The 72089-nt window shown below is 45.7% G+C and overlaps 3 protein-coding genes and 1 pseudogene across 3 annotated transcripts; 2 read left to right on the top strand and 2 right to left on the bottom strand.

The window, feature by feature from the left end:
- Positions 1-21769: 21769 nt before the first annotated feature.
- On the bottom strand, positions 21770-23819 carry LOC115318625. The gene is made up of 2 exons (XM_029978313.2): positions 22557-23819; positions 21770-22240 (listed from the first exon to the last, which is right to left on the bottom strand). Exons 1-2 carry the CDS (start codon positions 23817-23819, stop codon positions 22208-22210), a joined length of 1296 nt encoding a protein of 431 aa, XP_029834173.2. The 3' UTR covers positions 21770-22207.
- Positions 23820-38402: 14583 nt separating this feature from the next.
- On the top strand, positions 38403-39954 carry LOC120848637. The gene is made up of 2 exons (XM_040220649.1): positions 38403-39605; positions 39760-39954. The coding sequence occupies exons 1-2, from the start codon at positions 38403-38405 to the stop codon at positions 39952-39954; spliced, it is 1398 nt and encodes a 465-aa protein (XP_040076583.1).
- Positions 39955-42761: 2807 nt separating this feature from the next.
- On the top strand, positions 42762-54312 carry LOC115314889. The gene is made up of 3 exons (XM_040220648.3): positions 42762-43086; positions 53368-53837; positions 53917-54312. Exons 1-3 carry the CDS (start codon positions 42762-42764, stop codon positions 54154-54156), a joined length of 1035 nt encoding a protein of 344 aa, XP_040076582.3. The 3' UTR covers positions 54157-54312.
- Positions 54313-66628: 12316 nt separating this feature from the next.
- LOC120848636 lies at positions 66629-67249 on the bottom strand (annotated as a pseudogene).
- Between the last annotated feature and the right edge of the window lie 4840 nt (positions 67250-72089).

Genomic DNA, 72089 nt, shown 5'->3' with positions numbered 1-72089 from the left:
AAGACCCCACCTGTAGTTCCTCTCTACTCTCGTTAATAAGGCAGTCTTGGTCCCTGCTTCAATAATCCGAAAATAATGGTTTCAGATCAATTTCAGAATGGTTTTATCAGGAATACAATATGGCGACTTACATCAAACAAACTTTATAGCGTGGATGCGTCTGGATTAAAAAACCATTCACTCACGCTGACGGGAAGCCTGCTCTCTGAAGACGCCACCTGTAGTTCCACTCTACTCTCGTTAATAAGGCAGTCTTGGTGCCTGCTTCGATTATCCGAAAAATATGGTTTCAGATCAATTTTAGAATGGTTTTATGAGCAATACAATATGGCGACTTACATCAAACAAACTTTATAGCGTGGATGCGTCTGGATTAAAAAACCATTCACTCACGCTGACGGGAAGCCTTCTCTCTGAAGACCCCACCTGTAGTTCCACTCTACTCTCGTTAATAAGGCAGTCTTGGTGCCTGCTTCGATCATCCGAAAAATATGGTTTCAGATCAATTTTAGAATGGTTTTATGAGCAATACAATATGGCGACTTACATCAGACAAACTTTATAGCGTGGATGCGTCTGGATTGAAAAACCGTTCACACACGCTCACCGGAAGCCCTCTCTCTGAAGACCCCACCCGTAGTTCCACTCTACTCTCGTTAATAAGGCAGTCTTGGTGCCTGCTTCGATCATCCGAAAATAATGGTTTCAGATCAATTTTAGAATGGTTTTATGAGCAATACAATATGGCGACTTACATCAAACAAACTTTATAGCGTGGATGCGTCTGGATTGAAAAACCGTTCACACACGCTCACGGGAAGCCCTCTCTCTGAAGCCCCCACCTGTAGTTGCAATCTACTCTCGTTAATAAGGCAGTCTTGGTGCCTGCTTCGATCATCCGAAAAATATGGTTTCAGATCAATTTTAGAATGGTTTTATGAGCAATACAATATGGCGACTTACATGAAACGAACTTTATAGCGTGGATGCGTCTGGATTGAAAAACCGTTCACTCACGCTCACGGGGAGCCTTCTCTCTGAAGACCCCACCTGTAGTTCCACTCTACTCTCGTTGATAAGGAAGTCTTGGTGCCTGCTTCGATCATCCGAAAAATATGGTTTCAGATCAATTTTAGAATGGTTTTATGAGCAATACAATATGGCGACTTACATCAAACAAACTTTATAGCGTGGATGCGTCTGGATTGAAAAACCGTTCACACACGCTCACGGGAAGCCCGCTCTCTGAAGACCCCCCCTGTAGTTGCAATCTACTCTCGTTAATAAGGCAGTCTTGGTGCCTGCCTCGATCATCCGAAAAGAATGGTTTCAGATCAATTTTAGAATGGTTTTATGAGCAATACAATATGGCGACTTACATCAAACAAACTTTATAGCGTGGATGCGTCTGGATTGAAAAACCGTTCACACACGCTCACGGGAAGCCCTCTCTCTGAAGCCCCCACCTTTAGTTGCAATCTACTCTCGTTAATAAGGCAGTCTTGGTGCCTGCCTCGATCATCCGAAAAGAATGGTTTCAGATCAATTTTAGAATGGTTTTATGAACAATACAATATGGCGACTTACATCAAACAAACTTTATAGCGTGGATGCGTCTGGATTGAAAAACCGTTCACACACGCTCACGGGGAGACTTCTCTCTGAAGACCCCACCTGTAGTTCCACTCTACTCTCGTTAATAAGGCAGTCTTGGTGCCTGCTTCGATCATCCGAAAAATATGGTTTCAGATCAATTTTAGAATGGTTTTATGAGCAATACAATATGGCGACTTACATCAAACAAACTTTATAGCGTGGATGCGTCTGGATTGAAAAACCGTTCACACACGCTCACGGGAAGCCCTCTCTCTGAAGACCCCCCCTGTAGTTCCACTCTACTCTCGTTAATAAGGCAGTCTTGGTGCCTGCCTCGATCATCCAAAAAGAATGGTTTCAGATCAATTTTAGAATGGTTTTATGAACAATACAATATGGCGACTTACATCAAACAAACTTTATAGCGTGGATGCGTCTGGATTGAAAAACCGTTCACACACGCTCACGGGGAGACTTCTCTCTGAAGACCCCACCTGTAGTTCCACTCTACTCTCGTTAATAAGGCAGTCTTGGTGCCTGCTTCGATCATCCGAAAATAATGGCTTCAGATCAATTTTAGAATGGTTTTATGAGCAATACAATATGGCGACTTACATCAAACAAACTTTATAGCGTGGATGCGTCTGGATTGAAAAACCGTTCACACACGCTCACGGGAAGCCCTCTCTCTGAAGACCCCCCCTGTAGTTCCACTCTACTCTCGTTAATAAGGCCGTCTTGGTGCCTGCTTCGATCATCCGAAAATAATGGTTTCAGATCAATTTTAGAATGGTTTTATGAACAATACAATATGGCGACTTACATCAAACAAACTTTATAGCGTGGATGCGTCTGGATTGAAAAACCGTTCACACACGCTCACGGGGAGACTTCTCTCTGAAGACCCCACCTGTAGTTCCACTCTACTCTCGTTAATAAGGCAGTCTTGGTGCCTGCTTCGATCATCCGAAAATAATGGTTTCAGATCAATTTTAGAATGGTTTTATGAACAATACAATATGGCGACTTACATCAAACAAACTTTATAGCGTGGATGCGTCTGGATTGAAAAACCGTTCACTCACGCTCACGGGGAGCCTTCTCTCTGAAGACCCCACCTGTAGTTCCACTCTACTCTCGTTAATAAGGCCGTCTTGGTGCCTGCCTCGATCATCCAAAAAGAATGGTTTCAGATCAATTTTAGAATGGTTTTATGAGCAATACAATATGGCGACTTACATCAAACAAACTTTATAGCGTGGATGCGTCTGGATTGAAAAACCGTTCACACACGCTCACGGGGAGACTTCTCTCTGAAGACCCCACCTGTAGTTCCACTCTACTCTCGTTAATAAGGCAGTCTTGGTGCCTGCTTCGATCATCCGAAAAATATGGTTTCAGATCAATTTTAGAATGGTTTTATGAGCAATAAAATATGGCGACTTACATCAAACAAACTTTATAGCGTGGATGCGTCTGGATTGAAAAACCGTTCACACACGCTCACGGGAAGCCCTCTCTCTGAAGCCCCCACCTGTAGTTGCAATCTACTCTCGTTAATAAGGCCGTCTTGGTGCCTGCTTCGATCATCCGAAAATAGTGGTTTCAGATCAATTTTAGAATGGTTTTATGAGCAATACAATATGGCGACTTACATGAAACAAACTTTATAGCGTGGATGCGTCTGGATTGAAAAACCGTTCACTCACGCTCACGGGGAGCCTTCTCTCTGAAGACCCCACCTGTAGTTCCACTCTACTCTCGTTGATAAGGCAGTCTTGGTGCCTGCTTCGATCATCCGAAAAATATGGTTTCAGATCAATTTTAGAATGGTTTTATGAGCAATACAATATGGCGACTTACATCAAACAAACTTTATAGCGTGGATGCGTCTGGATTGAAAAACCGTTCACACACGCTCACGGGAAGCCCGCTCTCTGAAGACCCCCCCTGTAGTTGCAATCTACTCTCGTTAATAAGGCAGTCTTGGTGCCTGCCTCGATCATCCGAAAAGAATGGTTTCAGATCAATTTTAGAATGGTTTTATGAACAATACAATATGGCGACTTACATCAAACAAACTTTATAGCGTGGATGCGTCTGGATTGAAAAACCGTTCACACACGCTCACGGGGAGACTTCTCTCTGAAGACCCCACCTGTAGTTCCACTCTACTCTCGTTAATAAGGCAGTCTTGGTGCCTGCTTCGATCATCCGAAAAATATGGTTTCAGATCAATTTTAGAATGGTTTTATGAGCAATACAATATGGCGACTTACATCAAACAAACTTTATAGCGTGGATGCGTCTGGATTGAAAAACCGTTCACACACGCTCACGGGAAGCCCTCTCTCTGAAGACCCCCCCTGTAGTTCCACTCTACTCTCGTTAATAAGGCAGTCTTGGTGCCTGCCTCGATCATCTAAAAAGAATGGTTTCAGATCAATTTTAGAATAGTTTTATGAACAATACAATATGGCGACTTACATCAAACAAACTTTATAGCGTGGATGCGTCTGGATTGAAAAACCGTTCACACACGCTCACGGGGAGACTTCTCTCTGAAGACCCCACCTGTAGTTCCACTCTACTCTCGTTAATAAGGCAGTCTTGGTGCCTGCTTCGATCATCCGAAAATAATGGTTTCAGATCAATTTTAGAATGGTTTTATGAGCAATACAATATGGCGACTTACATCAAACAAACTTTATAGCGTGGATGCGTCTGGATTGAAAAACCGTTCACACACGCTCACGGGAAGCCCTCTCTCTGAAGACCCCCCCTGTAGTTCCACTCTACTTTCGTTAATAAGGCCGTCTTGGTGCCTGCTTCGATCATCCGAAAATAATGGTTTCAGATCAATTTTAGAATGGTTTTATGAACAATACAATATGGCGACTTACATCAAACAAACTTTATAGCGTGGATGCGTCTGGATTGAAAAACCGTTCACACACGCTCACGGGGAGACTTCTCTCTGAAGACCCCACCTGTAGTTCCACTCTACTCTCGTTAATAAGGCAGTCTTGGTGCCTGCTTCGATCTAGAGCACTATATAGCTCCTACGGAGCAGAGTAGCGCAATCCTTTGAACCCCGTGTTTTGCCGACAACATGGCCGACAGAGCGGCTCGGCGCGAGTCACGTGGTACTCAGGGTTCCAGGAGGCGGCTCGCCCTATGGGAGAATACATGGAGATCGACATAACACGGCTGATTAAAAAACTAACGGCGAGTTCACAGTTTTCAAAACTAGCCTGTCGTGAAGTTAATAAAGCGCTAAACACTTTATTAAAGTTTTAATAATATCGGATGCGTGTGCAAATTTTGAGAAGGCAATTTCCAAGGCAATGGCGTTTGAAGCAGACGATTTTTGCTCGCAGCAGAGATGGGCTTTTCGGGTTGGCCGGAGCGGGTCACGTGAATGGTGTGACGTCGCCGTGTCGTCTGCTGCATGATGCCGCTCAGGCAATTTTTTAAAAAAAGTTACGTCCTTGTATGGCACAACACTTATCGCATATTATTCTAAAATGTTTCATTATTATGTCAAAAATGATTTCCATTCCGCACAGTCCCACAAAACTGAAGAAACAACGATTTTCTCACGTTCTCCATGCATTTCTGACCGCAGTTGGAACCTCCGGGCGTTCGCCGCTAGTTGCCGAGAGACGGCGTTCTAGATTGCGCTACTCTGCTCCGAAGGAGCTATATAGTGCTCTACTTCGATCATCCGAAAAATATGGTTTCAGATCAATTTTAGAATGGTTTTATGAGCAATACAATATGGCGACTTACATCAAACAAACTTTATAGCGTGGATGCGTCTGGATTGAAAAACCGTTCACACACGCTCACGGGAAGCCCGCTCTCTGAAGACCCCCCCTGTAGTTGCAATCTACTCTCGTTAATAAGGCAGTCTTGGTGCCTGCCTCGATCATCCGAAAAGAATGGTTTCAGATCAATTTTAGAATGGTTTTATGAGCAATACAATATGGCGACTTACATCAAACAAACTTTATAGCGTGGATGCGTCTGGATTGAAAAACCTTTCACACACGCTCACGGGGAGACTTCTCTCTGAAGACCCCACCTGTAGTTCCACTCTACTCTCGTTAATAAGGCAGTCTTGGTGCCTGCTTCGATCATCCGAAAAATATGGTTTCAGATCAATTTTAGAATGGTTTTATGAGCAATAAAATATGGCGACTTACATCAAACAAACTTTATAGCGTGGATGCGTCTGGATTGAAAAACCGTTCACACACGCTCACGGGAAGCCCTCTCTCTGAAGCCCCCACCTGTAGTTGCAATCTACTCTCGTTAATAAGGCCGTCTTGGTGCCTGCTTCGATCATCCGAAAATAGTGGTTTCAGATCAATTTTAGAATGGTTTTATGAGCAATACAATATGGCGACTTACATGAAACAAACTTTATAGCGTGGATGCGTCTGGATTGAAAAACCGTTCACTCACGCTCACGGGGAGCCTTCTCTCTGAAGACCCCACCTGTAGTTCCACTCTACTCTCGTTGATAAGGCAGTCTTGGTGCCTGCTTCGATCATCCGAAAAATATGGTTTCAGATCAATTTTAGAATGGTTTTATGAGCAATACAATATGGCGACTTACATCAAACAAACTTTATAGCGTGGATGCGTCTGGATTGAAAAACCGTTCACACACGCTCACGGGAAGCCCGCTCTCTGAAGACCCCCCCTGTAGTTGCAATCTACTCTCGTTAATAAGGCAGTCTTGGTGCCTGCCTCGATCATCCGAAAAGAATGGTTTCAGATCAATTTTAGAATGGTTTTATGAACAATACAATATGGCGACTTACATCAAACAAACTTTATAGCGTGGATGCGTCTGGATTGAAAAACCGTTCACACACGCTCACGGGGAGACTTCTCTCTGAAGACCCCACCTGTAGTTCCACTCTACTCTCGTTAATAAGGCAGTCTTGGTGCCTGCTTCGATCATCCGAAAAATATGGTTTCAGATCAATTTTAGAATGGTTTTATGAGCAATACAATATGGCGACTTACATCAAACAAACTTTATAGCGTGGATGCGTCTGGATTGAAAAACCGTTCACACACGCTCACGGGAAGCCCTCTCTCTGAAGACCCCCCCTGTAGTTCCACTCTACTCTCGTTAATAAGGCAGTCTTGGTGCCTGCCTCGATCATCTAAAAAGAATGGTTTCAGATCAATTTTAGAATAGTTTTATGAACAATACAATATGGCGACTTACATCAAACAAACTTTATAGCGTGGATGCGTCTGGATTGAAAAACCGTTCACACACGCTCACGGGGAGACTTCTCTCTGAAGACCCCACCTGTAGTTCCACTCTACTCTCGTTAATAAGGCAGTCTTGGTGCCTGCTTCGATCATCCGAAAATAATGGTTTCAGATCAATTTTAGAATGGTTTTATGAGCAATACAATATGGCGACTTACATCAAACAAACTTTATAGCGTGGATGCGTCTGGATTGAAAAACCGTTCACACACGCTCACGGGAAGCCCTCTCTCTGAAGACCCCCCCTGTAGTTCCACTCTACTTTCGTTAATAAGGCCGTCTTGGTGCCTGCTTCGATCATCCGAAAATAATGGTTTCAGATCAATTTTAGAATGGTTTTATGAACAATACAATATGGCGACTTACATCAAACAAACTTTATAGCGTGGATGCGTCTGGATTGAAAAACCGTTCACACACGCTCACGGGGAGACTTCTCTCTGAAGACCCCACCTGTAGTTCCACTCTACTCTCGTTAATAAGGCAGTCTTGGTGCCTGCTTCGATCATCCGAAAAATATGGTTTCAGATCAATTTTAGAATGGTTTTATGAGCAATACAATATGGCGACTTACATCAAACAAACTTTATAGCGTGGATGCGTCTGGATTGAAAAACCGTTCACACACGCTCACGGGAAGCCCGCTCTCTGAAGACCCCCCCTGTAGTTGCAATCTACTCTCGTTAATAAGGCAGTCTTGGTGCCTGCCTCGATCATCCGAAAAGAATGGTTTCAGATCAATTTTAGAATGGTTTTATGAACAATACAATATGGCGACTTACATCAAACAAACTTTATAGCGTGGATGCGTCTGGATTGAAAAACCGTTCACACACGCTCACGGGGAGACTTCTCTCTGAAGACCCCACCTGTAGTTCCACTCTACTCTCGTTAATAAGGCAGTCTTGGTGCCTGCTTCGATCATCCGAAAAATATGGTTTCAGATCAATTTTAGAATGGTTTTATGAGCAATACAATATGGCGACTTACATCAAACAAACTTTATAGCGTGGATGCGTCTGGATTGAAAAACCGTTCACACACGCTCACGGGAAGCCCTCTCTCTGAAGACCCCCCCTGTAGTTCCACTCTACTCTCGTTAATAAGGCAGTCTTGGTGCCTGCCTCGATCATCCAAAAAGAATGGTTTCAGATCAATTTTAGAATAGTTTTATGAACAATACAATATGGCGACTTACATCAAACAAACTTTATAGCGTGGATGCGTCTGGATTGAAAAACCGTTCACACACGCTCACGGGGAGACTTCTCTCTGAAGACCCCGCCTGTAGTTCCACTCTACTCTCGTTAATAAGGCAGTCTTGGTGCCTGCTTCGATCATCCGAAAATAATGGTTTCAGATCAATTTTAGAATGGTTTTATGAGCAATACAATATGGCGACTTACATCAAACAAACTTTATAGCGTGGATGCGTCTGGATTGAAAAACCGTTCACACACGCTCACGGGAAGCCCTCTCTCTGAAGACCCCCCCTGTAGTTCCACTCTACTCTCGTTAATAAGGCCGTCTTGGTGCCTGCTTCGATCATCCGAAAATAATGGTTTCAGATCAATTTTAGAATGGTTTTATGAACAATACAATATGGCGACTTACATCAAACAAACTTTATAGCGTGGATGCGTCTGGATTGAAAAACCGTTCACACACGCTCACGGGAAGCCCTCTCTCTGAAGACCCCACCTGTAGTTCCACTCTACTCTCGTTAATAAGGCAGTCTTGGTGCCTGCTTCGATCATCCGAAAATAATGGTTTCAGATCAATTTTAGAATGGTTTTATGAACAATACAATATGGCGACTTACATCAAACAAACTTTATAGCGTGGATGCGTCTGGATTGAAAAACCGTTCACACACGCTCACGGGAAGCCTTCTCTCTGAAGACCCCACCTGTAGTTCCACTCTACTCTCGTTAATAAGGCAGTCTTGGTGCCTGCTTCGATCATCCGAAAATAATGGTTTCAGATCAATTTTAGAATGGTTTTATGAGCAATACAATATGGCGACTTACATCAAACAAACTTTATAGCGTGGATGCGTCTGGATTGAAAAACCGTTCACACACGCTCACGGGAAGCCATCTCTCTGAAGACCCCCCCTGTAGTTCCACTCTACTCTCGTTAATAAGGCAGTCTTGGTGCCTGCTTCAATAATCCGAAAATAATGGTTTCAGATCAATTTCAGAATGGTTTTATGAGGAATACAATATGGCGACTTACATCAAACAAACTTTATAGCGTGGATGCGTCTGGATTGAGAAACCGTTCACTCACACTCACGGGAAGCCTTCTCTCTGAAGACCCCACCTGTAGTTCCTCTCTACTCTCGTTAATAAGGCAGTCTTGGTGCCTGCTTCAATAATCCTAAAATAATGGTTTCAGATCAATTTCAGAATGGTTTTATCAGGAATACAATATGGCGACTTACATCAAACAAACTTTATAGCGTGGATGAGTCTGGATTAAAAACCATTCACTCACGCTGACGGGAAGCCTGCTCACTGAAGACCCCACCTGTAGTTCCACTCTACTCTCGTTAATAAGGCAGTCTTGGTGCCTGCTTCGATTATCCGAAAAATATGGTTTCAGATCAATTTTAGAATTGTTTTATGAGCAATACAATATGGCGACTTACATCAAACAAACTTTACAGCGTGGATGCGTCTGGATTAAAAAACCATTCACTCACGCTGACGGGAACCCTTCTCTCTGAAGACCCCACCTGTAGTTCCACTCTACTCTCGTTAATAAGGCAGTCTTGGTGCCTGCTTCAATAATCCGAAAATAATGGTTTCAGATCAATTTCAGAATGGTTTTATGAGGAATACAATATGGCGACTTACATCAAACAAACTTTATAGCGTGGATGCGTCTGGATTGAAAAACCGTTCACTCACGCTCACGGGAAGCCTTCTCTCTGAAGACCCCACCTCTAGTTCCTCTCTACTCTCGTTAATAAGTTAGTCTTAGGTGCCTGCTTCAATAATCCGAAAATAATGGTTTCAGATCAATTTCAGAATGGTTTTATCAGGAATACAATATGGCGACTAACATCAAACAAACTTTATAGCGTGGATGCGTCTGGATTAAAAAACCATTCACTCACGCTGACGGGTAGCCTGCTCTCTGAAGACCCCACCTGTAGTTCCACTCTACTCTCGTTAATAAGGCAGTCTTGGTGCCTGCTTCGATTATCCGAAAAATATGGTTTCAGATCAATTTTAGAATTGTTTTAAGAGCAGTACAATATGGCGACTTACATCAAACAAACTTTACAGCGTGGATGCGTCTGGATTGAAAAACCGTTCACTCACGCTCACGGGAAGCCTTCTCTCTGAAGACTCCACCTGTAGTTCCTCTCTACTCTCGTTAATAAGGCAGTCTTGGTGCCTGCTTCAATAATCCGAAAATAATGGTTTCAGATCAATTTCAGAATGGTTTTATGAGGAATACAATATGGCGACTTACATCAAACAAACTTTATAGCGTGGATGCGTCTGGATTGAAAAACCGTTCACTCACACTCACGGGAAGCCTTCTCTCTGAAGACCCCACCTGTAGTTCCTCTCTACTCTCGTTAATAAGGCAGTCTTGGTGCCTGCTTCAATAATCCGAAAATAATGGTTTCAGATCAATTTCAGAATGGTTTTATCAGGAATACAATATGGCGACTTACATCAAACAAACTTTATAGCGTGGATGAGTCTGGATTGAAAAACCGTTCACTCACACTCACGGGAAGCCTTCTCTCTGAAGACCCCACCTGTAGTTCCTCTCTACTCTCGTTAATAAGGCAGTCTTGGTGCCTGCTTCAATAATCCGAAAATAATGGTTTCAGATCAATTTCAGAATGGTTTTATGAGGAATACAATATGGCGACTTACATCAAACAAACTTTATAGCGTGGATGCGTCTGGATTGATAAACCGTTCACTCACACTCACGGGAAGCCTTCTCTCTGAAGACCCCACCTGTAGTTCCTCTCTACTCTCGTTAATAAGGCAGTCTTGGTGCCTGCTTCAATAATCCGAAAATAATGGTTTCAGATCAATTTCAGAATGGTTTTATGAGGAATACAATATGGCGACTTACATCAAACAAACTTTATAGCGTGGAAGCGTCTGGATTGAAAAACCGTTCACTCACTCTCACGGGAAGCCTTCTCTCTGAAGACCCCACCTGTAGTTCCTCTCTACTCTCGTTAATAAGGCAGTCTTGGTGCCTGCTTCAATAATCCGAAAATAATGGTTTCAGATCAATTTCAGAATGGTTTTATCAGGAATACAATATGGCGACTTACATCAAACAAACTTTATAGCGTGGATGAGTCTGGATTGAAAAACCGTTCACTCACACTCACGGGAAGCCTTCTCTCTGAAGACCCCACCTGTAGTTCCCCTCTACTCTCGTTAATAAGGCAGTCTTGGTGCCTGCTTCAATAATCCGAAAATAATGGTTTCAGATCAATTTCAGAATGGTTTTATGAGGAATACAATATGGCGACTTACATCAAACAAACTTTATAGCGTGGATGCGTCTGGATTGAAAAACCGTTCACTCACACTCACGGGAAGCCTTCTCTCTGAAGACCCCACCTGTAGTTCCTCTCTACTCTCGTTAATAAGGCAGTCTTGGTGCCTGCTTCAATAATCCAAAAATAATGGTTTCAGATCAATTTCAGAATGGTTTTATGAGGAATACAATATGGCGACTTACATCAAACAAACTTTATAGCGTGGATGCGTCTGGATTGAAAAACCGTTCACTCACACTCACGGGAAGCCTTCTCTCTGAAGACCCCACCTGTAGTTCCTCTCTACTCTCGTTAATAAGGCAGTCTTGGTGCCTGCTTCAATAATCCGAAAATAATGGTTTCAGATCAATTTCAGAATGGTTTTATCAGGAATACAATATGGCGACTTACATCAAACAAACTTTATAGCGTGGATGAGTCTGGATTAAAAAACCATTCACTCACGCTGACGGGAAGCCTGCTCACTGAAGACCCCACCTGTAGTTCCACTTTACTCTCGTTAATAAGGCAGTCTTGGTGCCTGCTTCGATTATCCGAAAAATATGGCTTCAGATCAATTTTAGAATTGTTTTATGAGCAATACAATATGGCGACTTACATCAAACAAACTTTACAGCGTGGATGCGTCTGGATTAAAAAACCATTCACTCACGCTGACGGGAACCCTTCTCTCTGAAGACCCCACCTGTAGTTCCACTCTACTCTCGTTAATAAGGCAGTCTTGGTGCCTGCTTCAATAATCCGAAAATAATGGTTTCAGATCAATTTCAGAATGGTTTTATGAGGAATACAATATGGCGACTTACATCAAACAAACTTTATAGCGTGGATGCGTCTGGATTGAAAAACCGTTCACTCACGCTCACGGGAAGCCTTCTCTCTGAAGACCCCACCTGTAGTTCCTCTCTACTCTCGTTAATAAGTTAGTCTTAGGTGCCTGCTTCAATAATCCGAAAATAATGGTTTCAGATCAATTTCAGAATGGTTTTATCAGGAATACAATATGGCGACTTACATCAAACAAACTTTATAGCGTGGATGCGTCTGGATTAAAAAACCATTCACTCACGCTGACGGGTAGCCTGCTCTCTGAAGACCCCACCTGTAGTTCCACTCTACTCTCGTTAATAAGGCAGTCTTGGTGCCTGCTTCGATTATCCGAAAAATATGGTTTCAGATCAATTTTAGAATTGTTTTAAGAGCAGTACAATATGGCGACTTACATCAAACAAACTTTACAGCGTGGATGCGTCTGGATTGAAAAACCGTTCACTCACGCTCACGGGAAGCCTTCTCTCTGAAGACCCCACCTGTAGTTCCTCTCTACTCTCGTTAATAAGGCAGTCTTGGTGCCTGCTTCGATTATCCGAAAAATATGGTTTCAGATCAATTTTAGAATGGTTTTATGAGCAATACAATATGGCGACTTGCATCAAACAAACTTTATAGCGTGGATGCGTCTGGATTAAAAAACCATTCACTCACGCTGACGGGAAGCCTTCTCTCTGAAGACCCCACCTGTAGTTCCACTCTACTCTCGTTAATAAGGCAGTCTTGGTGCCTGCTTCGATTATCCGAAAAATATGGTTTCAGATTAATTTTAGAATGTTTTCATGAGCAATACAAATGGCGACTTACATCAAACAAACTTTATAGCGTGGATGCGTCTGGATTGAAAAACCATTCACTCACGCTGACGGGAAGCCTTCTCCCTGAAGACCCCACCTGTAGTTCCACTCTACTCTCGTTAATAAGGCAGTCTTGGTGCCTGCTTCAATAATCCGAAAATAATGGTTTCAGATCAATTTCAGAATGGTTTTATCACGAATACAATATGGCGACTTACATCAAACAAACTTTATAGCGTGGATGAGTCTGGATTAAAAAACCATTCACTCACGCTGACGGGAAGCCTGCTCACTGAAGACCCCACCTGTAGTTCCACTCTACTCTCGTTAATAAGGCAGTCTTGGTGCCTGCTTCGATTATCCGAAAAATATGGTTTCAGATCAATTTTAGAATTGTTTTATGAGCAATACAATATGGCGACTTACATCAAACAAACTTTACAGCGTGGATGCGTCTGGATTAAAAAACCATTCACTCACGCTGACGGGAACCCTTCTCTCTGAAGACCCCACCTGTAGTTCCACTCTACTCTCGTTAATAAGGCAGTCTTGGTGCCTGCTTCAATAATCCGAAAATAATGGTTTCAGATCAATTTCAGAATGGTTTTATGAGGAATACAATATGGCGACTTACATCAAACAAACTTTATAGCGTGGATGCGTCTGGATTGAAAAACCGTTCACACACGCTCACGGGAAGCCCTCTCTCTGAAGACCCCACCTGTAGTTCCACTCTACTCCCGTTAATAAGGCAGTCTTGGTGCCTGCTTCGATCATCCGAAAATAATGGTTTCAGATCAATTTTAGAATGGTTTTATGAACAATACAATATGGCGACTTATATCAAACAAACTTTATAGCGTGGATGCGTCTGGATTGAAAAACCGTTCACACACGCTCACGGGGGCTGTGTTCCAAATCTTACCCAAATGAATCCGAGTTACTCCGGCGGATCGTATCACGTGACAGCACGGATTGAAAAGCGCTGGACGCGGGTAGGTTTCAGAACGCCAAGGGTACAAAACCCTTACCCTGGAGTAAGATCGAGTAAATTTTGGAACACGGCCGGGGAGACTTCTCTCTGAAGACCCCACCTGTAGTTCCACTCTACTCTCGTTAATAAGGCAGTCTTGGTGCCTGCTTCGATCATCCGAAAAATATGGTTTCAGATCAATTTTAGAATGGTTTTATGAGCAATACAATATGGCGACTTACATCAAACAAACTTTATAGCGTGGATGCGTCTGGATTGAAAAACCGTTCACACACGCTCACGGGAAGCCCTCTCTCTGAAGACCCCCCCTGTAGTTCCACTCTACTCTCGTTAATAAGGCAGTCTTGGTGCCTGCTTCGATCATCCGAAAATAATGGTTTCAGATCAATTTTAGAATGGTTTTATGAACAATACAATATGGCGACTTACATCAAACAAACTTTATAGCGTGGATGCGTCTGGATTGAAAAACCATTTACTCGCGCTCACGGGGAACCTTCTCTTTGAAGACCCCACCTGTAGTTCCACTCTACTCTCGTTAATAAGGCAGTCTTGGTGCCTGCTTCGATCATCCGAAAAATATGGTTTCAGATCAATTTTAGAATGGTTTTATGAGCAATACAATATGGCGACTTACATCAAACAAACTTTATAGCGTGGATGCGTCTGGATTGAAAAACCGTTCACTCGCGCTCACGGGGAGCCTTCTCTCTGAAGACCCCACCTGTAGTTCCACTCTACTCTCGTTAATAAGGCAGTCTTGGTGCCTGCTTCGATCATCCGAAAAATATGGTTTCAGATCAATTTTAGAATGGTTTTATGAGCAATACAATATGGCGACTTACATCAAACAAACTTTATAGCGTGGATGCGTCTGGATTGAAAAACCATTCACTCGCGCTCACGGGGAGCCTTCTCTCTGAAGACCCCACCTGTAGTTCCACTCTACTCTCGTTAATAAGGCAGTCTTGGTGCCTGCTTCGATCATCCGAAAAATATGGTTTCAGAACAATTTTACAATGGTTTTATGAGCAATACAATATGGCGACTTACATCAAACAAACTTTATAGCGTGGATGCGTCTGGATGGAAAAACCATTCACTCGCGCTCACGGGGAGCCTTCTCTCTGAAGACCCCACCTGTAGTTCCACTCTACTCTCGTTAATAAGGCAGTCTTGGTGCCTGCTTCGATCATCCGAAAAATATGGTTTCAGATCAATTTTAGAATGGTTTTATGAGCAATACAATATGGCGACTTACATCAAACAAACTTTATAGCGTGGATGCGTCTGGATTGAAAAACCGTTCACTCGCGCTCACGGGGAGCCTTCTCTCTGAAGACCCCACCTGTAGTTCCACTCTGCTCTCGTTAATAAGGCAGTCTTGGTGCCTGCTTCGATCGTCCGAAAAATATGGTTTCAGTTCAATTTTAGAATGGTTTTATGAGCAATACAATATGGCGACTTACATCAAACAAACTTTAGAGCGTGGATGCGTCTGGATTGAAAAACCGTTCACTCGCGCTCACGGGGAGCCTTCTCTCTGAAGACCCCACCTGTAGTTCCACTCTACTCTCGTTAATAAGGCAGTCTTGGTGCCTGCTTCGATCATCCGAAAAATATGGTTTCAGATCAATTTTAGAATTGTTTTATGAGCAATACAATATGGCGACTTACATCAAACAAACTTTATAGCGTGGATGCGTCTGGATTGAAAAACCGTTCACTCGCGCTCACGGGGAGCCTTCTCTCTGAAGACCCCACCTGTAGTTCCACTCTACTCTCGTTAATAAGGCAGTCTTGGTGCCTGCTTCAATAATCCGAAAATAATGGTTTCAGATCAATTTCAGAATGGTTTTATCAGGAATACAATATGGCGACTTACATCAAACAAACTTTATAGCGTGGATGCGTCTGGATTAAAAAACCATTCACTCACGCTGACGGGAAGCCTGCTCTCTGAAGACCCCACCTGTAGTTCCACTCTACTCTCGTTAATAAGGCAGTCTTGGTGCCTGCTTCGATTATCCGTAAAATATGGTTTCAGATCAATTTTAGAATGGTTTTATGAGCAATACAATATGGCGACTTACATCAAACAAACTTTATAGCGTGGATGCGTCTGGATTAAAAAACCATTCACTCACGCTGACGGGAAGCCTTCTCTCTGAAGACCCCACCTGTAGTTCCACTCTACTCTCGTTAATAAGGCAGTCTTGGTGCCTGCTTCGATCATCCGAAAAATATGGTTTCAGATCAATTTTAGAATGGTTTTATGAGCAATACAATATGGCGACTTACATCAGACAAACTCTATAGCGTGGATGCGTCTGGATTGAAAAACCGTTCACACACGCTCACCGGAAGCCCTCTCTCTGAAGACCCCACCCGTAGTTCCACTCTACTCTCGTTAATAAGGCAGTCTTGGTGCCTGCTTCGATTATCCGTAAAATATGGTTTCAGATCAATTTTAGAATGGTTTTATGAGCAATACAATATGGCGACTTACATCAAACAAACTTTATAGCGTGGATGCGTCTGGATTAAAAAACCATTCACTCACGCTGACGGGAAGCCTTCTCTCTGAAGACCCCACCTGTAGTTCCACTCTACTCTCGTTAATAAGGCAGTCTTGGTGCCTGCTTCGATCATCCGAAAATAATGGTTTCAGATCAATTTTAGAATGGTTTTATGAGCAATACAATATGGCGACTTACATCAAACAAACTTTATAGCGTGGATGCGTCTGGATTGAAAAACCATTTACTCGCGCTCACGGGGAACCTTCTCTTTGAAGACCCCACCTGTAGTTCCACTCTACTCTCGTTAATAAGGCAGTCTTGGTGCCTGCTTCGATCATCCGAAAAATATGGTTTCAGATCAATTTTAGAATGGTTTTATGAGCAATACAATATGGCGACTTACATCAAACAAACTTTATAGCGTGGATGCGTCTGGATTGAAAAACCGTTCACTCGCGCTCACGGGGAGCCTTCTCTCTGAAGACCCCACCTGTAGTTCCACTCTACTCTCGTTAATAAGGCAGTCTTGGTGCCTGCTTCGATCATCCGAAAAATATGGTTTCAGAACAATTTTACAATGGTTTTATGAGCAATACAATATGGCGACTTACATCAAACAAACTTTATAGCGTGGATGCGTCTGGATTGAAAAACCGTTCACTCGCGCTCACGGGGAGCCTTCTCTTTGAAGACCCCTGTTATATTCTGCGCCGACGCGGCGGTGCTCTAAAGCCTGACTACATTGGACGCAAGCGCCGGTGACTCACGTTCGACGTAGCCGGGAAACTACATGCCCCGAGCGGACCTGGACGGTCGCCGGAGCGAGAAGAAAGAACAACCAACGGATTCAGGAGCGGGGCGAACACTGGCCGATGAGGCCGCAGATCACGCGCGGCTCATGCCGTCGCGTGCTGTCCTTTTTTTTTATTTTTTTTACATGGATGCACGAGATGGCTACTTTAAAAAGGAGATGTCAAGTAGCGCCATCTCGTGCAAATCAAAATACTACATTCTCCCTCCCTTAAAAGAAATAAGAAAATTGTGGGAGGAAGACTTACGTTATACATTCGTTATGTGAAAAAAATAACGAAAATCAAAACACTTCACCACCCGAAGATTGCGTTATTTCACTGGAAATATTGGTTTTGAAATTGTTCGTTGAAACACAAAAAAAAATATAAAATTCGCAAAAGATTGTTCATAGACGTTTTTTGTGTGCACGACACGGAAATTCAACAAAATCTTAAACAAGTCATCCAAACAAAACGGGTTTTCACTGAAAGTTCAGGTTGCATCATACTAGTCACGTGACGATCAAAATTTCATTCCAAGAGTCATATTTCAACTTGGAGCACTCTCATCTCTCCTCCTCTTGGGAGGAAAATGAAACATCCAACAATACCTATTTGAGTACATTTGTATTACTATGATTTGTATTTTCTATTTCCATTTTAATGTCCATGGCACATTGTAGTGTTGACTGTTAGTTTGTTAGTTTGGTTATTGTTTAGAATATTGTGTTTGTCATGGACATTTTTACCTTGGCCAAGGTTTTGCTATAACAGTGATATGCTTTTAATGTTCTATATCTACCTAAAGTTTATACCAAAAATGACCTTTTACGTAAACATAACTACAAAAGCCTTAGTCACTGTACTCCGAATCTGACTGAAAACTATCATCGCCAAGTGCAAGAATATAGTCTTTGAACTTCAGCGGAAGTCTTCTCTGGCGTATTGGCCGACCTTGCCTCGCTGGTGGTAGAGGAGCTGTAGATGGCTTGGAGATCGTGGGTGGTGTGTGGAACTCGGTCGTGAGTTCTTCCACTGAATCCTCAAGTGGAGGCATAGGTGGCGTACTCGTTTCTGGCGACGGCAAAACGAGCAGTTCTGCCCGTGTGTCTGGGCAAACTGCCAGATCGGAGACAGGTAGTTGCTCTGCAACCACGGACTCTGGTGATGACCCTGGCACAGCGTCCGGAGCAGCAACAACCACTGGCCCAGGAAGAGGCCTGACCGCAGCCTCAGGAACAGGCCTGACAAGCCTGTCAGGCTCCACAGACTGTCCAGCGTCTGCCACGGAAGCAGGGCAGAGCTCAGGTGCAGAGATCCCGATCATGTCGGGTACAGCCGACCCGAGATTCCCCTCGGAAACAGGAGCAGGGCCCCCAGGAACAGAGGCAGGCCCAGGGACAGCTCCAAGAACAGTTCCAGGAACAGGTCCAGGAACAGGCCCCGGTACAGCACGCGGAGCAGGAGACTCGGCCGCAGCAACCGGAACTGTAAACTTTGGCGCAGCAAACAGATCTGGCTCCTTGGGAGAACCCAGCGCTGCGTGGCGAGGTGCACCTGCCATGGGTGCAGCAGATGAACCGGGTCTCCCCAAGAGACCAGACGCTGCGGGGTTACAGGAACCCTCCGGGCAAGAAAAGACAATTGGTACTTGGGACGTTGAAGTGCTTCCACGGACAGGGGTCAGTACAGGAACCACTGGAGTTGCAGGAGGTATATACAAGTCATCTTCGTCATCATCATCATCCCAACCGTAGTCAGGAACTTGTGCTGGAGGCAGCTGTATGGACTTTGCAAGCTTCGCTGCGTTCCATTTCCTACCGTCAGCGAGTTGATATGTAGCAGGTCCTAACTGTGCATGTATCCGTTGTGGTTCTGTATATGTACTCCGCAACTTGTTGTGATGGGTGGGCTTGAATACGCGAACAGCCTGCCCAGGATGAAACTGAGGGTGTCGTACCGCTCTACGATGGTCAGAATAATCTTTCATGTTTTGTTGATAGCGCTGTACTCTGCCTTGTAGCTGAGCTCGACGTTCCAAGAGATCGTCAGGTACCGTCCTAGTCGGCATGCCTTGTACGTCTAGTCTAGACCGATGATTTCGTCCATGAAGGAGAAAGGATGGTGCAAATCCTGTTGCAGGATGTACCGTACGTCGGTACGCTTCCAGGTGGTCTCGGACGGCATCTGGAAGTGGACGACCTTGTACAACAGCTAACTGAAGGCACGACTTCAGGACTCGGTTAAATCTTTCCACCTGCCCGTTACATTGGGGTGGTATAATGACGTTCTCCTATGTTTGATGCCATGTTGACGCAAGAAATCTTGAAATTCATGGGAGGTCAACTGTACTCCATTATCTGACACAATCTCGCAGGGCAGTCCCTCGCGTGAAAAAACGTTCTTCAAAAAGCTGATGACAGTCGCAGAAGTCACAGAAGACGTGGCTTGAACTTCTGGCCACTTGGAGTGGTAATCTATGAGTACCAAAAAAAACCTTTGACTGGCCGGTGCACGATCAACCGGGCCCACGATGTCGATTCCTAGCTTTTCCCAGGGCTGACTTGGAAACTGGATGGGCTGCAAGGGAGCCGGTGCAGCCTTCACTGGTTTGTCGGTAGCATGGCACACCGTGCAGTTCTGGATCTTGTTCTTTATGTGTTCATTCATCAACGGCCACCAGTAGTGTTCCCGGATCACACTTGTGGTTCTTGTGATCCCCTGATGAACTTCGTGTGCTACTTCCACGATCCGGTCTCGAAACTCGACAGGGACGACAAGTTTTTCTCCCTTGTACAAAATACCGTCGTACAGCGACAGTTGGTCTCTGACGTGATAGTAAGGCCGGAGATCTGGATTGGTTTTACTATCTTCAGGCCAAACCGAGGTAGTATAGCGGATGACTGAAGGAAGAACTATGTCATTGGCCGTAGCCTGTTGAAAACCGCCTTTCGACAAAGGAACCATTACGACGGAAACAACTTCCTCGTCGAATCTCATGCCCTCCTCAGTGTCAGACACTGGCAACCGTGAAAACGCGTCAGCAACGACGTTGGTGGCGCCCTTCTGAAACTCCATTTTGAAATTGTAATTCAGAAGTCGGGAGGACCAACGAGTGATCCTTAGAGGACGGATTCCGGAACCTTTGTTGGACAGCAACGTGACCAACGCCTGATGGTCAGTACGAATGACAAAAGACCTTCCCCACAGATACACGTGCCACTTTTCACACGCCCAAAGACATGCGAGAGCTTCCTTCTCGCCCGTGGAATACCTTCGCTCTGCATCAGTTAGCGAGCGAGACGCGAAGGCTACAGGACGAAGCTGGCTACCATACTGCTGCTGCAAAACAGCACCGAGACCGTACTGAGAAGCATCTGTGGCCACGACGATAGGCAACGTCGGGTCAAACATGGCCAAAATTGGAGCTTCTTGGATGGAAGTCTTTACTTTTTGAAAACTGGCCTCGACTTCCGGAGACCAGTTGAAACGAACTCCTTTACGTAGGAGACGACGCATCGGTTCGACGACCGTGGAACAATGAGGGATGAACTTGCTGTAGTACTCTACCAGCCCTAAAAATGCTCTTAACTTCACTGCATCAGAGGGAGTTGCAAAATTTAGGACCGCATCTACCTTGGATGACAGGGGTGCTAAACCTTTCACGGAAAGATGGTGTCCCAAAAATGAGAGCTCCTGTACTTGGAAAACACCTTTACGGTTTAGCTTCATTCCTGCTTGGGAAATTCGAGACAAGACACGACGGAGATTCTCATCGTGCTCCTTCAAAGTGGATCCATAAACGATGATATCGTCCAGATAGAACTGAACGCCTGGACAATCCTTTAGGATTTTGGACATGAGTTGCTGGAAAGCTGCGGGTGCGGATGCCAGCCCGAAGCAAACTCTCTTAAAGCGAAATAACCCCTCGTGGGTAATGAAAGACGTGAGGTCACGACTCACCGGGTCGAGACGGACTTGATGGTAGGCGGACGCCAAATCCAGCTTGGAGAAGATCGCCGCTCCCCGTAGAGAGTTCAACAGTTCATTGATGCAAGGAAGTGGAAATGAATCAATGACAACGGCCTGGTTCGGAGCTCGTAGGTCCACACACATACGGATGTTGCCATCGGGCTTGCGGACGACAACAATAGGTGACACCCACTCGGAGGCTTCGACACGTTCAATTACGCCCTCTCGCTCCAGCTTGAAAATTTCTTCGGAAACCCGATCCCTTAGGGTCATCGGGAGGCGACGGAGCTTTGATTGGACTGGTGGAACTGTGTGCCGCACCTTGACCTTGTGCGAGTAATTCTTCAGCAGACCCAACCCCGGGCTAAAAAGATGTTCAAAATCTTCGAAGCCAGGTGGCAACTTGGATGTGTCTCGCTTCGAGGAACCACCAACAAGGCTCGTTGAAGGACTGGATTTCTCTGGATGACGCTGCATACCTTGGGGCGCTTGACTCCCCGGATGATCTTGTGGACCGTGTAGTCCGTGACTCTCAGGACTGTAGAGCTCTTGACTCTCAGGATGACGCTGTGGATGATAGAGCCCTTGACTCTCAGGATGACGTTGCGGACTATGGAGCCCTTGACTCTCAGGATGACGTTGCGGACTATGGAGCCCTCGACTCTCAGGATGACGTTGCGGACTTGACTCGTCCTCGAAGACTTTAGGTGTGGTCTCTTCAGAGACCGATGAAGCAGGAGACGGGTTCTCCGCAAATGAAGGTCTGGAACTTGCCGCTGGTCGAGAACCAGGGACTTGCGATGCTTGACAGGACGACGCGGTGAACGGTCGTCGCTGCGGGTTGGGCATGGGCCTCACATCCCGCTGTGATGCTCCTCCTCCGTGAGCTGCATTCGCATACAAACACTCATGTTTAGCGCCATTCAACACCAGTTGCAACTCACGGACCGCGTCGATGCCGAGTAACGAACGTCCAGTCTTGGTTACGTAAAACTCCAACGTTGTCCAGCGGTTCTTAAAATTTACTTGTCCCACAAAACATCCAAGTACCGGAATGGTCTCTTGCAAATAGTGGACGAGAGGCGTCGACGGCGGATGAAACTTTATCCTCCGCTGCTTGTTAACTTCGTTAAACATGCGTTCATTTAGGATCGACACACATGAACCGGTATCAACAAGAAGACGAAGAGGGGTCCCATTTACCGTGATCTCGGCCATGAAGGCGTCACGACGCATGCTGCCGCCTTCTCGTCGCTCGGCCGTCCCGACGACCACAGGTTCCTCCGTCAGCCTGACGCTTGGCAGGTCCTCAGGAGACAGCGACTGGCCGACCACGTTCACCCGGCCGGGCCGGTCCCCTCTGAACTGTCTGTCGGCGAAGGTCCGCCGAGTACCACGGCCTTGAACCGGGAACGATGCCTGTCGCCGATCGTAGGTGAAGGCAGCCGCCGGCGGGCGACGACTCCGACACGCCACTGCAAAGTGTCCCCACTTTCCACATAAGAAGCATGTCGCTTGAGACGCCGGGCAAACCGCTCGATCATGACGGCGGCGTCCACAGAAGTAGCAGGCGTCGTCTGCTCCGATCCCACCCGTCCGAGGCGGAGCGGGCTCACGCCCACGCTGAGGCTGGAACACCCTCGCCGGAAAACGGGGCACGTGACCGGAGGCCACCGGAGCCCAAGGCATCCTGGGTCCAAGCTGCGACGGGGGGTAGCCAGGTTGAGGCCAGGGAGGGTAGCCGCTGTAGCCATCTTGCCCATGCTCGATCGAAGAAGACGACGCTTGGCCGCCATCTTGTGTTGCTGCCTTTTGACGTTCCTCGATCTGGACACGCTGGACTTCTGCCGCGACCGGGACTTGCGACTCTCGCCGCCGAAAACTTGCGGCCGTCTTCGCTCTCTGCTCGTACTGGCGAGCGATCTGGATAGCCCGCGACAGCGTTGGCAGCTCGCTGCCCTCGCACTCCTGCAGAACGCGATCCTGGACGCGTCTGGACTCCAGGCCTTCCAAGAAAACCTCGCAAAGTCTTTCATCGAGCGCGTTCCCCAGAGCACAAAACGAAGCCTGATGGCGCAACACGGCAAGAAACTCGGTTACCGACTGGCCAGGACGTTGGAACAAACCGCGCAGCTTCTGGCGTTCAAGCGCGATACTACCCGAAAACTCAAAATGCTTCTCGACTGCCTCCAGAAAAACCTGGAACTCGTCAGTCCCCTCCACCGCAACCGTCTCGTACAGCTGAAATGCATCCACGATGCGCTGGCCCTCAGTGCCCAACAGCGAAAACAGGATGGCTTTTTTCCGGAACGGTTCTACGAGATGCAACGCCGACGCGTCAAGAAAAGTCAGAAAAGCACGCTTCCATGCCGGCCAAGCTACTATCGGCGGACCGGGCACTGCCAAAAAGACGGCCGGCGGCGGGAACGCCGTTGGGCCGCTCGAAGATGAAGAGGACGAAGTCATCTCACGATGAAAATGGAACGTACTGAAAACCTAGGCCTAATGCCTCCCCCCGAAACTCATCAAACGCGGCCTTTCCGCAAAATATGACTACCGTTCACCCGGAACAAAAAGGAATACATTTCATGAATACAGTTACGCGCCGGTTTCCTCAACCACTGACCCGCGACGCGGAGTGAAGCCCCCTCCCGAATCCCGGGTTACAAAAGAGGAAATGCTACATATTAAAACAAATATCCCATCCTGGTCGCCAAAATGTTATATTCTGCGCCGACGCGGCGGTGCTCTAAAGCCTGACTACATTGGACGCAAGCGCCGGTGACTCACGTTCGACGTAGCCGGGAAACTACATGCCCCGAGCGGACCTGGACGGTCGCCGGAGCGAGAAGAAAGAACAACCAACGGATTCAGGAGCGGGGCGAACACTGGCCGATGAGGCCGCAGATCACGCGCGGCTCATGCCGTCGCGTGCTGTCCTTTTTTTTTATTTTTTTTACATGGATGCACGAGATGGCTACTTTAAAAAGGAGATGTCAAGTAGCGCCATCTCGTGCAAATCAAAATACTACAACCCCACCTGTAGTTCCACTCTACTCTCGTTAATAAGGCAGTCTTGGTGCCTGCTTCGATCATCCGAAAAATATGGTTTCAGATCAATTTTAGAATGGTTTCATGAGCAATACAATATGGCGACTTACATCAAACAAACTTTATAGCGTGGATGCGTCTGGATTGAAAAACCATTCACTCGCGCTCACGGGGAGCCTTCTCTCTGAAGACCCCACCTGTAGTTCCACTCTACTCTCGTTAATAAGGCAGTCTTGGTGCCTGCTTCGATCATCCGAAAAATATGGTTTCAGAACAATTTTACAATGGTTTTATGAGCAATACAATATGGCGACTTACATCAAACAAACTTTATAGCGTGGATGCGTCTGGATGGAAAAACCATTCACTCGCGCTCACGGGGAGCCTTCTCTCTGAAGACCCCACCTGTAGTTCCACTCTACTCTCGTTAATAAGGCAGTCTTGGTGCCTGCTTCGATCATCCGAAAAATATGGTTTCAGATCAATTTTAGAATGGTTTTATGAGCAATACAATATGGCGACTTACATCAAACAAACTTTATAGCGTGGATGCGTCTGGATTGAAAAACCGTTCACTCGCGCTCACGGGGAGCCTTCTCTCTGAAGACCCCACCTGTAGTTCCACTCTGCTCTCGCTAATAAGGCAGTCTTGGTGCCTGCTTCGATCGTCCGAAAAATATGGTTTCAGATCAATTTTAGAATGGTTTTATGAGCAATACAATATGGCGACTTACATCAAACAAACTTTATAGCGTGGATGCGTCTGGATTGAAAAACCGTTCACTCGCGCTCACGGGGAGCCTTCTCTCTGAAGACCCCACCTGTAGTTCCACTCTACTCTCGTTAATAAGGCAGTCTTGGTGCCTGCTTCGATCATCCGAAAAATATGGTTTCAGATCAATTTTAGAATGGTTTTATGAGCAATACAATATGGCGACTTACATCAAACAAACTTTATAGCGTGGATGCGTCTGGATTAAAAAACCATTCACTCACGCTGACGGGAAGCCTTCTATCTGAAGACCCCACCTGTAGTTCCACTCTACTCTCGTTAATAAGGCAGTCTTGGTGCCTGCTTCGATCATCCGAAAATAATGGTTTCAGATCAATTTTAGAATGGTTTTATGAGCAATACAATATGGCGACTTACATCAAACAAACTTTATAGCGTGGATGCGTCTGGATTGAAAAACCATTTACTCGCGCTCACGGGGAACCTTCTCTTTGAAGACCCCACCTGTAGTTCCACTCTACTCTCGTTAATAAGGCAGTCTTGGTGCCTGCTTCGATCATCCGAAAAATATGGTTTCAGATCAATTTTAGAATGGTTTTATGAGCAATACAATATGGCGACTTACATCAAACAAACTTTATAGCGTGGATGCGTCTGGATTGAAAAACCGTTCACTCGCGCTCACGGGGAGCCTTCTCTCTGAAGACCCCACCTGTAGTTCCACTCTACTCTCGTTAATAAGGCAGTCTTGGTGCCTGCTTCGATCATCCGAAAAATATGGTTTCAGATCAATTTTAGAATGGTTTTATGAGCAATACAATATGGCGACTTACATCAAACAAACTTTATAGCGTGGATGCGTCTGGATTGAAAAACCGTTCACTCGCGCTCACGGGGAGCCTTCTCTTTGAAGACCCCACCTGTAGTTCCACTCTACTCTCGTTAATAAGGCAGTCTTGGTGCCTGCTTCGATCATCCGAAAAATATGGTTTCAGATCAATTTTAGAATGGTTTCATGAGCAATACAATATGGCGACTTACATCAAACAAACTTTATAGCGTGGATGCGTCTGGATTGAAAAACCATTCACTCGCGCTCACGGGGAGCCTTCTCTCTGAAGACCCCACCTGTAGTTCCACTCTACTCTCGTTAATAAGGCAGTCTTGGTGCCTGCTTCGATCATCCGAAAAATATGGTTTCAGAACAATTTTACAATGGTTTTATGAGCAATACAATATGGCGACTTACATCAAACAAACTTTATAGCGTGGATGCGTCTGGATGGAAAAACCGTTCACTCGCGCTCACGGGGAGCCTTCTCTCTGAAGACCCCACCTGTAGTTCCACTCTACTCTCGTTAATAAGGCAGTCTTGGTGCCTGCTTCGATTATCCGTAAAATATGGTTTCAGATCAATTTTAGAATGGTTTTATGAGCAATACAATATGGCGACTTACATCAAACAAACTTTATAGCGTGGATGCGTCTGGATTAAAAAACCATTCACTCACGCTGACGGGAAGCCTTCTCTCTGAAGACCCCACCTGTAGTTCCACTCTACTCTCGTTAATAAGGCAGTCTTGGTGCCTGCTTCGATCATCCGAAAATAATGGTTTCAGATCAATTTTAGAATGGTTTTATGAGCAATACAATATGGCGACTTACATCAAACAAACTTTATAGCGTGGATGCGTCTGGATTGAAAAACCATTTACTCGCGCTCACGGGGAACCTTCTCTTTGAAGACCCCACCTGTAGTTCCACTCTACTCTCGTTAATAAGGCAGTCTTGGTGCCTGCTTCGATCATCCGAAAAATATGGTTTCAGATCAATTTTAGAATGGTTTTATGAGCAATACAATATGGCGACTTACATCAAACAAACTTTATAGCGTGGATGCGTCTGGATTGAAAAACCGTTCACTCGCGCTCACGGGGAGCCTTCTCTCTGAAGACCCCACCTGTAGTTCCACTCTACTCTCGTTAATAAGGCAGTCTTGGTGCCTGCTTCGATTATCCGTAAAATATGGTTTCAGATCAATTTTAGAATGGTTTTATGAGCAATACAATATGGCGACTTACATCAAACAAACTTTATAGCGTGGATGCGTCTGGATTGAAAAACCGTTCACTCGCGCTCACGGGGAGCCTTCTCTTTGAAGACCCCACCTGTAGTTCCACTCTACTCTCGTTAATAAGGCAGTCTTGGTGCCTGCTTCGATCATCCGAAAAATATGGTTTCAGATCAATTTTAGAATGGTTTTATGAGCAATAGAATATGGCGACTTACATCAAACAAACTTTATAGCGTGGATGCGTCTGGATTGAAAAACCGTTCACTCGCGCTCACGGGGAGCCTTCTCTTTGAAGACCCCACCTGTAGTTCCACTCTACTCTCGTTAATAAGGCAGTCTTGGTGCCTGCTTCGATCATCCGAAAAATATGGTTTCAGATCAATTTTAGAATGGTTTTATGAGCAATACAATATGGCGACTTACATCAAACAAACTTTATAGCGTGGATGCGTCTGGATTGAAAAACCGTTCACTCGCGCTCACGGGGAGCCTTCTCTTTGAAGACCCCACCTGTAGTTCCACTCTACTCTCGTTAATAAGGCAGTCTTGGTGCCTGCTTCGATCATCCGAAAAATATGGTTTCAGATCAATTTTAGAATGGTTTTATGAGCAATACAATATGGCGACTTACATCAAACAAACTTTATAGCGTGGATGCGTCTGGATTGAAAAACCGTTCACTCGCGCTCACGGGGAGCCTTCTCTTTGAAGACCCCACCTGTAGTTCCACTCTACTCTCGTTAATAAGGCAGTCTTGGTGCCTGCTTCGATCATCCGAAAAATATGGTTTCAGATCAATTTTAGAATGGTTTTATGAGCAATACAATATGGCGACTTACATCAAACAAACTTTATAGCGTGGATGCGTCTGGATTGAAAAACCGTTCACTCGCGCTCACGGGGAGCCTTCTCTTTGAAGACCCCACCTGTAGTTCCACTCTACTCTCGTTAATAAGGCAGTCTTGGTGCCTGCTTCGATCATCCGAAAAATATGGTTTCAGATCAATTTTAGAATGGTTTTATGAGCAATACAATATGGCGACTTACATCAAACAAACTTTATAGCGTGGATGCGTCTGGATTGAAAAACCGTTCACTCGCGCTCACGGGGAGCCTTCTCTTTGAAGACCCCACCTGTAGTTCCACTCTACTCTCGTTAATAAGGCAGTCTTGGTGCCTGCTTCGATTATCCGTAAAATATGGTTTCAGATCAATTTTAGAATGGTTTTATGAGCAATAGAATATGGCGACTTACATCAAACAAACTTTATAGCGTGGATGCGTCTGGATTAAAAAACCATTCACTCACGCTGACGGGAAGCCTTCTCTCTGAAGACCCCACCTGTAGTTCCACTCTACTCTCGTTAATAAGGCAGTCTTGGTGCCTGCTTCGATCATCCGAAAATAATGGTTTCAGATCAATTTTAGAATGGTTTTATGAGCAATACAATATGGCGACTTACATCAAACAAACTTTATAGCGTGGATGCGTCTGGATTGAAAAACCATTTACTCGCGCTCACGGGGAACCTTCTCTTTGAAGACCCCACCTGTAGTTCCACTCTACTCTCGTTAATAAGGCAGTCTTGGTGCCTGCTTCGATCATCCAAAAAATATGGTTTCAGATCAATTTTAGAATGGTTTTATGAGCAATACAATATGGCGACTTACATCAAACAAACTTTATAGCGTGGATGCGTCTGGATTGAAAAACCGTTCACTCGCGCTCACGGGGAGCCTTCTCTCTGAAGACCCCACCTGTAGTTCCACTCTACCAGGGTGTAAGATAGACAGGTGGGGAAACGAGAGCCAAATGAGTGACCGGATTGTGTCCCCCTCGGGTTTCTCTTTTTCTGTGGCGCCATCTATGTGGAGCACCGCGAACTCTCACTCCGGGTGGGCGACAGGTGGCGACCGGCTAAACTGACGGAGATGATTTTTCGTGGATTTTTAATGGAGGACTGTCGTGCTCTCGGTTTATTTTACGCACTCTCCCGTAGAGTTCCATGCAAATCCGATTCCAATTTTTTTCCTCTCGCCGCAGCGCCATCTGTCGCAAATCGGGGGTACCCGCAAGCAGACGAGTACACAATCCGGTCACGGCGCTGCGGTAGGCATCTATGGGCTGTTTCCCCACCTGTCTATCTTACACCCTGCACTCTACTCTCGTTAATAAGGCAGTCTTGGTGCCTGCTTCGATCATCCGAAAAATATGGTTTCAGATCAATTTTAGAATGGTTTTATGAGCAATACAATATGGCGACTTACATCAAACAAACTTTATAGCGTGGATGCGTCTGGATTGAAAAACCGTTCACTCGCGCTCACGGGGAGCCTTCTCTTTGAAGACCCCACCTGTAGTTCCACTCTACTCTCGTTAATAAGGCAGTCTTGGTGCCTGCTTCGATCATCCGAAAAATATGGTTTCAGATCAATTTTAGAATGGTTTCATGAGCAATACAATATGGCGACTTACATCAAACAAACTTTATAGCGTGGATGCGTCTGGATTGAAAAACCGTTTACTCGCGCTCACGGGGAGCCTTCTCTCTGAAGACCCCACCTGTAGTTCCACTCTACTCTCGTTAATAAGGCAGTCTTGGTGCCTGCTTCGATCATCCGAAAAATATGGTTTCAGATCAATTTTAGAATGGTTTTATGAGCAATACAATATGGCGACTTACATCAAACAAACTTTATAGCGTGGATGCGTCTGGATTGAAAAACCATTCACTCGCGCTCACGGGGAGCCTTCTCTCTGAAGACCCCACCTGTAGTTCCACTCTACTCTCGTTAATAAGGCAGTCTTGGTGCCTGCTTCGATCATCCGAAAAATATGGTTTCAGATCAATTTTAGAATGGTTTTATGAGCAATACAATATGGCGACTTACATCAAACAAACTTTATAGCGTGGATGCGTCTGGATTAAAAAACCATTCACTCACGCTGACGGGAAGCCTTCTCTCTGAAGACCCCACCTGTAGTTCCACTCTACTCTCGTTAATAAGGCAGTCTTGGTGCCTGCTTCGATCATCCGAAAAATATGGTTTCAGATCAATTTTAGAATGGTTTCATGAGCAATACAATATGGCGACTTACATCAAACAAACTTTATAGCGTGGATGCGTCTGGATTGAAAAACCGTTCACTCGCGCTCACGGGGAGCCTTCTCTCTGAAGACCCCACCTGTAGTTCCACTCTACTCTCGTTAATAAGGCAGTCTTGGTGCCTGCTTCGATCATCCGAAAAATATGGTTTCAGATCAATTTTAGAATGGTTTTATGAGCAATACAATATGGCGACTTACATCAAACAAACTTTATAGCGTGGATGCGTCTGGATTAAAAAACCATTCACTCACGCTGACGGGAAGCCTTCTCTCTGAAGACCCCACCTGTAGTTCCACTCTACTCTCGTTAATAAGGCAGTCTTGGTGCCTGCTTCGATCATCCGAAAATAATGGTTTCAGATCAATTTTAGAATGGTTTTATGAGCAATACAATATGGCGACTTACATCAAACAAACTTTATAGCGTGGATGCGTCTGGATTGAAAAACCATTTACTCGCGCTCACGGGGAACCTTCTCTTTGAAGACCCCACCTGTAGTTCCACTCTACTCTCGTTAATAAGGCAGTCTTGGTGCCTGCTTCGATCATCCGAAAAATATGGTTTCAGATCAATTTTAGAATGGTTTTATGAGCAATACAATATGGCGACTTACATCAAACAAACTTTATAGCGTGGATGCGTCTGGATTGAAAAACCATTCACTCGCGCTCACGGGGAGCCTTCTCTTTGAAGACCCCACCTGTAGTTCCACTCTACTCTCGTTAATAAGGCAGTCTTGGTGCCTGCTTCGATCATCCGAAAAATATGGTTTCAGATCAATTTTAGAATGGTTTTATGAGCAATACAATATGGCGACTTACATCAAACAAACTTTATAGCGTGGATGCGTCTGGATTGAAAAACCGTTCACTCGCGCTCACGGGGAGCCTTCTCTCTGAAGACCCCACCTGTAGTTCCACTCTACTCTCGTTAATAAGGCAGTCTTGGTGCCTGCTTCGATCATCCGAAAAATATGGTTTCAGATCAATTTTAGAATGGTTTCATGAGCAATACAATATGGCGACTTACATCAAACAAACTTTATAGCGTGGATGCGTCTGGATTGAAAAACCGTTCACTCGCGCTCACGGGGAGCCTTCTCTCTGAAGACCCCACCTGTAGTTCCACTCTACTCTCGTTAATAAGGCAGTCTTGGTGCCTGCTTCGATCATCCGAAAAATATGGTTTCAGATCAATTTTAGAATGGTTTTATGAGCAATACAATATGGCGACTTACATCAAACAAACTTTATAGCGTGGATGCGTCTGGATTAAAAAACCATTCACTCACGCTGACGGGAAGCCTTCTCTCTGAAGACCCCACCTGTAGTTCCACTCTACTCTCGTTAATAAGGCAGTCTTGGTGCCTGCTTCGATCATCCGAAAATAATGGTTTCAGATCAATTTTAGAATGGTTTTATGAGCAATACAATATGGCGACTTACATCAAACAAACTTTATAGCGTGGATGCGTCTGGATTGAAAAACCATTTACTCGCGCTCACGGGGAACCTTCTCTTTGAAGACCCCACCTGTAGTTCCACTCTACTCTCGTTAATAAGGCAGTCTTGGTGCCTGCTTCGATCATCCGAAAAATATGGTTTCAGATCAATTTTAGAATGGTTTTATGAGCAATACAATATGGCGACTTACATCAAACAAACTTTATAGCGTGGATGCGTCTGGATTGAAAAACCGTTCACTCGCGCTCACGGGGAGCCTTCTCTCTGAAGACCCCACCTGTAGTTCCACTCTACTCTCGTTAATAAGGCAGTCTTGGTGCCTGCTTCGATCATCCGAAAAATATGGTTTCAGATCAATTTTAGAATGGTTTTATGAGCAATACAATATGGCGACTTACATCAAACAAACTTTATAGCGTGGATGCGTCTGGATTGAAAAACCGTTCACTCGCGCTCACGGGGAGCCTTCTCTCTGAAGACCCCACCTGTAGTTCCACTCTGCTCTCGTTAATAAGGCAGTCTTGGTGCCTGCTTCGATCGTCCGAAAAATATGGTTTCAGATCAATTTTAGAATGGTTTTATGAGCAATACAATATGGCGACTTACATCAAACAAACTTTAGAGCGTGGATGCGTCTGGATGGAAAAACCATTCACTCGCGCTCACGGGGAGCCTTCTCTCTGAAGACCCCACCTGTAGTTCCACTCTACTCTCGTTAATAAGGCAGTCTTGGTGCCTGCTTCGATCGTCCGAAAAATATGGTTTCAGATCAATTTTAGAATGGTTTTATGAGCAATACGATATGGCGACTTACATCAAACAGACTTTATAGCGTGAATGCGTCTGGATTCTAAAACCGTTCACTCACGCTCACGGGAAGCCTTCTCTCTGAAGACCCCACCTGTAGTTCCTCTCTACTCTCGTTAATAAGGCAGTCTTCGTGCCTGCTTCGATCATCCGAAAATAATGGTTTCAGATCAATTTTAGAATGGTTTTATGAGCAATACAATATGGCGACTTACATCAAACAAACTTTAGAGCGTGGATGCGTCTGGATTGAAAAATCGTTCACTCACGCTCACGGGAAGCCCTCTCTCTGAAGACCCCACCTGTAGTTCCACTCTACTCTCGTTAATAAGGCAGTCTTGGTGCCTGCTTCGATCATCCGAAAATAATGGTTTCAGATCAATTTTAGAATGGTTTTATGAGCAATACAATATGGCGACTTACTTCAAACAAACTTTATAGCGCGGATGCGTCTGGATGGAAAAACCATTCACTCGCGCTCACGGGGAGCCTTCTCTCTGAAGACCCCACCTGTAGTTCCACTCTACTCTCGTTAATAAGGCAGTCTTGGTGCCTGCTTCGATCATCCGAAAATAATGGTTTCAGATCAATTTTAGAATGGTTTTATGAGCAATACAATATGGCGACTTACATCAAACAAACTTTATAGCGTGGATGCGTCTGGATTGAAAAACCGTTCACTCACGCTCACGGGAAGCCCTCTCTCTGAAGACCCCACCTGTAGTTCCACTCTACTCTCGTTAATAAGACAGTCTTGGTGCCTGCTTCGATCATCCGAAAATAATGGTTTCAGATCAATTTTAGAATGGTTTTATGAGCAATACAATATGGCGACTTACATCAAACAAACTTTATAGCGTGGATGCGTCTGGATGGAAAAACCATTCACTCGCGCTCACGGGGAGCCTTCTCCCTGAACACCCCACCTGTAGTTCCACTCTACCCTCGTTAATAAGGCAGTCTTGGTGCCTGCTTCGATTATCCGAAAAATATGGTTTCAGATCAATTTTAGAATTGTTTTATGAGCAATACAATATGGCGACTTACATCAAACAAACTTTACAGCGTGGATGCGTCTGGATTGAAAAACCGTTCACTCACGCTCACGGGAAGCCTTCTCTCTGAAGACCCCACCTGTAGGTCCTCTCTACTCTCGTTAATAAGGCAGTCTTGGTGCCTGCTTCAATAATCCGAAAATAATGGTTTCAGATCAATTTAAGAATGGTTTTATCAGGAATACAATATGGCGACTTACATCAAACAAACTTTATAGCGTGGATGCGTCTGGATTGAAAAACCGTTCACTCACACTCACGGGGAGCCTTCTCTCTGAAGACCCCACCTGTAGTGCCTCTCTACTCTCGTTAATAAGGCAGTCTTGGTGCCTGCTTCAATAATCCGAAAATAATGGTTTCAGATCAATTTCAGAATGGTTTTATCAGGAATACAATATGGCGACTTACATCAAACAAACTTTATAGCGTGGATGCGTCTGGATTAAAAAACCATTCACTCACGCTGACGGGAAGCCTGCTCTCTGAAGACCCCACCTGTAGTTCCACTCTACTCTCGTTAATAAGGCAGTCTTGGTGCCTGCTTCGATTATCCGTAAAATATGGTTTCAGATCAATTTTAGAATGGTTTTATGAGCAATACAATATGGCGACTTACATCAAACAAACTTTATAGCGTGGATGCGTCTGGATTAAAAAACCATTCACTCACGCTGACGGGAAGCCTTCTCTCTGAAGACCCCACCTGTAGTTCCACTCTACTCTCGTTAATAAGGCAGTCTTGGTGCCTGCTTCGATCATCCGAAAAATATGGTTTCAGATCAATTTTAGAATGGTTTTATGAGCAATACAATATGGCGACTTACATCAGACAAACTCTATAGCGTGGATGCGTCTGGATTGAAAAACCGTTCACACACGCTCACCGGAAGCCCTCTCTCTGAAGACCCCACCCGTAGTTCCACTCTACTCTCGTTAATAAGGCAGTCTTGGTGCCTGCTTCGATCATCCGAAAATAATGGTTTCAGATCAATTTTAGAATGGTTTTATGAGCAATACAATATGGCGACTTACATCAAACAAACTTTATAGCGTGGATGCGTCTGGATTGAAAAACCGTTCACACACGCTCACGGGAAGCCCTCTCTCTGAAGGCCCCACCTGTAGTTCCAATCTACTCTCGTTAATAAGGCAGTCTTGGTGCCTGCTTCGATCATCCGAAAAATATGGTTTCAGATCAATTTTAGAATGGTTTTATGAGCAATACCATATGGCGACTTACATGAAACAAACTTTATAGCGTGGATGCGTCTGGATTAAAAAACCGTTCACTCACGCTCACGGGGAGCCTTCTCTCTGAAGACCCCACCTGTAGTTCCACTCTACTCTCGTTAATAAGGCAGTCTTGGTGCCTGCTTCGATCATCCGAAAATAATGGTTTCAGATCAATTTTAGAATAGTTTTATGAGCAATACAATATGGCGACTTACATCAAACAAACTTTATAGCGTGGATGCGTCTGGATTGAAAAACCGTTCACTCACGCTCACGGGAGACTTCTCTCTGAAGACCCCACCTGTAGTTCCACTCTACTCTCGTTAATAAGGCAGTCTTGGTGCCTGCTTCGATTATCCGAAAAATAGGGTTTCAGATCAATTTTAGAATTGTTTTATGAGCAATACAATATGGCGACTTACATCAAACAAACTTTACAGCGTGGATGCGTCTGGATTAAAAAACCATTCACTCACGCTAACGGGAACCCTTCTCTCTGAAGACCCCACCTGTAGTTCCACTCTACTCTCGTTAATAAGGCAGTCTTGGTGCCTGCTTCAATAATCCGAAAATAATGGTTTCAGATCAATTTCAGAATGGTTTTATGAGGAATACAATATGGCGACTTACATCAAACAAACTTTATAGCGTGGATGCGTCTGGATTGAAAAACCGTTCACTCACGCTCACGGGAAGCCTTCTCTCTGAAGACCCCACCTGTAGTTCCTCTCTACTCTCGTTAATAAGGCAGTCTTGGTGCCTGCTTCAATAATCCGAAAATAATGGTTTCAGATCAATTTCAGAATGGTTTTATCAGGAATACAATATGGCGACTTACATCAAACAAACTTTATAGCGTGGATGCGTCTGGATTAAAAAACCATTCACTCACGCTGACGGGTAGCCTGCTCTCTGAAGACCCCACCTGTAGTTCCACTCTACTCTCGTTAATAAGGCAGTCTTGGTGCCTGCTTCGATTATCCGAAAAATATGGTTTCAGATCAATTTTAGAATTGTTTTATGAGCAGTACAATATGGCGACTTACATCAAACAAACTTTACAGCGTGGATGCGTCTGGATTGAAAAACCGTTCACTCACGCTCACGGGAAGCCTTCTCTCTGAAGACCCCACCTGTAGTTCCTCTCTACTCTCGTTAATAAGGCAGTCTTGGTGCCTGCTTCGATTATCCGAAAAATATGGTTTCAGATCAATTTTAGAATGGTTTTATGAGCAATACAATATGGCGACTTGCATCAAACAAACTTTATAGCGTGGATGCGTCTGGATTAAAAAACCATTCACTCACGCTGACGGGAAGCCTTCTCTCTGAAGACCCCACCTGTAGTTCCACTCTACTCTCGTTAATAAGGCAGTCTTGGTGCCTGCTTCGATTATCCGAAAAATATGGTTTCAGATCAATTTTAGAATGGTTTTATGAGCAATACAATATGGCGACTTACATCAAACAAACTTTATAGCGTGGATGCGTCTGGATTGAAAAACCATTCACTCACGCTAACGGGAAGCCTTCTCTCTGAAGACCCCACCTGTAGTTCCACTCTACTCTCGTTAATAAGGCAGTCTTGGTGCCTGCTTCGATTACCCGAAAAATATGGTTTCAGATCAATTTTAGAATGGTTTTATGAGCAATACAATATGGCGACTTACATCAAACAAACTTTATAGCGTGGCGGCGTCTGGATTGAAAAACCATTCACTCACGCTGACGGGAAGCCTTCTCTCTGAAGACCCCACCTGTAGTTCCACTCTACTCTCGTTAATAAGGCAGTCTTGGTGCCTGCTTCGATTACCCGAAAAATATGGTTTCAGATCAATTTTAGAATGGTTTTATGAGCAATACAATATGGCGACTTACATCAAACAAACTTTATAGCGTGGCGGCGTCTGGATTGAAAAACCATTCACTCACGCTGACGGGAAGCCTTCTCTCTGAAGACCCCACCTGTAGTTCCACTCTACTCTCGTTAATAAGGCAGTCTTGGTGCCTGCTTCGATTACCCGAAAAATATGGTTTCAGATCAATTTTGGAATGGTTTTATGAGCAATACAATATGGCGACTTACATCAAACAAACTTTACAGCGTGGATGTGTCTGGATTGAAAAACCGTTCACTCACGCTCACGGGAGACTTCTCTCTGAAGACCCCACCTGTAGTTCCACTCTACTCTCGTTAATAAGGCAGTCTTGGTGCCTGCTTCGATTACCCGAAAAATATGGTTTCAGATCAATTTTAGAATGGTTTTATGAGCAATACAATATGGCGCCTTGCATCAAACAAACTTTATAGCGTGGATGCGTCTGGATTGAAAAACCATTCACTCACGCTAACGGGAAGCCTTCTCTCTGAAGACCCCACCTGTAGTTCCACTCTACTCTCGTTAATAAGGCAGTCTTGGTGCCTGCTTCGATTATCCGAAAAATATGGTTTCAGATTGTAGTGTGCTGTAAATAACCTAGATGGCGTTTTCAGCTGCATTTGAGATAGGGTGCCTAGATGTCTGTCTGTCTCAGGGTGAAGACATCCATTGTTGTCCGGAATGTGCCAGCGCGTGACGCTCTCGCGCACTCGGTGCGTGACTTGGGCGGTAAGATGGCGTCAATGCATCAGCCAGAGCTACGCTCTCGAGCTGAGTGACAGCGGATTGCGCGCACTTCAAAATGCATAAAAAAATGATTGGGCGGAAAAATGGCTGAGATGTCACCACTCAAGCAAAAGCGCGCGTGTGTATGAAGGCACTCTACATTTGAGATGGTGCCGCGCGCCGCGTGCTTGACAGCGGCACGCGCTGATTGATGTAGATATTGAAAATACAAGAAGTCTTGATCGAAACTCCGAGCTGGCGTGTCGTGTCTTCCTTTACCGGTGTGCCCGCTTGGTCCTCGGCTACCGACCATCTCGCGTCCCACGCGCCACGGCAATGTAAGCCTTTCCAGCATCTCTACAGGCCTTTCGGGGCGCTGTCTTTATCCTAGCTTTCCCTGTCTCTTACCACCCACCCGTAATGGCCCCACGCGACCATTACATTTTGGCGACGAGCTTTAATTACTACATTTTGGCGACGAGGTCTTTTCTTTCATTTTTCCATTTTCGCCTCTCGTGAACATTTGATCAAACTCCGTGCCGGAGATGAGTGGTGGCAACACCGGCATGTATGGTTTTCTTTTTGTGTGTTAGTTAATATTGTAGCGTTCAGAATGTTAGGTCCTTTTGGAATATTTGCATCCACCACATCTTTTCAGTGCGAAATGTAGTACATAAAATAATGTCGACGTATCGCGACACTCGTTCCATTTCGTCCGTCAACCTTCCATTTCAAAAATCAGTAGTGGTTACGCGTAACGCGTTCGAGTGGTTCTTTTCCTTTTACGCATGTAGTGCGCACAGCACGGAAGCGTCCATCTCTTTTTCGTAACTCAGAAAATTGTTCCCGTTCTCATTTGGGGTGAAATTTCTATTATTTTTGTCAATCTTTCAAACTATCTCGCAACGGTAAGAGGATGGCGACGGCTTCCTTACCGACGCTACCACCATTTCTTCCCACGCCAGGTGCCCCTGCGCAGCCTTGGCTAAGTTGGAAAACGTCGTTTTTCAATTATCTTGAGGCCATAGAGGCAGATGAAAGCTCTCCGAAGCGCAAGCGCGCACTACTGTGGGCGTTGCTTGGCTTGGAAGGCCAACGAATAGTTTCGACATTTCCTTCAACAGTCCCCGCCAGCAGCGCGGCCGTTTCTGAATTTGATGAGCTCGTAGCTGCACTTGATGAGCATTTTGCTGCCAAAGCTAACGTTGTCGTCGAACGCAAGCAATTTCTCACCCGCGTCCAATCACCGGGAGAGAGCGTCCTCGACTACCTTAGCGCACTCAGGCAACTTGGTTATTTTTGTGATTTCGGAGAGTCCCTTGAAAACCGCATCGCGGAAGTCTTTTTGGCCGGTTTAAATTCATCGGAGGTACAAGATCGGGTAATCCGAGAGTCTACGGAAGCTGGACTACCCAGCCTCGAACGTATTGTGCTTCTAGCACAGCAGTTCGAACAGGCGTCTCGAGATTGCGATCGGTACCGCCAATTTCCCTCCAGTTTATCGCGTTCTGGAACGCCGCACGCCGTTCAGGTCGTACAAGGGGTTTTTATTCAGCGTGAACAAGATGGCCGACGATCGAATTCGAGTTTGAACATCCAAGATCAAAATGGAGAGCGGCGGCATGCCATTTCCTGCTCCCCCGCAAATGTTTCCTTCTCGCCGCAACACCAGTCGCGCGAGTCGCGCGCACACACCCGCACTTTCGTGAGCCGAGTACCGCGTGATGCTCCGCCGGGCGCGCGCGCTCTTAGGCACGGGGCAGAGTTATGTCATTTCTGCGGTCGCCGACCCCATCCACGTGAGGAATGTCCTGCTTCAGGAATGTCTTGTTTTTCTTGTGGCAAACTAGGTCATTTTTCAAATGTTTGCCGGAGTTCTCCTCCATCGTCCGCTGCCAGCGATCGTCGTCAGCTGGCCTTTCCGCCGAGACGTGGTCGGGCCGCCGGTCGCCGGTACCAGCGGCTTGGAGTTGGCCGTAACCAGACAACCAGCCATGAAAGCGTGGCATTTTCTGACGAAGAGGAACAGCAGCCGAAAATTTGCACCGTCGGGTCACCGGAAGTCCTTCCAAATGGACGCGCCGACAGTCGCCCACGGAATTTCACCGCTGATGTTCAGGTGAATGGATCTACATTACCATTACTCATTGATACTGGCTCCGAAGTTTCAATACTTTCCGAGAGCATGTTTAACAAGATTAACTCCCAGCAGCAAATCCGGCTAAGGAAACCACCGCGCACTCTTGTGCACTACCTCCGAGGGTCCATTCCAGTCGTGGGATGTTTCCAGACCAAAGTCGGCTTCAAAGAGCGATCCGCCGAGATACTTTTCTACGTTGTTCGCAATGGCCGATCCTTGCTTGGGACAGATGCCGTGCATAAACTTCGTCTCATTTTGTCGGGTGCTCCACTCAAATGTTTCCATGTCAATTCTGCGGACTCTTGCGCAGCCATCCCAGGCCATGTAAAGACGGCCGAAGTTCCGCAGTCCCCAGGTGCGGCGGAGCCCAGTCCTCCGCCGAGTACTTCAAGTGCTCCCTGCAAGCACCCTCTATCATCGTCCACTGTTCACGGCTCTCAGCCATCCACGTCGTCTGAGTACTACTCAAGTAGAGGCGTCTTTGGAGACCAGACTTCAAGGGATCCGTCGACGTCGCGACCGTCTTTGCAACCTTCCTCGGTGAGCGATGCATCGAAGTTACCTTCTGGTTTTGAAGAATTTGAGGATCTTTTTTCTCCTGAATTAGGGTTAGTTAAAAACCAAACACACACAATCACTGTCCGGCACCATGTCCCGCCGGTACAGGCTAAACTTCGCCGCTTGCCGATCACGTTGCGTGATGCCGTCAGTGCAGAAATCCTGAAGCTCGAGCGCCAAGGCGTTATAGAGCGCGTAAACGCATCAGAATGGGTGTCCCCTATTGTAGTAGTTAAGAAGAAAGACGGTGGAATCCGTATGTGTGTCGATCTGCGGGCGCCAAACCAGGCTGTCGTTATTGATTCTTTTCCACTTCCGCACATTGATGAGCTTCTGAACTCCCTCAGTGGAGCTTCCCATTTTTCTAAGTTAGACCTTGCGTCTGCTTATCACCAGGTCCGTCTCGACCCCAAGAGTCGTGACTTAACGGCATTCATTACCCATGAAGGGCTTTTTCGTTTCAAACGAGTTTGTTTCGGTCTGGCGTCTGCACCAGCGGCCTTCCAACAGATCATGTCTAAGATATTAAAACATTGTCCAGGAGTCCAGTTTTATCTGGACGACGTCATTGTCTATGGCTCCTCCCAGAAGGAACATGATAGAAATCTCAGACAAGTCCTCAAATGTATTAGAGAGGCCGGCATGAAGCTAAATAGAAAAGCCGTTTTCAATGTTTCTGAACTGTCATTCCTTGGTCATCGTCTGTCTGCGGAGGGTCTAGCACCCCTTCCGTCGAAGATTGACGCGGTCCTAAATTTTCCAGTTCCATCGGAACCTTCGCAGTTGAAGGCCTTCCTAGGTTTAGTAGAATATTAGAGTAAGTTTGTCCCCCATTGTGCTACTCTGGTAGAACCCCTCCGAAGGCTTCTGCGCAAGGGCGCATCTTTTGTCTGGTCGACCGACGTAGAGGCCAGTTTTCAAAGTGTCAAGTCCTGCCTTCAGCAGGCTCCCATTCTTGCAATGTTCGATCCAAATCTTCCAGTTGTCGTCTCCACAGACGCGTCCAATTACGGACTAGGTGCTGTTCTCCAGCAGCAGCATGGGAGGAAACTAAAGACTGTTGCTTTCGCTTCCCGCTCTCTCTCCGAAGCAGAGCGGAAGTACTCAGCAGGAGAGAAAGAAGCTCTCGCAATCCTCTGGGCTTGCGAGAGATGGCACGTTTATCTTTGGGGTAGACATTTCGAAATTCACACCGATCATCAAGCTCTGGTCACATTAATGTCCACTCAAGGGACAGGTGTCCGTCCACGGCGCATCAGTCGCTGGACGGCTAGACTTTTCAACTACAATTTCACCATGAAGTATCGCAAAGGAAGCGACAATGTAGTTGCCGACGCTCTGTCTCGCCTTCTGGTCTCAGATACCGAAGAAGGCATGGCTTTTGAGGAGGAAGTGGTTTCAATCGTCTGTGCATGCCTCACAGAAAAAGAATTCAAGGAAGAAACTGCAAAAGATCCTGTATTGCCAATTGTCATGACATTTCTTTCCAACACATGGCCTTCAGAGGACAAGTTACCTTCAGAGTTCAAACCATATTTCGTTGTGAGAGACCAGCTATCAGTCACAGATGCATTGTTGTTCCAAGGAGAGAAAATAGTGGTTCCGTCCACTCTCCGCGATCAAGTGATTGATGTAGCTCACGAAACCCATCAAGGTATCTCGCGCACCACCAGTATCATCAAGGAGCTTTACTGGTGGCCGCATTTAAGTCAACATGTCAGGACGAAAGTTCAGAACTGTTCGGTATGTCAGTCGACAGACAAGCCTGCAAAGGCATCTCCAGCACCTCTTCAACCAGTTGAATGTCCCACTCGTCCATGGGTAAAACTTGGTATGGACATTGTTGGACCGTTCGAACGAGCTCCTGCTCAGGAAAGATTTTTTATCACGTTGGTAGATTACCACAGCAAGTGGCCTGAAGTGGCACCAGCCCACAACGTCACGACTGCCACAGTCATAAAGATTTTGAAGTCTGTCTTTGCCCGCGAGGGTTTGCCGCAAGAGATCACGACAGACAATGGTCCACAATTTATTTCAAAGGAGTTCAGCGATTTCTTAAAGACGCATGGCATCAAGCATGCAAAGTCATCCTTCTACCATCCCCAAGCTAACGGGCAGGTAGAGCGATTTAATCGAGTTCTTAAGTCTGTCATTCAGTTGGCACTCGTCCAACATCGTCCGCTTTCTGAAGCCATTACGGAATATCTCAGTGTTTACCGAAGTACTCGCCATGCAGCGACAGGAGAAACACCAGCATTTCTTCTACATGGTCGCACTCACCGAACGCGACTGCACCTCCAAGGGCGAGGGACCCCAGAGTCCACCGTCCCTTCACATGTCATTCAGGAAAAACTTCCTGACAGAGTCAAAGAGTATCAAACAAAGATGAAAAAGTATTCAGATGCCAGGCGAGCAGTTAAGCACCCTGCTTTTGCTCCTGGTCAATCAGTAAAGGTTTTCAAACCCAACATTAGAGGAAAGATGCGAAACAAGTATGATCCACCGCAACGCATACAGGAACAAGTAGGGCCAGCCACATATAGATTAGATGACGGAACCACATGGAACGCAGCCAAAATGACACGTACCACATTGAAACCGCGCCAACGTCAGCCGTTGTGGCTTATGGACGATGACATATTCCCCACTTCAACTAGTGCGGCCCCTGTTGTCGTTCCTGTTTTTGCGGCCCCTGCTGCCGTTTCTGTTTTTGCGGCCCCAGTTGCCGTTCCGGTTCTTGCGGCCCCTGCTGCCGGTCCTGTCCCGGCGGACCCTGTTGCCGCCCATGCTTCTACGGCACCCGGTCCTGGCCATGTAGCTGTGGTGCCTGGCGCTGCCCATGTACCGGAAGTACCCGGTGCCCTTCACGTTCCTGCTCCCGCGGCACCCTGTGCCGTGCAAGGTGCGGTGGTCTTCGGTGGCCTTCCTGCCACCCCAGTCCCCGGTGCCATTCCTGATTCCGGTCTCCAAGCGGCTTTCCGCGCCGCCGTACCAGGCAATCAAGCCAGCAGCCAGCCACCAGTCCCGCTGGCTGCCCCGGCTGCAGTCTTCCAAGAGGCCCCCAGGGTCGCTGCCCAGGAGGGTTCTGAACCTTCCGTTCCTTCAAGTGGTGCCATATTGAGCACCGCATCAAGTTCATCTCAACTGGGACTCGGGTATTGGAGCGAGCTGCCATCATCTAGCTCCGCAACGGTCTCGGCGGAGTCCCTAAACTCCGTGGGACCAGAGGTCGCCACACTTTCCGAGCCTCCAATGGACCATACTTTAACAGAGGGCTCTGGAGATACTCTTGACGTGACATTAGAATCGTCACCAACAGCAAGTGATCGTGATGGATCGGAGCCATCCACCCCTACGACTCCCCAGGCATCTCCATCCGACAATCATCGCCCAAGGCGACAGAGACGTCTGCCGGCACGATTGAGAGACTATGTGTTAGATTTTTGTTCACCCAGTCCCACTACGGGTAGAACATTTGACATTTAGTGTTACTCCCGTATGCAGAATTTTGTTTTATAAGTCTAGTGTTTTTTTGTACACGCTTCAGTCTAACTTAATGTTTCTCGACAAAGAGGAGTGTTCCAGATAACGACTGCACCATTAACATTATTTCCTTTCGTTACTAGATTACCTTCTGTTTATTTTTTTCCCTTATCGTGATTGGTAGGATTTTTGTGTGTGCGTGAACTCTGTATTTTCTTTAAGGAGTAAGCTGTTTTCTTCTCTTCCCTAATAAATTATCCAACATTTATTTTTCTATTAAGGGAGGAGAAGATGTAGTGTGCTGTAAATAATCTAGATGGCGTTTTCAGCTGCATTTGAGATGGTGCCGCGCGCCGCGTGCTTGACAGCGGCACGCGCTGATTGATGTAGATATTGAAAATACAAGCAGTCTTGATCGAAACTCCGAGCTGGCGTGTCGTGTCTTCCTTTACCGGTGTGCCCGCTTGGTCCTCGGCCACCGACCATCTCGCGTCCCACGCGCCACGGCAATGTAAGCCTTTCCAGCATCTCTACAGGCCTTTCGGGGCGCTGTCTTCATCCTAGCTTTCCCTGTCTCTTACCACCCACCCGTAATGGCCCCACGCGACCATTACACAGATCAATTTTAGAATTGTTTTATGAGCAATACAATATGGCGACTTACATCAAACAAACTTTACAGCGTGGATGCGTCTGGATTGAAAAACCATTCACTCACGCTGACGGGAAGCCTGCTCTCTGAAGACCCCACCTGTAGTTCCACTCTACTCTCGTTAATAAGGCAGTCTTGGTGCCTGCTTCGATTATCCGAAAAATATGGTTTCAGATCAATTTTAGAATTGTTTTATGAGCAATACAATATGGCGACTTACATCAAACAAACTTTACAGCGTGGATGCGCCTGGATTGAAAAACCGTTCACTCACGCTCACGGGAAGCCTTCTCTCTGAAGACCCCACCTGTAGTTCCTCTCTACTCTCGTTAATAAGGCAGTCTTGGTGCCTGCTTCAATAATCCGAAAATAATGGTTTAAGATCAATTTCGGAATGGTTTTATCAGGAATACAATATGGCGACTTACATCAAACAAACTTTATAGCATGGATGCGTCTGGATTAAAAAACCATTCACTCACGCTGACGGGAAGCCTGCTCTCTGAAGACCCCACCTGTAGTTCCACTCTACTCTCGTTAATAAGGCAGTCTTGGTGCCTGCTTCGATTATCCGAAAAATATGGTTTCAGATCAATTTTAGAATTGTTTTATGAGCAATACAATATGGCGACTTACATCAAACAAACTTTACAGCGTGGATGCGTCTGGATTGAAAAACCGTTCACTCACGCTCACGGGAAGCCTTCTCTCTGAAGACCCCACCTGTAGTTCCTCTCTACTCTCGTTAATAAGGCAGTCTTGGTGCCTGCTTCAATAATCCGAAAATAATGGTTTCAGATCAATTTCAGAATGGTTTTATCAGGAATACAATATGGCGACTTACATCAAACAAACTTTATAGCCTGGATGCGTCTGGATTGAAAAACCGTTCACTCACGCTGACGGGAAGCCTTCTCTCTGAAGACCCCACCTGTAGTTCCACTCTACTCTCGTTAATAAGGCAGTCTTGGTGCCTGCTTCGATTATCCGAAAAATATGGTTTCAGATCAATTTTAGAATGGTTTTATGAGCAATACAATATGGCGACTTACATCAAACAAACTTTACAGCGTGGATGCGTCTGGATTGAAAAACCGTTCACTCACGCTCACGGGAAGCCTTTTCTCTGAAGACCCCACCTGTAGTTCCTCTCTACTCTCGTTAATAAGGCAGTCTTGGTGCCTGCTTCAATAATCCGAAAATAATGGTTTCAGATCAATTTCAGAATGGTTTTATGAGGAATACAATATGGCGACTTACATCAAACAAACTTTATAGCGTGGATGCGTCTGGATTGAAAAACCGTTCACTCACACTCACGGGAAGCCTTCTCTCTGAAGACCCCACCTGTAGTTCCTCTCTACTCTCGTTAATAAGGCAGTCTTGGTGCCTGCTTCAATAATCCGAAAATAATGGTTTCAGATCAATTTCAGAATGGTTTTATGAGGAATACAATATGGCGACTTACATCAAACAAACTTTATAGCGTGGATGCGTCTGGATTGAAAAACCGTTCACTCACACTCACCTGAAGCCTTCTCTCTGAAGACCCCACCTGTAGTTCCTCTCTACTCTCGTTAATAAGGCAGTCTTGGTGCCTGCTTCAATAATCCGAAAATAATGGTTTCAGATCAATTTCAGAATGGTTTTATGAGGAATACAATATGGCGACTTACATCAAACAAACTTTATAGCGTGGATGCGTCTGGATTGAAAAACCGTTCACTCACACTCACGGGAAGCCTTCTCTCTGAAGACCCCACCTGTAGTTCCTCTCTACTCTCGTTAATAAGGCAGTCTTGGTGCCTGCTTCAATAATCCGAAAATAATGGTTTCAGATCAATTTCAGAATGGTTTTATCAGGAATACAATATGGCGACTTACATCAAACAAACTTTATAGCGTGGATGAGTCTGGATTGAAAAACCGTTCACTCACACTCACGGGAAGCCTTCTCTCTGAAGACCCCACCTGTAGTTCCTCTCTACTCTCGTTAATAAGGCAGTCTTGGTGCCTGCTTCAATAATCCGAAAATAATGGTTTCAGATCAATTTCAGAATGGTTTTATGAGGAATACAATATGGCGACTTACATCAAACAAACTTTATAGCGTGGATGCGTCTGGATTGAAAAACCGTTCACTCACACTCACGGGAAGCCTTCTCTCTGAAGACCCCACCTGTAGTTCCTCTCTACTCTCGTTAATAAGGCAGTCTTGGTGCCTGCTTCAATAATCCGAAAATAATGGTTTCAGATCAATTTCAGAATGGTTTTATGAGGAATACAATATGGCGACTTACATCAAACAAACTTTATAGCGTGGATGCGTCTGGATTGAAAAACCGTTCACTCACACTCACGGGAAGCCTTCTCTCTGAAGACCCCACCTGTAGTTCCTCTCTACTCTCGTTAATAAGGCAGTCTTGGTGCCTGCTTCAATAATCCGAAAATAATGGTTTCAGATCAATTTCAGAATGGTTTTATCAGGAATACAATATGGCGACTTACATCAAACAAACTTTATAGCGTGGATGAGTCTGGATTAAAAAAACATTCACTCACGCTGACGGGAAGCCTGCTCTCTGAAGACCCCACCTGTAGTTCCACTCTACTCTCGTTAATAAGGCAGTCTTGGTGCCTGCTTCGATTATCCGAAAAATATGGTTTCAGATCAATTTTAGAATTGTTTTATGAGCAATACAATATGGCGACTTGCATCAAACAAACTTTATAGCGTGGATGCGTCTGGATTAAAAAACCATTCACTCACGCTGACGGGAAGCCTTCTCTCTGAAGACCCCACCTGTAGTTCCACTCTACTCTCGTTAATAAGGCAGTCTTGGTGCCTGCTTCGATTATCCGAAAAATATGGTTTCAGATTAATTTTAGAATGTTTTCATGAGCAATACAAATGGCGACTTACATCAAACAAACTTTATAGCGTGGATGCGTCTGGATTGAAAAACCATTCACTCACGCTGACGGGAAGCCTTCTCCCTGAAGACCCCACCTGTAGTTCCACTCTACTCTCGTTAATAAGGCAGTCTTGGTGCCTGTTTCGATCATCCGAAAAATATGGTTTCAGATCAATTTTAGAATTGTTTTATGAGCAATACAATATGGCGACTTACTTCAAACAAACTTTATAGCGTGGATGCGTCTGGATTGAAAAACCGTTCACTCACGCTCACGGGAAGCCCTCTCTCTGAAGACCCCACCTGTAGTTCCACTCTACTCTCGTTAATAAGGCAGTCTTGGTGCCTGCTTCGATCATCCGAAAAATATGGTTTCAGATCAATTTTAGAAAGGTTTTATGAGCAATACAATATGGCGACTTACATCAAACAAACTTTATAGCGTGGATGCGTCTGGATTGAAAAATCATTCACTCACGCTGACGGGAAGCCTTCTCCCTGAAGACCCCACCTGTAGTTCCACTCTACCCTCGTCAATAAGGCAGTCTTGGTGCCTGCTTCGATTATCCGAAAAATATGGTTTCAGATCAATTTTAGAATTGTTTTATGAGCAATACAATATGGCGACTTACATCAAACAAACTTTACAGCGTGGATGCGTCTGGATTGAAAAACCGTTCACTCACGCTCACGGGAAGCCTTCTCTCTGAAGACCCCACCTGTAGTTCCTCTCTACTCTCGTTAATAAGGCAGTCTTGGTGCCTGCTTCAATAATCCGAAAATAATGGTTTCAGATCAATTTCAGAATGGTTTTATCAGGAATACAATATGGCGACTTACATCAAACAAACTTTATAGCGTGGATGCGTCTGGATTGAAAGACCGTTCACTCACACTCACGGGGAGCCTTCTCTCTGAAGACCCCACCTGTAGTTCCTCTCTACTCTCGTTAATAAGGCAGTCTTGGTGCCTGCTTCAATAATCCGAAAATAATGGTTTCAGATCAATTTCAGAATGGTTTTATCAGGAATAGAATATGACGACTTACATCAAACAAACTTTATAGCGTGGATGCGTCTGGATTAAAAAACCATTCACTCACGCTGACGGGAAGCCTGCTCTCTGAAGACCCCACCTGTAGTTCCACTCTACTCTCGTTAATAAGGCAGTCTTGGTGCCTGCTTCGATTATCCGAAAAATATGGTTTCAGATCAATTTTAGAATGGTTTTATGAGCAATACAATATGGCGACTTACATCAAACAAACTTTATAGCGTGGATGCGTCTGGATTAAAAAACCATTCACTCACGCTGACGGGAAGCCTTCTCTCTGAAGACCCCACCTGTAGTTCCACTCTACTCTCGTTAATAAGGCAGTCTTGGTGCCTGCTTCGATCATCCGAAAAATATGGTTTCAGATCAATTTTAGAATGGTTTTATGAGCAATACAATATGGCGACTTACATCAGACAAACTTTATAGCGTGGATGCGTCTGGATTGAAAAACCGTTCACACACGCTCACCGGAAGCCCTCTCTCTGAAGACCCCACCCGTAGTTCCACTCTTATCTCGTTAATAAGGCAGTCTTGGTGCCTGCTTCGATCATCCGAAAAATATGGTTTCAGATCAATTTTAGAATGGTTTTATGAGCAATACAATATGGCGACTTACATGAAACAAACTTTATAGCGTGGATGCGTCTGGATTGAAAAACCGTTCACTCACGCTCACGGGGAGCCTTCTCTCTGAAGACCCCACCTGTAGTTCCACTCTACTCTCGTTAATAAGGCAGTCTTGGTGCCTGCTTCGATCATCCGAAAATAATGGTTTCAGATCAATTTTAGAATGGTTTTATGAGCAATACAATATGGCGACTTAGATCAAACAAACTTTATAGCGTGGATGCGTCTGGATTGAAAAACCGTTCACTCACGCTCACGGGGAGACTTCTCTGAAGACCCCACCTGTAGTTCCACTCTACTCTCGTTAATAAGGCAGTCTTGGTGCCTGCTTCGATCATCCGAAAAATATGGTTTCAGATCAATTTTAGAATGGCTTTATGAGCAATACAATATGGCGACTTACATCAAACAAACTTTATAGCGTGGATGCGTCTGGATTGAAAAACCGTTCACACACGCTCACGGGAAGCCCGCTCTCTGAAGACCCCCCCTGTAGTTCCACTCTACTCTCGTTAATAAGGCAGTCTTGGTGCCTGCCTCGATCATCCGAAAAGAATGGTTTCAGATCAATTTTAGAATGGTTTTATTAACAATACAATATGGCGACTTACATCAAACAAACTTTATAGCGTGGATGCGTCTGGATTGAAAAACCGTTCACACACACTCACGGGGAGACTTCTCTCTGAAGACCCCACCTGTAGTTCCACTCTACTCTCGTTAATAAGGCAGTCTTGGTGCCTGCTTCGATCATCCGAAAAATATGGTTTCAGATCAATTTTAGAATGGTTTTATGAGCAATACAATATGGCGACTTACATCAAACAAACTTTATAGCGTGGATGCGTCTGGATTGAAAAACCGTTCACACACGCTCACGGGAAGCCCTCTCTCTGAAGACCCCCCTGTAGTTCCACTCTACTCTCGTTAATAAGGCAGTCTTGGTGCCTGCCTCGATCATCCGAAAAGAATGGTTTCAGATCAATTTTAGAATGGTTTTATGAACAATACAATATGGCGACTTACATCAAACAAACTTTATAGCGTGGATGCGTCTGGATTGAAAAACCGTTCACACACGCTCACGGGAAGCCCTCTCTCTGAAGACCCCACCTGTAGTTCCAATCTACTCTCGTTAATAAGGCAGTCTTGGTGCCTGCTTCGATCATCCGAAAATAATGGTTTCAGATCAATTTTAGAATGGTTTTATGAGCAATACAATATGGCGACTTACATCAAACAAACTTTATAGCGTGGATGCGTCTGGATTGAAAAACCGTTCACACACGCTCACGGGGAGACTTCTCTCTGAAGACCCCACCTGTAGTTCCACTCTACTCTCGTTAATAAGGCAGTCTTGGTGCCTGCTTCGATCATCCGAAAAATATGGTTTCAGATCAATTTTAGAATGGTTTTATGAGCAATACAATATGGCGACTTACATCAAACAAACTTTATAGCGTGGATGTGTCTGGATTGAAAAACCGTTCACACACGCTCACGGGAAGCCCTCTCTCTGAAGACCCCCCCTGTAGTTCCACTCTACTCTCGTTAATAAGGCAGTCTTGGTGCCTGCTTCGATCATCCGAAAATAATGGTTTCAGATCAATTTTAGAATGGTTTTATGAACAATACAATATGGCGACTTACATCAAACAAACTTTATAGCGTGGATGCGTCTGGATTGAAAAACCGTTCACACACGCTCACGGGAAGCCCTCTCTCTGAAGACCCCACCTGTAGTTCCACTCTACTCTCGTTAATAAGGCAGTCTTGGTGCCTGCTTCGATCATCCGAAAATAATGGTTTCAGATCAATTTTAGAATGGTTTTATGAGCAATACAATATGGCGACTTACATCAAACAAACTTTATAGCGTGGATGCGTCTGGATTGAAAAACCGTTCACACACGCTCACGGGAAGCCCTCTCTCTGAAGACCCCCCCTGTAGTTCCACTCTACTCTCGTTAATAAGGCAGTCTTGGTGCCTGCTTCGATCATCCGAAAAGAATGGTTTCAGATCAATTTTAGAATGGTTTTATGAACAATACAATATGGCGACTTACATCAAACAAACTTTATAGCGTGGATGCGTCTGGATTGAAAAACCGTTCACACACGCTCACGGGAAGCCCTCTCTCTGAAGACCCCACCTGTAGTTCCACTCTACTCCCGTTAATAAGGCAGTCTTGGTGCCTGCTTCGATCATCCGAAAATAATGGTTTCAGATCAATTTTAGAATGGTTTTATGAACCATACAATATGGCGACTTACATCAAACAAACTTTATAGCGTGGATGCGTCTGGATTGAAAAACCGTTCACACACGCTCACGGGGAGACTTCTCTCTGAAGACCCCACCTGTAGTTCCACTCTACTCTCGTTAATAAGGCAGTCTTGGTGCCTGCTTCGATCATCCGAAAAATATGGTTTCAGATCAATTTTAGAATGGTTTTATGAGCAATACAATATGGCGACTTACATCAAACAAACTTTATAGCGTGGATGCGTCTGGATTGAAAAACCATTCACTCGCGCTCACGGGGAGCCTTCTCTTTGAAGACCCCACCTGTAGTTCCACTCTACTCTCGTTAATAAGGCAGTCTTGGTGCCTGCTTCGATCATCCGAAAAATATGGTTTCAGATCAATTTTAGAATGGTTTTATGAGCAATACAATATGGCGACTTACATCAAACAAACTTTATAGCGTGGATGCGTCTGGATTGAAAAACCGTTCACTCGCGCTCACGGGGAGCCTTCTCTCTGAAGACCCCACCTGTAGTTCCACTCTACTCTCGTTAATAAGGCAGTCTTGGTGCCTGCTTCGATCATCCGAAAAATATGGTTTCAGATCAATTTTAGAATGGTTTTATGAGCAATACAATATGGCGACTTACATCAAACAAACTTTATAGCGTGGATGCGTCTGGATTGAAAAACCCTTCACTCGCGCTCACGGGGAGCCTTCTCTCTGAAGACCCCACCGGTAGTTCCACTCTACTCTCGTTAATAAGGCAGTCTTGGTGCCTGCTTCGATCATCCGAAAAATATGGTTTCAGAACAATTTTACAATGGTTTTATGAGCAATACAATATGGCGACTTACATCAAACAAACTTTATAGCGTGGATGCGTCTGGATTGAAAAACCATTCACTCGCGCTCACGGGGAGCCTTCTCTCTGAAGACCCCACCTGTAGTTCCACTCTACTCTCGTTAATAAGGCAGTCTTGGTGCCTGCTTCGATCATCCGAAAAATATGGTTTCAGATCAATTTTAGAATGGTTTTATGAGCAATACAATATGGCGACTTACATCAAACAAACTTTATAGCGTGGATGCGTCTGGATTGAAAAACCGTTCACTCGCGCTCACGGGGAGCCTTCTCTCTGAAGACCCCACCTGTAGTTCCACTCTACTCTCGTTAATAAGGCAGTCTTGGTGCCTGCTTCGATCAACCGAAAATAATGGTTTCAGATCAATTTTAGAATGGTTTTATGAGCAATACAATATGGCGACTTACATCAAACAAACTTTAGAGCGTGGATGCGTCTGGATGGAAAAACCATTCACTCGCGCTCACGGGGAGCCTTCTCTCTGAAGACCCCACCTGTAGTTCCACTCTACTCTCGTTAATAAGGCAGTCTTGGTGCCTGCTTCGATCATCCGAAAATAATGGTTTCAGATCAATTTTAGAATGGTTTTATGAACAATACAATATGGCGACTTACATCAAACAAACTTTATAGCGTGGATGCGTCTGGATTGAAAAACCATTCACTCGCGCTCACGGGGAGCCTTCTCTCTGAAGACCCCACCTGTAGTTCCACTCTACTCTCGTTAATAAGGCAGTCTTGGTGCCTGCTTCGATCATCCGAAAAATATGGTTTCAGATCAATTTTAGAATGGTTTTATGAGCAATACAATATGGCGACTTACATCAAACAAACTTTATAGCGTGGATGCGTCTGGATTGAAAAACCGTTCACTCGCGCTCACGGGGAGCCTTCTCTCTGAAGACCCCACCTGTAGTTCCACTCTACTCTCGTTAATAGAGAGTTTTAGTAGATCGTTCCTATAACGATACCCTATAACGATACGATAACCATACGATACCGATACACAGAACAGGAATGAGCGTTTAGTAGACCGTTTTGAAGACGATACATCCGATACGGTCACTTAAGGCGCTGGGGCACTCCCTAGTGGAAACGATTTGCAATTTCCAAAACGAAAAATAACGAAATAAAAGAAAGATGTTTCACTGAAGGAAAATTAACAGTTCTTACATTTAATAGAATTAAGAAAAACATCAATTAAGTTTTATAATTTGCAGAAATTAGAGAAATGCAGCAGCAAGCTACATCTAGCCAACTAAAGACATGCCAATTTAGCCATAGAAAGCACGGGTGGCACGGGCGTGAGCGAGTCGAGCGAGTGACCAACCTGAGCCGTGGCGACGTGTGTTTTCGAGGATCCCTTGGCCTTAGCTGTTTTGAGGTGGGACGAAATGGAAGAACTCTCCTTTCTGGATATGGAGTACCCCGTTCCGCGGAGGTTTAGGTCCGGGCGAGGCTACTTGGATGTGCTGAACATAGATAGTGAAGCTTTCCGCCATCAGTTTCGTTTTGAGCAGATGGACTTAATGGAGCTGTGTAGCGCGCTGCGAGTCCCTCATACAATTAGGACGGCCCAGAACGTCGCCATCCCCGGGCAGGAAGCTCTGTGTATTCTTCTGCGGAGACTCTCCTACCCCAACCGCCTCTGCGACCTGGAAGGCATGTTTGGCCGCCACTCTTCGACACTTTCGAGTGCGACGACCGTGGTGCTAAACCATTTGACGTCCACGTTCGGGCAGCTGACCGCGGATCTGTCAGCTCACACGTGGTTGAACCGTGCAAGCTTGGACGAGTTCTCCGAGGTAAGCATATTGTAAAGTTAAATTAAAAACACAAAAAAGAAAAAAAAATGCAAGTGCGTTGTTGATTTTGCTTTTGCAGGCGGTCCGCGCGAAGGGGGCACCTCTTCAGAATTGCTGGGGTTTCGTTGATGGAACGGCCCGCCCCATCTGCCGACCCACGGAGGACCAGCGGCTTTATTTCTCTGGCCACAAGCGTGTGCACGCCATCAAGTACCAGGGCGTCATGTGTGCCAACGGCATCATCGTGGAGATGAATGGCCCTTACCCGGGACACCGACACGACGCCGGTAAGTCAATAGCAAAAACTCGGAAATCGTAACCTACAGGTTCTTGGAAGAAGCGCTCATAAATAGAGGAACAGCCTCTATCACAGCCAAAATAAGTTGAAACGCCACAGGCAAGACCCGTGCTGCTATCAAGGCAGCCTGTGGAATTGTTCTGCAAACTGTGATGGGCGCCGTGGCCAACACAGAGTTCCTTCTACACTGGCGGCTCACCTCTATATTTCCGTGTCGTCTGCTATTGAGCAAATGGTTGCGACATTTCTTCCTTTCGCCAAACCTCAAAACCCACGCACGATGCAGAATAAATCTTTATTGCAGATCTTGTCGAAAGACTGTGCTTATGATAACACAATAATTGGTAAACGATTTAGTGCCCGAAACACATAGATCGCACCTACAGGAATGTGGTTCGACCTCAGGGTACACCACGTAAAGGGCGTTTTCGTGTTTCAAGGGACAGGGACCGCCAGCTTGCCAGAGCTGTATCGGTGAATAGACCTTTTTCAAAGCACGATGCTGCTGTCCACAGCACCGGGGAGGCGACAGCAAAGTAAGGCGAGCAACTGTGCTATACCTCTTGCTCTCTTCAGTGTCGGGGGGGGCAGGCAATGAGGGATTTTTGCAAAAAGCCTATTCCTTCCAATTGGAGTGGGAGCTTCAAGATGACCCGACCATCGAGGCATCCATTTGAACAGAACTGCTGTTTCATAGGCAGAGAACACAGAAGTTCAGGGTGGCACAACGAGCGCAGAAAGGGGTATGTCTTGGCCTCATCGTGCATCACAGTTTGCAGAACAGTGCGGCAGGCGGCTTGGAAAGTACTGCCTGCCTCACATCCTGGCTTTTCAGCTCATCTTGGCCGCAATAGTACAGAAGAAATACTATTTCATGCTTAAATGCTGAAAGTCAAGCTGGTGTTCTTCGGACAGGGAGTTAAACTCTTAAACTGGGGTGGAAAAATAATGTGACAGTACGAAGGGAGGCAAACACTTGTCCCATTGCTTTTTTGTTAAAGGGCGTTGTTGTATAAGCTTGGGACTGTGGAATAAAAGAAGACAAAGCTGAGAATGGATCAGGAATGGCAGTCCTTTACTCCTATCCTAACATGTCAGTTATGACTACTGCAGTAGACCTATTGCCACTGAATGCAGCACTTACCCTTGCGTGGTTACTTGTTTCATTAGGCTGCTTGCCAGAGTTGCGGATAGTTTTCCAGCGTGTTCGATCGTGCAGACGAGAGCCTGCATGCGAGCTGCCAGCTTGGCAGCTCACAAGATCATCGGGCATTCCAGTAAACCAATGTTTCGGTAACCATTAGCCCAGTTATTGAACACATGATGGCAGCAGTCACAGTCGCTGACGCAGTGCAAGACACTGGCCGAACAAGGGCAGCAAGCTAAAACGATGTCAAGCTGGTAACCTAAGACTGTGCCTAACTGCCGTGGTGGGAATGATTTGTCCGCAGAAGTAAAAGTTGAGGGCTTTATGTGCCAAAGTAACGACGGGCGACTGGCACGCACCAGTGGAGGATTAATTTATACCTCCTGGGTATCTCGATGTGCAACAAAAAGCTCGGTTACGACGGCACCTTCTCTGTAATAAGCCTCTATCAGAGTGCTAGCCGCCTCGGTGGCTCCGAGGCGAGAGCGCTGTCCTACGGATCCCCATGTCGCGGGTTCGAATCCCGGCCGAGGTGCCCGCAATCTGACGGAGGCTTATTGCAGAGGAGGCGCCGTGTAACCGAGCTTTCGGTTGCACGTCAAAAGATCCCCAGGTGGTCCAAATAAATCCTTAGTCCTCCGCTGGGGCGTGCCAGATACCCGTCGTTGGTTTGGCACGTAAAACCCCCAAATTTGACTGTTCCATCAGAGTGCTGGCACCTCGGCGGGGATTCGAACCCGCCACCTGAGGATCCGTAGGCCGACGCTTTGCCTCGACCGAGGCGGCTGATGCGTCCACAGCTCTGATGTAAATCCCTTCGCGTTTGAAATGCCAACAAATTTGTATGTTTTCAAACTGGAACATTAAACAAGGTGGCTGTGGCAGTGGCAACAGTACCCTCTGACCTCTAAATTGGCAAAGCCAAACAAGGTCACACAAATCAATGTTTTGCTCTATGCAGTGAGGAAAGGGCGTGTAGATCTTTGTGGCTTATCGACGTGCAGGTGGTGATTGTCACTATATGCTACTCAGTGTTTTATCGTTGTGTCTCGTCTGACTCCTTTTTCAGGTATCCTGCGGCTGAGCGGCCTTTATGAAAGGCTTGAGGACCTCGTGCAGGGCAGCGTATGCACGATCTACGGTGACCCTGCCTATCCTTTGCGGCCTTTGTTGCAGAAACCATTCATGGGTGCTAGCTTGACTGCCGCAGAGCAGAACTTTAACAAAAAAATGAGCAGCGTGAGGCAAGCAGTAGAATGGGGCTTTGGGAAAGTGTCAACTCTCTTCGCTTTTGTAGATTTAAAAAAAAATCAGAAGCACAGGCTGCAGCGCGTGAGCGATATGTATCAGGCTGCAGCACTGTTAACAAACTGCCACACGTGCCTGTATGGCAGCCAAACCTCCACGTACTTTCAGCTGTCTCCGCCGACGCTGGATGAATATCTTTCACCTCGTTATTGACTTCGTATAATTTGAATTCTTTTTGTGCAATCTTTTTTTTGTCCGAGTGCCTATAGTCTGTTGCATGTTGCAACACGAGAGGGTAGGGCGAGGGAAAGGGAGGCCAGGGAGGAGGAAGTAGACGGAACCCTGGAGAGGAGTGGGGGAAACCTCCTCCTCTAGCGTTTCATCTGCTTCCTCCTCCTTTGTCTTTCTTTTTCTCGCCCTACCTTCTTAGTTGCAACAGACCATAGCATTTTTTATGACTATTTATTCCACGGGATGACTTTTGTGCAATTGTCTGGTTGCTTACCTGCTGCATTTCTTTTATCTGCCTCTTGTGTTCTTTTCAAAGCAGCAACCGTGTTCCTATATTGTTTTAGTTTTGTGAACGATACAGGTTTATATGTTAAGTATATGCTATTTCTGTTATTCGTCAAGCGCCTTCAGCTTGACATAAATTTTATCAGCGTGGTGATTTTCAAGTGTCTTATGTTATTGCTTTGCCAGTCATTGCCAACATAGCATTTGCTGTCTGTTCAATATTACACTCAAAATATTTCTTTGTATAGTAAATCGAACGGGCCTACCCCTGCCGTTTTTTTTTCAACTACATTGTTTAATGAAATGAAAGATTTATTGCATTATGTATTATGATGTCATACCACTTGTTCACACTTAACTTTACTTGTTAATTTGACCATTCACTACTTTAAGGTAATGTTCTTGCAGTTGGAGACGAAGCCTCCTCTCCTCTGCTCCAGCCTCCTGTAGCACATAAAATTTTTCTCTTTCAAACGCTAAGCGATTTTCGCTTAAGGTCACCTGGCGCTCTTCAATGGCCAGGCGCCTCTCCATCTGGCGCTCCTCCATGGCGAGACGCCTTTCCTCAAGAGCGATCTCTAGTTTTTTTATGCTGCGGTCCTCTTCTGCTCTCTTCTCCAGCGATGCAAGGTGCTCCCTGTACCGCTTCTGCCTGGTTGCTGGAAAAATACAACAAAGGAAACAATGCACACAGCATCAAATAAACAACTTTTTAAAAATTTTTCTTAGTGTGTAGGTTGACAATTGATTGAATGTTTATTTTATTGGACCTGGCAATTCAATGAAGGTACTGCACAAAAAATACTGGGTAATTCATGTGTGTTCAAACAGTGACTGAGATATGTCTGTCTGGTAAGCAAAAAATAACAAATGTAAATCACAGCCCAAGACTTCTAGAGCAGATTTGGAGAATTTCTACAAATGGGGTTATGTGTATCCTCTTTCAAAAGTTTAACGTATGCTTGAAGCATCTACTGAAAGATGGCAGTGCTTACCCTGTCCGCCCCAAGTCCTAGGTCGTGCGACAGAAGTAACCGGCACACGAGCCTGGACTGGTGGCAAGGGGGGTTGGACCAACGGCACAGGGGTCGGAACCGGCGGCACAGGGGCTGGGGCCAGCTCCACAACTTGGTCTGTGTTGCCTGGTTGCCAGGCGTCGGCGTCCTCCACGCCGTTCATTATGTCAGCAAAGATAGACTGGCAGTTCTCAGAACCTGTAAATAGAGTATTCCATAAATATTTGTGGTGTATCATGACACACGCTGTGGAGCTGGGCATTGAAAATGTATGAAAAATACAACGCAGGTATGATGGAGTCAGATCTTCAAAAGACCATTCCAAAATATGTAGTGCCTCTTATCGTTTCCTCGACACATCACGACACTCCGATGTGCGGCGCGTGAGGGAAAATGTTCCATGAATAGAAGAAGCTGTTCATGCCGGCTTAGCATTATGCATTTTCTGAATGCCTGAAACATTAATGTATGTTTAGAACATACATTAATGTATGTTTAGAACATACCTAATCAGAACTCGGCAGTTTACTCAAAGCTGTGCTCTGGGAACTACAGATGTACCCAAGTAAATTACACTTTTACTTGAGAGCAGCAGACCATGTAAGTCGTCCTCAGTAGGCTATTCGATGGGAACTCGCGAGTAGCCTAATATCAGTCGTAGACAAACGCGATTGATGGAGCGGTCATGACGACCTGACTTTCCTAACCAGGTGGGGTTCATGACGCACGTGTCATACTTACTAGACTGCCCTGCCACTGCATTATGATTGACCGGTCTGTACTCGGCTGCAGCCGCAACAACTCGCGCTGTAGTGGCAGCATCGCGAGCAGCCCGATTTGTCGCCGGCCTGGTTGTGGTGGCTGTGGCACGTTCCCGCGGTTCCAGCGCAGCGGTGGAGGTGGTGGTGGCACCTTGCTCGGTGGCTGTCGCCTTCCTGAGCACTGGCTTAACCTTGTAACAAAATTCACAGGCCAGGTCAGCAACATCCTGCAGCAGCTGCTCTTTTTCGGTGTACTGCTCTTCCGTTCCGGATCTAAGGGTTTCAGCGGGAGAGCGGTATCAACAAGTGCGCCTGTCTTCCTCAAGCGTAGATCTGTTATTTCAGTCAACGAACATGAGTACATCTCCGTGTCGGGAAAGCTGCAACGCGAACTCGGTAGTTTGAAAACGCGCTTTCCTACGCGAAATGTCTAGCGGCACAGGCATGTGCGTTTCCAAACAACAAGCTCGCGCTAGCTCGCAGTTGCGCTAGCTGTTGGACAGGGTATGACAGTATGCTAAAACTAAGTGCCTCAATGTCCTTCTGTTTAGGGTGATGCCATCGTTGGTAGTACCCGATGCCGACAGCACGCGCTCACAGGAAAAATACAAAGAAATCGCAGGAAACAAAATGTCGCCGTAGCACAGTGAGCACCACGAGCGCGTGCAGGGACATGCACTTTCACGCGCTTCAGAACAAAAAAAAAAAAATAAGCGTTCGAAACAAAATGACCAGATGTCATCACGCCAAGCAAAGCGCACATGAAGGCACCCCAGCTAAAACGCTTCTGAACTTTCAAACGGGACTCAAAAACGACTTACTTTCTCAAGTTTGTGCGGTCGTCTCGCTTGAACAGACCGAGCAGCAGGTCGCAGCGGTCTCTCACTCCGCGAACACTGAAGTTCCTCCCCAGTGCTTCATTTAGGTTCGCGGCCACTGTATCCCACCGTGAAGAATTCACAAACGGATTCACCGCAAGCACTTCCCTTAAAAGGAGGATATCCTCGATGATCGTGAATCGTTTTCGACCCGCTTGGGCAGAAAGAGGCTCGAGTGGAGCGGCCATGATCGTTCAGCTTTTGCCGGATCTCGTCAACTCTCGCGATGCACGAGAGTGCGCGCGATATTTCCCGATATTCCCGATACCTGCGCCCGAAACACCCGATACTCTAGCGCATGCGTGATGGCTCCGGCGCAGTATCGGGTATCGTTATCGGAGTGAGAAACGATCTACTAAAACTCTCTAATAAGGCAGTCTTGGTGCCTGCTTCGATCAACCGAAAATAATGGTTTCAGATCAATTTTAGAATGGTTTTATGAGCAATACAATATGGCGACTTACATCAAACAAACTTTAGAGCGTGGATGCGTCTGGATGGAAAAACCATTCACTCGCGCTCACGGGGAGCCTTCTCTCTGAAGACCCCACCTGTAGTTCCACTCTACTCTCGTTAATAAGGCAGTCTTGGTGCCTGCTTCGATCGTCCGAAAAATATGGTTTCAGATCAATTTTAGAATGGTTTTATGAGCAATACGATATGGCGACTTACATCAAACAAACTTTATAGCGTGGATGCGTCTGGATTGAAAAACCGTTCACTCACGCTCACGGGAAGCCCTCTCTCTGAAGACCCCACCTGTAGTTCCTCTCTACTCTCGTTAATAAGGCAGTCTTGGTGCCTGCTTCGATCATCCGAAAATAATGGTTTCAGATCAATTTTAGAATGGTTTTATGAGCAATACAATATGGCGACTTACATCAAACAAACTTTATAGCGTGGATGCGTCTGGATTGAAAAACCGTTCACTCACGCTCACGGGAAGCCCTCTCTCTGAAGACCCCACCTGTAGTTCCACTCTACTCTCGTTAATAAGGCAGTCTTGGTGCCTGCTTCGATCATCCGAAAATAATGGTTTCAGATCAATTTTAGAATGGTTTTATGAGCAATACAAAATGGCGACTTACATCAAACAAACTTTATAGCGTGGATGCGTCTGGATGGAAAAACCATTCACTCGCGCTCACGGGGAGCCTTCTCTCTGAAGACCCCACCTGTAGTTCCACTCTACTCTCGTTAATAAGGCAGTCTTGGTGCCTGCTTCGATCATCCGAAAATAATGGTTTCAGATCAATTTTAGAATGGTTTTATGAGCAATACAAAATGGCGACTTACATCAAACAAACTTTATAGCGTGGATGCGTCTGGATGGAAAAACCATTCACTCGCGCTCACGGGGAGCCTTCTCTCTGAAGACCCCACCTGTAGTTCCACTCTACTCTCGTTAATAAGGCAGTCTTGGTGCCTGCTTCGATCATCCGAAAAATATGGTTTCAGATCAATTTTAGAATGGTTTTATGAGCAATACAATATGGCGACTTACATCAAACAAACTTTATAGCGTGGATGCGTCTGGATGGAAAAACCATTCACTCGCGCTCACGGGGAGCCTTCTCTCTGAAGACCCCACCTGTAGTTCCACTCTACTCTCGTTAATAAGGCAGTCTTGGTGCCTGCTTCGATCATCCGAAAAATATGGTTTCAGATCAATTTTAGAATGGTTTTATGAGCAATACAATATGGCGACTTACATCAAACAAACTTTATAGCGTGGATGCGTCTGGATTCTAAAACCGTTCACTCACGCTCACGGGAAGCCTTCTCTCTGAAGACCCCACCTGTAGTTCCTCTCTACTCTCGTTAATAAGGCAGTCTTGGTGCCTGCTTCGATCATCCGAAAATAATGGTTTCAGATCAATTTTAGAATGGTTTTATGAGCAATACAATATGGCGACTTACATCAAACAAACTTTATAGCGTGGATGCGTCTGGATTGAAAAACCGTTCACTCACGCTCACGGGAAGCCCTCTCTCTGAAGACCCCACCTGTAGTTCCACTCTACTCTCGTTAATAAGGCAGTCTTGGTGCCTGCTTCGATCATCCGAAAAATATGGTTTCAGATCAATTTTAGAATGGTTTTATGAGCAATACAATATGGCGACTTACATCAAACAAACTTTATAGCGTGGATGCGTCTGGATGGAAAAACCATTCACTCGCGCTCACGGGGAGCCTTCTCTCTGAAGACCCCACCTGTAGTTCCACTCTACTCTCGTTAATAAGGCAGTCTTGGTGCCTGCTTCGATCATCCGAAAAATATGGTTTCAGATCAATTTTAGAATGGTTTTATGAGCAATACAATATGGCGACTTACATCAAACAAACTTTATAGCGTGAATGCGTCTGGATTCTAAAACCGTTCACTCACGCTCACGGGAAGCCTTCTCTCTGAAGACCCCACCTGTAGTTCCTCTCTACTCTCGTTAATAAGGCAGTCTTGGTGCCTGCTTCGATCATCCGAAAAATATGGTTTCAGATCAATTTTAGAATGGTTTTATGAGCAATACAATATGGCGACTTACATCAAACAAACTTTATAGCGTGGATGCGTCTGGATGGAAAAACCATTCACTCGCGCTCACGGGGAGCCTTCTCTCTGAAGACCCCACCTGTAGTTCCACTCTACTCTCGTTAATAAGGCAGTCTTGGTGCCTGCTTCGATCATCCGAAAAATATGGTTTCAGATCAATTTTAGAATGGTTTTATGAGCAATACAATATGGCGACTTACATCAAACAAACTTTATAGCGTGGATGCGTCTGGATGGAAAAACCATTCACTCGCGCTCACGGGGAGCCTTCTCTCTGAAGACCCCACCTGTAGTTCCACTCTACTCTCGTTAATAAGGCAGTCTTGGTGCCTGCTTCGATCATCCGAAAAATATGGTTTCAGATCAATTTTAGAATGGTTTTATGAGCAATACAATATGGCGACTTACATCAAACAAACTTTATAGCGTGGATGCGTCTGGATGGAAAAACCATTCACTCGCGCTCACGGGGAGCCTTCTCTCTGAAGACCCCACCTGTAGTTCCACTCTACTCTCGTTAATAAGGCAGTCTTGGTGCCTGCTTCGATCATCCGAAAAATATGGTTTCAGATCAATTTTAGAATGGTTTTATGAGCAATACAATATGGCGACTTACATCAAACAAACTTTATAGCGTGGATGCGTCTGGATGGAAAAACCATTCACTCGCGCTCACGGGGAGCCTTCTCTCTGAAGACCCCACCTGTAGTTCCACTCTACTCTCGTTAATAAGGCAGTCTTGGTGCCTACTTCGATCATCCGAAAAATATGGTTTCAGATCAATTTTAGAATGGTTTTATGAGCAATACAATATGGCGACTTACATCAAACAAACTTTATAGCGTGAATGCGTCTGGATTCTAAAACCGTTCACTCACGCTCGCGGGAAGCCTTCTCTCTGAAGACCCCACCTGTAGTTCCTCTCTACTCTCGTTAATAAGGCAGTCTTGGTGCCTGCTTCGATAATCTGAAAATAATGGTTTCAGATCAATTTTAGAATGGTTTTATGAGCAATACAATATGGCGACTTACATCAAACAAACTTTATAGCGTGGATGCGTCTGGATTGAAAAACCGTTCACTCACACTCACGGGGAGCCTTCTCTCTGAAGACCCCACCTGTAGTTCCTCTCTACTCTCGTTAATAAGGCAGTCTTGGTGCCTGCTTCAATAATCCGAAAATAATGGTTTCAGATCAATTTCAGAATGGTTTTATCAGGAATACAATATGGCGACTTACATCAAACAAACTTTATAGCGTGGATGCGTCTGGATTAAAAAACCATTCACTCACGCTGACGGGAAGCCTGCTCTCTGAAGACCCCACCTGTAGTTCCACTCTACTCTCGTTAATAAGGCAGTCTTGGTGCCTGCTTCGATCATCCGAAAATAATGGTTTCAGATCAATTTTAGAATGGTTTTATCAGGAATACAATATGACGACTTACATCAAACAAACTTTATAGCGTGGATGCGTCTGGATTAAAAATCCATTCACTCACGCTGACGGGAAGCCTGCTCTCTGAAGACCCCACCTGTAGTTCCACTCTACTCTCGTTAATAAGGCAGTCTTGGTGCCTGCTTCGATCATCCGAAAATAATGGTTTCAGATCAATTTTAGAATGGTTTTATGAGCAATACAATATGGCGACTTACATCAAACAAACTTTATAGCGTGGATGCGTCTGGATTGAAAAACCGTTCACACACGCTCACGGGAAGCCCTCTCTCTGAAGACCCCACCTGTAGTTCCACTCTACTCTCGTTAATAAGGCAGTCTCGGTTCCTGCTTCGATCATCCGAAAAATATGGTTTCAGATCAATTTTAGAATGGTTTTATGAGCAATACAATATGGCGACTTACATCAAACAAACTTTATAGCGTGGATTAGGGGTGTCGCGAACAGGCCGCGGTTCGAGTTCGACTAGGTTCTACTTTTTCGAACTTTTAGTGGAAAGTCCGACGAACCTTTTGTTGAGGTTCGACTCGTGTGCGCATGCGCGACAGGCTGGCCAGTTGGCTTCGGATTGGATGGTAATGGCTAAGCGATGAATTAAGTGCAGCTCTGATTAGCTATTTCAGTCAGTACAGTACTAAAAATTAAGTTATTAACTTCTTCAGTGATTAGAATTAGTTTCTTTTAATTGCAGCTGTTCACAAAATAAAATAAACCTTTGCATTAAAAAAAAATCTCCAAACCTAGACATGCTTGTATCAAGGTCTGGCCACACTGTCCACAAGGTCGAACCGGTCGATTCTGGTGAAAAGTTCGAAGGTTCGTCGAACCGGTTCCACCCGGTCAAACCTAGAAAGTTCGACCAAAAATTCTGGTTCGACAAAAGTTCGCGACACCCCTATCCGTAACAAAGCGAGGAGAATCGGGGCTTTGGATTGGCTTGACCGAATATCCGCCTGGGATTGTTTGAAGCAGTTTACAGGAGCACATCTAGATGGCGCTACAAGTCTTTACGGTTTAGGGTTCCTCAATGCGCGCGCGCTCCGCTGGAGGGTGAGGACAACTGCGTCGTCTGCTACGACGGCCGCCATTACGGCGCCCACCCCGACGGACGGCTTGCGTAGAGCGTGAAGCCGCTTGCGGCGGGGGCAATATTCACAAAGGAGCGCACATTCACAAGCTTGTTTTAAGGATTTTAAACAAAAAGTAATGTTGCTGCTGAAATGTTTATTACGAAAGCAAGAACAGAACCGAAAGGTTGCGAAAAGTTATGCACAGCGTCGCTTGTAAAGGAACTACGATTTTTTTTTTAACTACTCGCGAGTTAGCGCTGAAACTCCTGTTCATGTTGCACTTCAGTTGTTTTTTTTTTTTTAGCTCCACACTATGATCAAAAATATTTTAATATGCAACATGACAAACCTTAGCCTTCAAACATTAGGCTAGAAAGGTCATGTTGACGAAGACAACGAATCACTGTGTTGGCAAAGGACACGAGTTATATGAGTCCTCGTATTGCCAGCGTGAAGCTGTTGGGACTGATGCGCACGGCCGCTGACACAACCACAAATAGCATCTAAACGATGCGTTCAACCCATTCAGTACTCAAGGTACCATTTGTACTTTGATGCGGATCTGTGAACAAACTATTATTATTAATATTATTATTACTCCACAGTCCCCGTCGGAATTAGCAACATTTTTTTTTTTTTTTATTTTTATTCTGAAAGTTTGGTGTATGTATTCGCGGAGATGTATATAAACATGCTAAGCAAAAATGCTCATGCAGGGCATTTTGCGCGCAGATTGTGCAGTTTGCTTCTTAAGTAAAAAATACTGCCGTGCAGAGCTGTCCGATGAGTGCTTGGTGTCAGGCTCAAACCCCAAAGGGAATATTTTTGTATGTCTGTCTATGCCACGATTCCAAGATTAAATTGTGTAGGCATATAGTAATTAGTGATTATTTTGTTATTGATTATTTCTAGGGCTGGGCAATTGATCGATTAACCTACCGATTAATGCTATAATCGCGATTAATTTGTTTAACCGGTTAACCGGTAAAATTTTGAGGAACGAAAATTTTGGATGAAATATTAACTTAAGGTAAACTGCAAGGGGGACATTTGTAACTTCATACAAGTGCAGAAGGTTTTCACATGTCCCAGCGATTTCAACGACGTGCGAGTGTCCGTTTAGCGCAGCAGAGACTAATGTGAGCAATCAAAGGGAGCCGCCCATCTCGGAGAATATCAACGAACAATTTGTCTCATGGAACTGAAGTAGAAATCTGTGAGTTTGAGTGCTTCTGAACTGTTCTCAACTGTACATCTAAGTTGATTCATAATTGAAATTATTGCGTCGTTTACCAGATATTCAGCAAAAAAGAAAAAAAGATGAAAGTTTTATTTTTAAGCAGTATGGAAATGCATGCATGGGAATGAACGAGACCAATTAATTAATCGATTAAAGGGTGGTGATTAATCGGGTTACATTTTTTAACCCACGCCCGGCACTAATTATTACGATTCATTTGACGATTCTAAACAATGGCTCATGTGAACTATACTCTATATGTATAATTATCCCGTGTGACTGTTTCAGTGAAACGTAAAGCTCTCTTACGAGATGTGCTTTTAAGAAGTGCGAAAATATGGGTACACTCGCTTCAGGCAAAAGCAAAGCACAATGCTACAAATCACTTGGAACAGATTTTATTGAAACAATGCGATTTGTTGCGAGCGAACCACACCAGTTCTAGCGTCAACTTTGCGGTTAAAATAAACTTATAATTGGTATCTACATGCGAGGTTTCAGCGGGAATGGTCGCGCAAGCAACAGCGAGTTAAGTTCACAGAGAAAAAACAAAGAGCTTACAAGGGCACAATTCTGAACTATAACACTGGCCTAGTGTTGATCTTTTACGAAAGATTGACACCGGCGAAAGTTTTGCTTCCATAACTGTTCGAACTACCTGCTGGAAACTGTCGGAGGTGGATTCGTAACCTCAGCCTCGCATACCTTTCGGTAAGCATGCTGTATATAGCCTACTTGTGATCTGTGCAGACTTCCAGGCGTGATCGGTATACCTTGCTTAGGTAAGCCGTTATTGAACGAACTCCTGATTGTAATTATCTTGTCTGTGCCCCAGGAGTTGATGGCCGTGAAGTGCTCCTCGTAGTCTTTCAGAGTTTTCATAACTCCGGCGCTTGGATAAATGAGATTCTCTCCATCGCAAACATACTCCTTCAGTGCAGTCAATGAAGCATACTCACTAGTGGCAGTTCCGAGGATACCCTCCTTACATTCTGCGCACTACACGGATTTCAGCATTCCTTTCAAGATAAATCCCCCAAGGTAAAAGAGAGTCTGACACTCTTTTCATGACAGCTCTCCAAGAAACAAAATCTCCAAATCATCTATTTCTTCAATTTCAATCTCGACCCACTGCTCGACACACAGGCCGGTCGTGGGTGACGTAATGGCCGCCGCGGCCGCGCCGACGCTCCAGAGGCGGCACTTGCCCTTTCAAAGGCTGACATCACCCTGCGAGAGGGCGCGCGCATCGAGGAACCCTATTACGGTTTGAAGCAGTTTACAGGAGCACATATAGATGGCGCTACAAGTCTTTACGTATGCGTTCTTCTTCCGCTGTATTAAAAGTGCGTCTTGGACCAATGCTTCGACGCGCTCCGTGACGTTCCGTCGACGCAACGTTAACGCTAACGTAGGGGGCTTGCGTTTTCCCCTATACGTATATTACTAAAACTCTCTATTAGGGGGCGTTAAACTGAAGCTCAGAGCCGAGCGAAATCACATAAGCTTTTCGCCGTAGTTCCTTCGGCTGCCACTCGCGGCTGCAGGCGAGAGAGAAAGATGGACCTTTGCTTTGCGATTATGCCGCGAAATCGCAACACTTTTTAATGAAGATTTCTTTTTATCCTCCGGGACACAATAAACAACGTAAAAATGCCAAGATGCAAATTCTTTTTATCTTAAAATCCTTGCGCCCCCCCCCCCCCCCCCCCCCTCTTTAATTTTGCGGAAAGTTTGCCTACTGATGCATTTGTAATTTTTTGTTCAATTTCTAGAGCAGTGATTTTGGTTATCTTATCATGCTACTTTGAGATGCCTCAATCCGTTGAAGAATGTCTAGAATGCTGGCTATCTGCTGGCTATCGGCGAAGATACCAGGATGCGATTCGACGTCCTCCGGCATTTCCAAAAGCAGTTGTGAGAGAGATGCAATGTGGTAAAAAGAAATACTACGGCGGCACAGCCACCTCCAGGCCACCTCTAGCAAGAGCGCACTTCGTCGTTAGGGCACGACACTGCAGACAAGCAGGGATTACTTCTGCGAAAACACCGAACACTGAGAAAGTAACCAACCTGTCTGAACAGACGGGTATACGCGTCATTGTGTGAACGGCTGTGCCGCGCCCCAACTGGCTCGTCGACGGGTGGTGCTTTTGTAGACACCCTTCGAGGTTCGTTCCAGGTTAGCGCTTGTTTGCCGTCAGATCTGCGCTCGGCTACGATGGAAAACGGCGAGGATTATGAGGAGCTGCTACTCACATCGGTGATGATTTTCACAGTGCAACAAAAACAGAGACAACAGCGTAGAAGACGTTGGTGGTGAGGCCATTCCTCTGCGACTGGGCAACACCTTGTCGTTTCGTGACTGATTTGCGGGCGCACCATGAGGTCTACGTGCCGCTTATCCTAAAGCACACGACGGCTTTTCACCACGTCGAGGAAAAGCTCCAGGCTAAAAGAGGACTTGGAAGTGGGCTGCGACTTCACCGACAGTTTCTTGGCGCGTACTGGTTGTGGCGTCTCCTTGCGCGGGATACCGCTTCCTTCAGCTCCCTTCGTTCTCCCCTGGTTGTGCCTTCCGGAAAACGACCTACGTCGTGGCTTGTCGCTCGCTGATTGGCTCAGAGAGCGCGCGTCGAGGGAAACGCGCGCTCTTCGAACATTCCTCGGAGACGTAAAATTCCGGTAGATACAAAAACAACCAAAACACGCGCCCCGAAACTCGCGTTTCGCCTCTGTGGGGAAATGGGCCTTTAGTTGCCCTCCCCCGCTCCCCGATATAGGATGTTAAATATTCCGAAAGGGAAGCGAAGTCCGGTTCGACAGTTGTCTCCGTGTTGTCCCCGTGCTGTGGCCGAAACGTGCATGGTTGACATTTTGACAATACGAAGCGCAAGTTCGTCTGCTTCTTGCCCAGGGGTTCCGATGATGTCAAAACGCAGAGCTCTTATTGGCTGACTGAAAAACATAGTGGGTAGAGCTGAAGGCATCTAGCATTGAAGTCTGCGCACTAGCCTTTCAATCAGAGCCAATCAGAGCTCTGCGTCGTTCTGACGTCACCGCAACCCCTGCGCAAGAAGCAGACGACATGCTCTCCACATAGACGCTAGAATTTCGTTACTTGTTACACATTTCATTGAGCTTGTCGTTCACATGTCTTCTTTATATTTCTAGCCATGCCGTCACGAGTAGAGACGTGCACAAAGGTATAGTCAAACTTCTGACACTCGTGCACAAAAGACACGTGGTAGGCACTGCAGCCGTTATGACAGATGTACCTGCGGACACGCTTGAAGCATCTTCGAAGCACGTGTTGTTTCATACATATGTGCATGTTTGCAGAAGATTTTTGTACGACAAATTGGACCGTCATTCAAGGAAGAAAGACGCCCGTGTCTCCAGACTGTCTTCAGTATGATGTGTTAGCAGTGGGAGGGCGGCCTAGCAGTGAGCCACGGAAACACCTCGTCGTCAATACCCATAAAATCCCAAGGGGATACAATATTTCTTGATAATCATTTTTGTATGATATACAAGCTGCTTTGTCAAAGCAGACGTGTTTCAAAGTAATCCGTGTAATTTTTTTTTTTTTTTTTGTCAACGTGTGGATTATGTTTTGGGCTACAGCGCTGTTTACAAACGAGTCGCCTTTTGGCCACACCAGGCGTCGACACAGCGCGCCAGATTCGCGGAAAGTGCAGCAACTGCGCATGCGCCGTGCCGACAGCAGCGCCACCATAACGGCGCGTGACGTGAAGCCACGGATTAATGTAAACACAACAAAAAAAACAAAAAAAGGCCCGTAAAAAAAGGGAGCACACTGAACCCACGATGTAATGCCCGAATTGATAGATACCCGAGTCCCACTAGAGCGACAAACAAAAACAGAGGACAGCGACGAACCTCAAATAAGAGTCGTTCGCGAATTGATAGGCTTTGTAGAAGAAAGGAGGCTCTGCTCAAACACGAGCATCATGCACGCGAGGGTATCTTTGGCAGGCTTGCAGTCACTCGTGCTTACTTCACGAGCGCCGAACGACTAAATGCCTGCCAAAGGCACCATCGCGAGCATGCTGCATGTGTTGGAGGCTTGTCCGTACCGTTTAATTGTTTCTGTTTGTCGCTATGGTGAGACTCTGGCATGAGAGTAATGGGTTTGTATCGCAGCTGAGAAGGACCAATCGAGTTTTACGAGTGAGGAAAGAAATGCCACATCGCATCTCAAACCCAGTTCTCCGGGTTTCTTTCAGTATACACCCGCACCACGTCGATGTTCCCTATGGTTGCTGGGGAACACTGTACGCGAGTGAACATAGCAGCTGCTCGTCGCTATACCGTACAACCAACGCCTCCAGTGCGGAGCGCAAGTTCGCCTGCTTCTTTCCCAGGAGTTGTGCTGACGTCAGAAGAACGAGCTCTGATTGGCTCTGATGGAAGAATAGTGGTTAGACCTCATGGCAGCTTGCTTTGGGGTCTACCCACTATTCTTTCAATCGAAACCAATCAGAGCTCGGCGTCCTTCTGATGTCACCGCAACTCCTGCGCGGGGATTGGACGCAAGCGTCGCGTCAGTGTTCGGCTCGGCTGCACGCGTACAACCAGCGAGGAGCCAAATCTGAGCCGAACGCTGATGCCGACCTCGTGTCCAATCCCCGCGCTTGCCTCCTCCTTTTCGGGTGACGTAAAGCATCCTTCCGGCCTTTTGCTATCCGTACGTGCGTTTTCCTCTTAGGCCCGACCGCAACCGACGTGTACGATCCCGGCGGAGCCAATCGAACAGCAACGAAAAGTGCACCGTCACGGCGCTGGTCGTCTTTGTGCGCAATGTGGAGAGGAAGTCGTCTGCTTCTTGCGCAGGGGTAGCGGTGACATCAGAACGACGCCGAGTTCCGATTAGCTTTGGTTAGAGGATAGTGGGCAGACCACAATGCTATAGATGCCTCGAGATCTACCCGCTAGTCGTCTTTAATCAGTCAATAAAAGCTCGGCGTTGTGGCATCATCGCAACCCATGTTCAAGAAGCAGACGAACTTACGCTCAGCATTGCTATCACGCGTAAGCAAATCAGGCGCACACACACACGCACGCACGCACACGCACACACCACAAAATCGCAGGATCTCGGCGCATTCAGTGTGCGCGATTGGTTTTACTCGGCGATAGGAAACGCACAAAGACGAATAGCGCATGACGGCGCACTTTTTAGTGCAATTCGATTGGCTCCATCGGATTCTTAGCATCAGCTGCGGTCCGACTGCATGCGCGGGCAACCGAGGCTGGGCGATATCACCGATTTCTTTTTATTTATTTTTTATTTTCTTTACACGGATGACGAACGCGGACCATATAAGACGGTTACAACGTCGTTATATGGCGTAGATTAGGAATCCAAGGTCTACTTTCTTTTGTGTTGTTTCGGGGAAGCCCAGATAATAAAACTGACGAATGTTTTCCGGTTGCCCTCGAAAACACTATCCTTTAGAGCGCGTATTACTCGCGTGTATTCGCCCCAGTTGTCCGCGGAGAATGATAGATCGGATTGTACGTTTTTAGCTTTTAGTTTTTACGGATTGCACGTGCGCCAGTCTTTACGACCAACGGAAATAGGAAACAAGAGCCACGTATTATGCCAGTACGTACCTTGCACTGACGTCGCATAAGCTGCTATTGCGGTGGCCTAGTTGCTGATCGCGTGCCTATTGCAACATACAAGCTAAAATAAATTTACGCCCTCAAGGGTGTAAAAACACTGTTGTAGAGATTTGCACCCATCGCTACACCCTTTCAGCGCCCTTATTTCGACCTAATACACCTTTTCGGTCGTAAAATAGGATGTTGTCCGATTGAATGCCTTTGATTTTTAGAGGGTGTAAAAACTGTGCCACAAATGGGGTCAGGCGGGCGACCACTGTTTTTGAAGGGTCTTCGCCGTACTGGCCGTACTTACGCCAGATTTAGCCCAGTTTGTTTTAGCGATGGCCTCAAATGATCGTTGCCTGTACCAACGATTTCTACTTGGAGATACGTTCTTTGAACTTAGATAGAGTATGCAGTATGCATTACGCG

Source organism: Ixodes scapularis, unplaced genomic scaffold (genome assembly GCF_016920785.2).
Source record: "Ixodes scapularis isolate PalLabHiFi unplaced genomic scaffold, ASM1692078v2 PGA_scaffold6__148_contigs__length_123643588, whole genome shotgun sequence".
NCBI lineage: Eukaryota > Metazoa > Arthropoda > Arachnida > Ixodida > Ixodidae > Ixodes > Ixodes scapularis.
Note: the sequence above shows the minus strand (reverse complement) of the source record. Positions and strands in the feature narration are given on the sequence as shown.

Coding starts and splice junctions, on each gene's coding strand:
- LOC115318625 (XM_029978313.2), bottom strand. CDS start 23,819: ATGACTTCGTCCTCTTCATCTTCGAGCGGCCCAACGGCGTTCCCGCCG. Junction 22,241..22,556: donor CCTTCATGGCCGAGATCACG/GTAAATGGGACC, acceptor ATGCGAATGCAG/CTCACGGAGGAGGAGCATCA.
- LOC120848637 (XM_040220649.1), top strand. CDS start 38,403: ATGGCGACGGCTTCCTTACCGACGCTACCACCATTTCTTCCCACGCCA. Junction 39,606..39,759: donor ATTTCACCGCTGATGTTCAG/GTGAATGGATCT, acceptor GGTCCATTCCAG/TCGTGGGATGTTTCCAGACC.
- LOC115314889 (XM_040220648.3), top strand. CDS start 42,762: ATGACACGTACCACATTGAAACCGCGCCAACGTCAGCCGTTGTGGCTT. Junction 43,087..53,367: donor GGCACCCTGTGCCGTGCAAG/GTGCGGTGGTCT, acceptor GACCAACCTGAG/CCGTGGCGACGTGTGTTTTC. Junction 53,838..53,916: donor GCTTGGACGAGTTCTCCGAG/GTAAGCATATTG, acceptor TTGCTTTTGCAG/GCGGTCCGCGCGAAGGGGGC.